We start from the raw sequence: 64,322 nt of genomic DNA on the forward strand, positions 1-64,322 counted from the left end.
AGAGCACCTCGGTGCGATCGGAATACATTACTTTTCAAAAGGAGACAGAAAAATAGAAATCTAGGATTTGTGTTCTCTTTCCAGTATAGTCCAGTGGCAGATCGCTTAAATAGTGCCATTAGGAAACATTGGCACATTATAGAGGCAGATGTTGATTTAGCGGAGAAAGCATGTTATCCCCCTGTGCTCTCATTCAGACGATGCAAAAACCTGAGAGACGAATTAGTTACAGGCCGTTTTTCGGCAACTCAAAATAAAAAAAGCAACTGGCTTAAAGATATTGCCCCTATAGGTAACCACACATGTGGTGATTGTTCATTTTGTGGACAGATGAAAATAGGAACTAATGTCCAAATGGGTGCAGTCAAACATTATATTAGCAGCCTGATTACGTGTAAATCGAATTACCTGGTATATGCCGGGTTCTGTCCCTGTCAATTTTTCTATATTGGGAAAACTATACGTCCATTATTTAAACGCATTTGTGAACATATATAATCCATTCGGACAGGAAAGGGTTCCCCAAAATGGATATCCCATATACAGGAAGTACATGGAGGTAATCCAAAATGTTTATCTTTTGCTGGAATACAACGTGTGTTCGCCCCATGTGAGGGTGGAGATCGACACGTCAAGCTACTCCGCTGTGAAGCAAATTGGATAATTAAAACAGAGGCGTTAGGACCCCTGGGTTTGAATGATAGGAACGACCTATCAGCTTTTTTAAAATAAATAAAATAGTACCTTGAAATAGGTATGTTTGATACATTGTAATCAGTTTATTGATCGGATATTTGTAACATGTATGTGTTTCTATAAATATTTGATCTTTTTATTTGTATTACTGTGAGAAGAGGAAGTGCTATGATGAGACAAGGTGTGGGTATATAAGTGTGTGTGCACTGAATCCCAGTATGCCTTGATAAAGCGTCTGAAGGACGTGAAACGGTCGGCTCTTTGTCTTTTTGAATCCTGTGTTGCCTGCCTCAATTCTGGAATAAAGAGAAACCTTTTGCAAATGGTGAGTGCCGTGCTGTCTTTTTTTCTACATGTTGTCATTTGCTGAAACTAACTTCAACAAGCACTGAGCACCGCCAGACAAAGGCTGTCGAACTACAGGTCCCAGCCAGCTGAAGCACAGAGTCTGTGACATTGCAAGCTAAGGCAGTGCCAACCATTTCTCATTTCTACATGTTGCACAGTAATGATGGCCCTGGTTACATGACTGCGGCAAAGTTCATGTGACGTTATTATGGATGAGAAGTCATCATGCCATAATGTGAACACCCTAGCAATAGAAATCCATAGAGGCAGGTGATGTAGAATGAATGAAACATTTATAGGCGAGTATTACTAATAATCTTTAAAATGGAACAAAGAACTGAGTAGTTTTCAGAAAAGGTTTTATCAGCAGGATTTTATTTGTATTTGCAGATAATTCCCTGTAAATGTAACAAACAATACTGCGGTGGAGCTACTAACACTTAGCTACAGGGGCGTTTCTAATATAATACAGTCAAAGAAGGTATAGCAACTTATATATGTGACTGCTATCAGAAACCGACATTCTCTTTACAGGTGTGATTTTCAACAAGATCTGAATTTAGTTCTTATATACAAATCATAACTAGCATTAAAAAAGACGTCACTTGCAAGAAATGGTCTGTTATTTTGTACTTTTACACAAATAAAAATTTCCAATTAAAAAGTTAAATTAAAATAATTCTAACATTTAAAGCGCATCCAAACAAATAACACACATTGCCGTACTGCAGGAATAATGATTAGAAGTAAAAACTGGTCCTTGCACAGGAATGTTACATGTAAGAAATCTTAAACGTAGTTAACATTATGGAAAATGTGAGCTTTTCAAGAAGTGTGTGAGTCACTAAAGAGGCTCTGTCACCAGATTCTCAAATCCCTATCTCCTATTGCATGTGATCGGCGCTGCAATGTAGATTACAGTAACGTTTTGTTTTTTTTAAACGTTCATTTTTGGCCAAGTTATGAGCTATTTTATATATATGTAAATGAGGTTTGAAATGGACAACTGGGCGTTTTTTTTTTCATTATGTCCAACTGGGCGTGTATTGTGTTTTTAACTGGGCGTGTTTACGTGTATGACACTGACCAATCAGTGACCAGTCAGCATCATACACTCCTCTACATTGATTTACACAGCAGCGATGTGCAGCCACATAAACAGAGATTAACGTTACTACAGTGTCCTGATAATGATGATTATCAGTGTCCTGATAATGATGGACATGTGTCTTTTTTCAGCCGTACGAACTATGTAACTATGTAACTATGTAATACACATGAAATCCAGCATGGACGTCATGTGTACTCAGAATCCTGACACTTCTGACTCTTTTCTTTGAGATTTCTAGCAAGGGAAACGAAATCTCACGAGATTACGGCGGTAAACGAGATTTTGTTTCACTTGCTGGAAATCTCACAGAAAAGATTCAGAAGTGTCAGGATTGTGAATACACATGACGTCCAGGCTGGATGGTCATGTGTATTCGTTATCAGGACACTTGATTAACGTTAACCTCTGTTTATGTGGCTGCACATCGCTGCTGTGTAAATCAATGGAGAGGAGTGTATGACGCTGACTGGTCATTGATTGGTCAGCGTCATACACGTAAACACGCCCAGTTAAAAACACAATACACGCCCAGTTGGACATAATGAAAAAAAAACGCCCAGTTGTCCATTTCAAACCTCATTTGCATATATATAAAATAGCTCATAACTTGGCCAAAAATGAACGTTTTAAAAAAAACAAAACGTTACTGTTATCTACATTTCAGCGCAGATCACATGCAAAAGGAGATAGGGATTTGAGAATCTGGTGACAGCCTCTTAAATAGGCAGGTAGCAATAGGCAAAAACGTGAATTATTAGTAGTGTAATATATATATATATATATATATATATATATATATTAATATATGATTTGGTTAAAAGAATTAAAGTGAACCTGTCACGTTGAACATGTAGTCCTTTGCAGCATGTTATTGAGCAGAGTAATATACGGTTTTTGGGGAAAAGATTCTGTAAAACGTGAAATTTATTGATAGAAACCGGTGTTCACTATTGCCCTGTAAGTCCAATGGGCAGTCCTGTTCAGCGATTTACAGCTATCCTTGTACGTGTGCTCATACAGGTAAGGCTGTCAATTATTTAGTGAGACCATCCACTCATGAGCTCAGATGGAGCAGGGATTTAAATCAATAAATTGTATGATATAAATGATGTTATACTGAAGCTTTACACACACCTATACATCTATCTTCTCAGTTCCTGCTCTATAACACGCCAGCTTCAGAGTATGTTCAACATGATAGGTTCGCTTTAAATGAAGAATCACCTACTGAATAGATTATTGTCATGGGTTGCTAAAGATGGGGTTAAGTTGTTGGGTCACTCTGATAAAGGTTGTTCTTCGGCTTAGCTCCTTTAGTTTGGCAGCTCCTACATAGGTGCAGGTAGAACGAATTCCTCCAAGAATGTCTTTAATGGTATCTTCCACATCACCTCGGTAAGGAACCTCCACGGTTTTTCCCTCAGAAGCCCTAGTGAAAAGTTGTATGCAAATATATTTAGAATGTTTTAAGGCTGATAGTTGAGATGTGTTCTAGAATAAAATCAAACTAGTAAAAAAAAATGGCATAATGTCTACCTATATTCCGCCACTCCACCAGTGTGCTTCTTCATTGCTATTTCGGAACTCATGCCATAGAATAATTTATATTTCTTTCCATTCTTCTCAATGGTTTCTCCTCCAGATTCAGTGTGTCCTGCCAACATGCCCCCCAGCATTACAAAGTCAGCTCCAGCTCCTAAAATAAAAAATATGGCCATTTTTGTTCTGTTTTACTTCTTGTGCATTTTACGCTCCCTGGAAGTAGACTTCACGGACTTACACAAACTGATGCCGTTTCCTAAGTTTGGGGCAAAACTGAATAAAAAGATGTAGGGAACGGACGTAAAGGCTGAGTTCACACGGAACGGATACGCTGCGTAAAAGCATGCAGCATATATGCCCTGTGCACCGCAGGGAATTCCTGGCCCGGAATGTCCGCTGCGGAAAACTGTAGCATTTAGCCAGCCGGCCTCCTGGGATGACACTGTGGTCACATGGGATGAAGCATCATCCCAGGAGGCCGGCCCTCTGACGTCCTTCAGGCCGGCCTCCTGGGATGATGTTTCATCCCATGTGACCGCCGCTACAGCCTCTGATTGGCTGGGTGATACTTGGGTAAGTATAAGATTTTTTTTTTCTGAGTTGCATTTTTTTTGCGACGGAATCGCTGCGAACCTGCCGCAAAAAAAACTCAACAACTGCTATTTTTTGCGGGTTTTAACTCCCCATTGAATACAATTGAGAAAACACGCAACAAATAAGCAGAGTTTACGCAAATACAATTGACATGATGCGGAATAACATTTTCCCGCTCAGTATTTATGCAGCGTGTGGATGAGATTTGTTTTATCTCATCCACTTTGCTGCTACTGTATTTGCTGCGGATTTTCCGCAAAAAATTCTGTTGCGGAAAATCCACAGTATTTACCCAACGTGTGAACTGACCCGAAAGGTGGTCCTAACGCAAGCATCAAACACCCCACTACTGTGAACTAGCCTTTACATAAAACGTATGAGAACCTTTGAACAACATATTACAGTATATATATAGCCAGCGCAACCACTGTGAGGATACTGAATTAGGATTGAAAATTCAGCTCTGAAGCCAGCAGAACTATGAATGCAGCTCTGGACTATAATACAGGTTGTAATTCAGAACCGCTACAAGATAAGTAAAGAAATGTATTAAGAACGATTGTGAATTATTATATTTCATATAAAACATATCACATCGCTCTCAAATTATCTGTGACTGATCCTTCTATCCTGATGTATGTTTCACACAAGGGACACAACATTTTCTATCAAACAGTCACTATTATTAGGCTTTGTTCATACACTGTTGTTGTGCGCGTTCAGGGTATATGTCGGCTAGTTGACTGTGCTTTTCAATACAACTGTATGCAGACAAAAACAAAAAACTATACCGAGTAGTATACATGTTATTTTACAATGGGAGTCAATAGCTGGCATATGCAAGAGTATGGCATACAGTCGCATAATTTGGGGTCATGCGTTTGGTGCGAGGTCTAGACAGAGCCCTAATAAAATATGGGTGTGCTGTTAAGAACGATATGCTCATGCGCGAGTTAATGATTAATTCTGCATAAATATGAAGATAAAATGTTATGAAAAAATGTTGTATTCAAACCTAAAAATCATAGAATACTGTTTAAAATGTATAGACCAGTATAAAAGAATCCTGACGAAGCTCAGATGAGCGAAACACGTGTTGAGGACCTTGATCTCGTCTGACGTCTTTTCCCTCTATAGCATCATGTCTCAGGGTATGTCTTTCCCACTATTATATTTGATTCTAATGCTAACCTTGTAAACATTTACCCCTGGACACCCAGTTTTGACACGTCTTTAATACCAGTTCTCAAGGTCTGTTTTTCTAGTTACATTTGCTTTATGCTTTAATTCAATTTGCATTTGGCCCTACAGACTTATTTGGACACTTGTCTATTACTTATAAATTGCATGATTGTCATCTGTTTTCAATATTATATATATAAATTTGTAGCTTTGATGCTTTCGATAGGCCTTATATCTTTAATATTTACACATACACTCCTCAACATTGAAATTGCAACACCAAGAAGGACGAGCCGTAAGGTTATGCAAATCGAGGAAGTAGCAGGTGTCGCTAAGATCTGCAAATTATCATATTTTTAACCACCTACTATCTCCAATCTGTGGCATGTGGAAGGGGCATAAATGCCAGATTGAAAGCAACGTTTATTAGTTCGTCGACAGGTGTTCCATTGACCACACGCCACTGCTCTCAAAAGCTATCAAGGTGCACAGCAAGACGGCAATGGAGGCTGGAATGGAGGCCTATCGTCTTCAGCGATGAGTCCTGCTTTTGTCTTGGACGCAATAATAGCCGGAGATTGGTCTGGAGACCACGTGGACAACGCCATGAAGAGGCCTTCACAAGGGAACGTCACACTGGTCCAACTCCCAGCATTATGGTGCGGGGTGGCATAATGAATGGCAGTCGGACCCCTCTAGTCTTTATTTCAGCTACACTAACAGCTCGGTGTTACATTGATTTGGTCGTGGAACCAGTGGTACGGCCATTTCTTGAAAGTGTCCCAGAAGTAATTTTTCAACAGGACAACACCAGGCCGCATGTTGCTCGTGCTACTGTGAGCAGCCTGTGTGGCCTAAACGTGCTACGATGGACTGCAGTGTCTCCGTCTTGTCTCCCATCGAGCACATCTGGGACGTCATTGGTTGGCAATTGCAAACGGAGCTGCCAGCAGCCGATCTTGATGATTTGGGAGGGAAGGGAATTCATCGTGGCATAACATTCCTTAGACAACCATTAATAACTTAATTAAAAGAAAAAGAAGGTGTGTAAAGTGCGTGTTATTCTGCACATGGCGCTCATACTGGATACTAGATAAATCAAGATGTTTGGAATATTTTGTTTCCATTTTTCTATCATTTTTCTATCATTAACATGTCTATCGATCCTGTGATTTCAACACTTCCAAAACATTTCCTTGGTGTTGCAATTTCAATGTTGAGGAGTGTAAATGTTCATGCATACACGGTGCTATAAATGGGATAGATATCAGGAGCATGCTTTCTGTAGTGTGTTAGGCTTCACCCTCTTTGGCCTGCTAGTTTGCCTTCTAGGTTTTTTGTTTGTTTATCTGATATTATGTATTGTACTTTGTATCTCAATTTATTTTTGCTATAAGTTTGGCCCGTGGATCTTTTCTTTGCTTGATCGTTGAGTCAGCATAAAGACTAGTCAAGATTGAACAGTATCTCTACTGTTCATTGTTTTATGTGATGTTGCTTATATGTGAACTTTAACCACGGGCTTGTCCTAGCAGTACAGTTTAGCCTTTTTTTCTAATCAGTGCGTTGTATAAAAAAAAAAATTTTTTTTTAAATGCCTCATAATTACTAATAAAATCTATTATGTTTTTGTATTACATTTGCGCATATAGTTTTTTTTTTTGCCACACAGCAGACGTTTATACCAATACACAATAAGGCTATGTTCACACAGGGTATTTTGCAGGAGGAATATCTGCCTCAAAATTCCGTTTGGAAGTTTGAGGCAGATATTCCTCTCCCTGCACGCCGATTTTCACGCCGTTTTTCGCCCGCGGCCATAAAACAGCGCGAAATACACTTTCTCTGCCTCCCATTGAAGTCAATGGGAGGTCAGAGGCGGAAGCGCCCGAAGATAGGGCATGTCGCTTCTTTTTCCCGCGAGGCAGTTTTACTGCTCGTGGGAAAAAGACGCCGACGCCTCCCATTGAAATCAATGGGAGGCGTTTTCGGTCCGTTTTTTCAGAGTTTTGAGACGCGGTTTCCGCGTCAAAAAACTCGGCAAAATACTCCGTGTGAACATAGCCTAAACAATCCACATTTCAACAACTTTATGTAGCAGAAGACATAATTCAAAAGTCATAAATCACTACCAGAGTAGTAAAACTTTAGAACTTTTTCCTTACAAGACAGAGAATGTGATGCATTAAGGCTTATTTCCATAAAGCGATAAAAGTTCAGATGTAAAGAATTACAAGCATTCATTCAATGATTAACAGCCGTTCCTATATGCACAATCAAATAGGGAGGACTGTCAATCATTAAAGGGGTTGTCTCATAAACAGAAATATTATTGAATGTAATATGATCAATAATGTCTTCATATAAGTTGACCTTCACTTACTTAAGCTTGATATGTCTTGCAAAATATTACATACTAATTAGATTACTGGCAGAATAATAAAGAACCCACCAAGACAAAATCACATGTACTAAGGCCCCATGCACACGTCCGTAGTTTCTAGCCGCGATAAAGGATCCGTAATTGCGGATAAAATACTGACACATTCAGTACTATCGGCCACGGACACCTTACCGTATATTTACGGGTGTGTGTCCCGGCCGTAGAAATGAGCTGCAAAAAATAGGACATGTCCTAATTTTCGCATTTGTGGACCGTGCTCCTATACTTATTACCGTGAGCATGGTCCGCTCAAGCGGATGACACTCCGCGGACCATCTGTGCAGGATATGAATGTGAGTATATATTAGCAATTATGTATCAAAAGTAAATCCTTTGCTCAGGTTTGGAAACTTACCAAAAGCTTTTGCCACATCCCCTGGACAAGTGCAACCCCCATCCTGAAAACAGGAAAACAGAAAATATTATGATTCTGTACAGCTTCTTAACTGGCATTGTCAACTTTAAAATACTGGTATATATAAAATACATATCAAACACATGCATATTTATACTAACCGATATAATATGGCCATTCAGTCCATGTGCTGCATCTGCACACTCAATCACAGCACTCAGTTGAGGATATCCAACTCCGGTCTTCTTCCGGGTGGTGCAAACAGAACCTAATTGAAGTTGAATGAAACGTAAGTGAGAAAGATGCAACACCTTTAGAATTTTAGGGGGTTGTCTCATAAAGACAACCCCTGTCCATATACTCGTCTATTCATTTGTGTGTGATGTATAGCCAAACGTGGTTTTCCCCCGGCGATAACAGTTGATTGGGGGTTAGAGAAGCTTAACCTGTGGCGATCAGCCTTATGAGACAACCTATTCAATAGCCAATAAGATAAAAACAAATCAAACCCCCAAATGAGTCCTTAGCTATTTACCCTCAAGAGGGGTAGTAAGCTAATTAATACATCCCTCAAAGCCAAATATCTCACCTTAGTGGCACATTCCAGTCAAAAATGTAGAATCAGCTATTACAGTGTTAATATCTTACAGTATCTATGCATTGTAATGACTTTGTGCTACCGAATATCTGCTGTAAGGCCTCATACAGACGGCAATGCTGTGTGCACAAACCTGTACGATGGCACAGGTCACAATGGATCTATACCAGGGGTCACAAACTCGGCCGGGTAAATGGGCCACATATACAAAAAATGTGAAGTGGTCGGGACGCATTACTTTCAAATTTGATACAATACAAAATTATTGTTAATCAATTAGTTATCTGATCTACTATAATACGATATTACTATAATAATAATAATAATAATAATACTACATTACTATAATAATACTACATTACTATAATAATACGCTAGGTTTAAAATTTGAGATATTTCTCCACGTGCTTATTTCAACAATCCAGCTTTCCAGTTTAAGTGTTGCTAAATGCAGTCCGGCGGCTCAGTTGGCAGCGTTTGGCAGACACACATGTCAAGATTGGGCAGCCCCTTTTTAGATAGTGCCACAGTGCCCTCTGTGGATGCTGCCACAGTGCCCTTTGGGGATGCTGCCACACTGCCCTCTGGGGATGCTGCCACAGTGCCCTCTGGGGATGCTGCCACAGAGTCCTATGGGGATGCTGCCACAGTGCCTTCTGCAGATGATGCCACAGTGCCCTATGCAGATGATGCCACAGTGCCCTCTGCAGATGATGCCCCAGTGCCCTCTGCAGATGATGCCACACACCACTAGATAATGCCAGTGTCCTCTGTACATACTGCCACAGTGCCCTCTGTAGATGCTGCCACAGTACCCTCTGTAGATGCTGCCACAGTGCCCTCTGTAGATGCTGCCACAGTGCCCTCTGTAGATGCTGCCACAGTGCCCTCCGTAGATGCTGCCACAGTGCCCTCTGTAGATGCTGCCACAGTGCCCTCCGCAGATGCTGCCACAGTGCCCTCCGCAGATGCTGCCACACACACTCCAAGTAGATAGCTCCATTGGTGCTCCCTCTAGGATTGGAATCCCCAGCCAGAGCGTTGCCGACGCTTTGGCTGGGGATTCCTCTACTGTTGGAGCCCCTGACATCACTGTCCATACACAGTGACGTCAGGGGATCCTCCTGGACAGGATTGTGATATCAGGGGCAACCCCAGAGCCGGAGTCCCGGAACAGAGCACTAGTATAGGCTCTGCGCCAGAACTCTGGAGAAGCTATTAACATCAGTGTCCATATATGGACAGTGATGTCAGGGGCTTGCCCAGAGCTGGAGTCCCGGAGCAGAGCCGCTTCTAGCACTCTGCCTGGGATTCCAGCTCTGCTCCTGACATCACTGTCCATATATGGACATGGATGTCAGGGGAAACCCCAGAGCTGGAGTCCCGGGCAGAGCGCTAGTAGGCTCTTCCTGGGACTCCAGCTGTGCTCCTGACATCACTGACTCCTGCTCTGGGGAAGCCGCTGACATCACTGATCAGAGCCTATTCTAGCGCTCTGCCTGGGACTCCAGCTCTGGGGAAGCCCCAGACATCGTGTGTCCATATACTCGCGCTCTGCCCGGGATTCTGCTCTGGGGAAGACCCTGACACACTGTCCATATATGGACAGCGATGTCAGGGAATTCCAGAGTCCCGGAGCAGAGTCTGTACTAGCGGCTCCGTGTCCCGCGGGCCGCAGATGACAGCCTCGGGGGCCGCATGCGGCCCGCGTGCTTGAGACCCCTGATCTATACTAAGGACTTGAAGGCCACTCATGTGCTGCAATGTGGTGCTTGCGTGAGGCATGTATTGGTAATTCAGCATGGGTTGCAGCATGCCACCATTTTTTTTCTCGAAGCACAGAATTGGCTCACAAATTTTTATAGGGGCCAAATTCAGGAGCCGTTGCATAAGACTATGCTGCATAATTTTTAATAGTGTTCCATCACGTGGCTGTTTTATCCATGACATACAGATAGAGGGCAATTGGAATTTTTTTTTGTATTGGTAAGGGCCTTTTCACATCAACGTCACCCTTCCGTTTATGGGTTCCGTTAGACCCTTCCGTCAGAGGAACCCATGAACTGAAAGCCAAACGGAAACCATTGCTTCTTGTGCATTACCATTGATTTCAATACTAATGCTTCAATTGCAAATGCTTTCCGTTCCATAAGGTTTCTGTTTTTATAGCGGAAACAATAGTGTAGTCGACTGCTCTATTGTTACCGCACAAAAACCCAGAAAACTTCCAGAACAGAAACAAACGAAAACCATTTGCAACGGAAGCATTACTAGTGAAATCAATGGTAATGCAAACGGAAGCAATGGTGGTTTCCGTTTGCCTTTCCGTTCATGGGTTCCTCCAACGGAAAGGTCTAACGGAAACCATGAACGGAAGGGTGACATTCTACGAAACATGCAGGATATTATGTTAGGAAAATCAGATGTCTAGTAGAAGGAAAACATGGCTGCAGGAGTGCACAGTGCTTTATGAGAAATTGTAAACTACAGAAAACTATTACTTACATCAAGGCATTCTGGAGAGGAGGCGGCAAATTCATGAGAGCTGTATTCCATTTTACACAGAGTAAACCGCAAAATTCCAAATACATATCAGTTCTAAAACATGATACATAAATGGGCTAGCATTTTCCACATCTTATGTATAATGAGTTTAAATATCAGTTCACAACAGAAATCATTTAAATTTCTCCGATCCCATATAAAGTTATTGGGAGCCAAGAAAGTGTAAAGTTCTAAATTTAAGAGCAAGCATATATGTGGGCCAACACGGTTATGCTTCTCAGCACTCCATTGTCTTTATTCCTTGGAGCGTCAAGATCTTCTACAGCTAGTTAGTCCAATTATTTTTATCATAGGAAAATAAAACAGTACCTGGCCCTATTCCGACCTTGATGATATCTGCCCCTGAAAGGATTAGTTCCTCAACCATTTCTCCAGTAACCACGTTTCCAGCCTGAAGACAGAAATCCCAATGTCAGTAAAAGTAATTCAGTAATTAATATAAGAGACCATTGTGTATGTTCTTACCATGATTGTGTGCTTGGGGAACCTGGCTCTTACATCTTTCACATGCTGGACAAACTGCTCCGAATATCCATTAGCTACATCAAGGCAGATGTAACGAATTTGAGGGACGGCCATTAAAACCTTCTCTATTTGCTGGAAGTCAGACTGGCTGGTACCAGAGCTTACAGCCACATTCTACGGAATATGCAGGATATTATGTTAGGAACATCAGATGTCTAGTAGCAGGAAAACATGGCTGCAGGTGTGCACAGTGCTTTATGAGAAATTGTAAACTACAGAAAACTATTACTTACATCAAGGCATTCTGGATAGGAGGCGGCAAATTCCTTCCACTCTTCTACTGAATAGTGTTTATGTACCGCTGTGAAGAGACAAAACTGAAAGGAGACTAAAATTAAGAATAATCTAACAATGATTTTGATAATAAGTGAACGTTGATCTAATAATGTTTATCTTTCAGTATTAACATTTCAAATGCTTTCAGATCTCATATTATAGCACGTGAGAAATAGCTGCTGCCCTACGTCTGGTTCCCCCTGACTGTGACATTAGTAGTCAAGTTGCAGGATAATGCAACTTGACTACCTCCTTGAAGGGGTGATCCCAACATAACAACCTACCACTTATCGACAGGATAGGTGATAAGTGTTTGATCGCTGGAAGTCGACCGATGGGACCCCCACTGATCAAGAGAACGGGAGTCCCCTATTTGAATGGAGCGGCGGTTACGCATGTTCGTTACTGCTCCATTCATTCTCTATGGGACCGCAGGACATCGCTCGGCTACCTCAGGCATAGTGAAAGAATGAAGCGGGACCCCCCGTTCTATTGATCGATCGGAACCCCAGTGATTAAGCCTGTGGATAGTTATAAGTTGTTACCCCTTTAAGTAAATTAACTACAGAGACCACAAATGGAAATATTAACCTATTTTAAGCACAATCAGAATATACCCAGGATCGTGATATAACTGAATAACTGCCATGAATCGCATTTTTATTTCAGTGTATATACATTCTCACCTTGCACAGAGCTCTTGCCATCTCAAAAGTGCCCACCGTGTCCATATTGGCAGCAATTATTGGAATCCCTTCATAGCTTTGTCCAGAGTTCCTAAATGTAAAGGTACGAGAGAGTTCCACCTCGAAAAAAAATAAATTAATGAGTGATCTAAACACATGCACCAGTTAAATATCTATCAACATGTTATATCCATACTTTAGGAATAGAGTTAAACTTTTTGCCATTTTTTACCATCTCAAAAAGTGATGGCGTATGGCTAAGAAATACTATCACTTTCTGATCAGTAGAGGCTAAAGCAGTGCTGCATCCCCTTCAAAGTTTCCCCTGCACAGTGGCGCTCTCGGCCACCGGATCTGCAGGGAGTTGCAGCGCAGCCCTATTTATCGAATAGAGCTGTGCTGCAGTTCTCTACTTCTCTAGCTGATGGGCCCCTCCATTCCCAGGGTCAGTGGGGGTCCTGTTCAGAAAGTGATGGCATACCTTAGCGATATGCCATCATAACAGCTGTGACTGAAATGAAAGCTGAGCTGTTATTGGTTGCTATGGGCGACAAAGGCAGATTTTTTTGTTAGAGAGTTTTGATAAATGATGCCTGTTGTGGTCATCTTATTCAGGTAGCATTGCTTTCCATTTCACAAGCACATTTTGTTTTACCTGTGACTGATTATTATTCTCTGCATTATTGAAACAGCATTTAGGATAGTGGAATCGGTGATCTCTGGCAAAGGAAAAAAACAGATTTCTGCCAATGACTGGCAGAAGAGCCGAGCCTGTAGTATACTGCACTTATACGGTAACTATGTCTGCTGATGAGGCTTATAATAACTAGGGTCTGAGATAGGAGAACAATGCTCCATGGAATCCTCAGTGACTCCATTCAAAGCTGGGAACTTTGCCAATCACTTTCGGTGACTTTTCTTTCACAACTCAGTATAGTATGTAAAATAACTGTCTATGCTTATGGATTAAAGGGGTTATCCACTGCCAGACAACCATTGACCTATCCACCGGATAGGTCATCAGTATATAATCTGTGGGGGTCCGACACCCGGACCTCGCACCAGTCAGCTGCCCCGGTGGCCTCCAGGCACCGGACATCTATGCCAGAAGAGGTTGGCTCCAGTCACGGAATAGCGGCCGAGCTGCAACACTACAGCTCTTACACTATGAAAGTGAATAGGAGCAGAGCTGCAGTTCTGCAGCACGGCCTCTATGCAATGTACGGAGCCAACTGCTTCCGACTCTGTAAATTGGATACTGTGCAATGACATCCGGTTCCCGGAGTAGCTGATTGGTGCGGGTTCCGGGTGTTGGACCTCCACAGATCATATACTGATGACCTACCCAGTGGATAGGTCATCAGTTGTCCGGTAGTGGACAACCCCTTTAAAGGGAGGAACTAGGTACCCAGAATACACATACAAATCCCATGCAGACGTCACCCGTGTCTAAGCTGAGCATAGGACCTCCATGCTCCTAGGCTAAAGTGCTGACCACTGTGTCACCATACCACTGCTTTAACACCCTTACTTTAATGGTACAAAATTGTAACTGATATAACCGACTGTTAGACAAATATGCAGAAGACCCCACCCCTGGATTAGTCCCTGTAGATCTCTGGAATAGAAAGTAGAAAATGCTTTCCAGTGCCAAAGTTTCCACTGTTCATGAGGTTGTCACTGCATTGTGATTTACCCTCCTACTACTGGAAGGAACTACAAGCAATGTGTGACTGTCACAGGTGCAGTGCAATAGTCACCTTTGTAAACGTGGCATACATGAAGCTCTTATTTGGCACAGTGTTAGTTATGAACTCACTGAAACAATGAAAACCTTACATCCGAGAATACAGATATTTGTCTTTGTAAATGTCAAATAAAAATGTACACTATGGTGTAAACTCTGTACATTTTAGAGTAGAAGGATTTATTTTCCATGGTGTTTCTGCCACATTCTACAGCACATTTTTGCGGCATTATTTGTGCACCACACGTGGACATTCAGTAGTTCCAATGCAGTTTATCTTCTTCCTTTAATAAAGGGACACATTTTTTTTTCACAACTGCTTTAAAAGTCCAAATCCATGTAACGTCACGGGACAGGTATTGGATACTGTGGCCATGTCATGTTACGTTACTGTGCATGCAATGTCACTAAGGCCTTGTATATACACATAGGCCTGACAGGGACCTGGCCAGAAATATTGCCGTAAGTTTATTCAAATATTTTTATATTTTACTATTTTTCCCAGAATCTCAGATATTACATGTGTGTGTGTTTGGTAAAATACATATGTAAACAAGTATCAAACGCTCACCTCACTGCGGGACTTCAAAGTACTTCTCTTTGGTCTAAGCAAAACATCCTTAAAATCCAGTTTGATATCATTGTCTATTCGTGGCATGATGACCAGTAGAGGAGTACAGACAGCTAGAGAGATATACAAAATAAAAGGATGTCAAAGAAGAGAAGCAAATGTTATTTTGCCGGTAAGTGCGTGTTCACATCAGCGTTCATTTCCGCAGAGGGGCTCTGTCGGAAGTTTCCGTCAGGTTAACCCCTCAGCGGAAAGGCAGAAGGAAACCTTAGCTTCAGTTTCCCTCACCATTGATCTCAATGGTGACGGAAACCTAGCTATGGTTTCCGTCTGTCACCGTTGTGACAGGGTTCCGTTGTTTCGGTCGGAATCCATAGCGCAGTCGACTGTTCTATTAATTCCATCAAAACAACGGAACCCTGTCACAACGGTGACAGACGGAAACCATAGCTAGGTTTCCGTCACCATTGAGATCAATGGTGAGGGAAATGGAAGAGGAGGTTTCCGTTTGCCTTTCCGTTGAGGGGTTAACCCGACGGAACCCCTCAACGGAAGGGCAACGGGGATGTGAACAGGCCCTAAGAATGATTGAAGAAAAACAAAAAGAACAACATATGTCAACCAAGTTCAACAGGGATGTGAAGGGTGTTACGTAATAATAGTTACAAAAACTAGGAATCCTAGTGAAAGGGGTACTCCGATTACAACAAATAAATGTTTTTCATTCTATAATAAATAGTTTAAAAAATTTCAATATACTTTCTATACCAATTTCTCACAGTTTCCAACATTCCTGCTTGCGGTCACTGAATAGAAAGTTTTACCGGTTTCTTCTAGTGGATACAAAAACTGTCCTGGTCATTTGATTGACACACAGGTGCTCGACTCCGACACAGTTCTGACAACTGTACTGTAACGATCAGCACACCTGTGTAATCATCACATGACCAGGACAGGCGGGTTTTTTTTTTTTAATACACTGAAAGTTCACAGTAGAGGTCCCTTTTAAATTACAGCAAGCAGAGATCTTGAAAACCGTGAGGAATTCATACAGAAAGTTTATTGGAAAATTGTATGACTTTTTATGATACAAAGTACAACCTTTATTTGCTAAAAACTGGAATATCTCTAACTTTGGTTGATCTAGAGGAAGTGAACAGAAATGATGGAAAAAAACAAGTGTCAGAAAAGACTATATAATAGTAATATTAGGAGATAGAGGTAAAACGTGAAAAAGAGCAATGGAAGATACGAGAAACAGAAAACCATGACAAAAAGAATGGTGATACTGGAGACAATAAATCCAAACAAAGAATGGAATAAATGACTTTAGGAAGTAGAATGAGTCTAATCTGACTGTCCAGGAACATTTAGCTTGGTAGCTTTGCTGCGTGCTGCCAACAAGTAGAATATGTGCATGGGGCAGCATGCAGTGAAATTCTAGCTTCTGCTTTGCCAGGCATTGTGCACTCCTGAGAACATACCCAAGAGCGCGTTAAAATGAAAGTACCTAGGGGTAAGTGCCATGCACTGGGGAAGTAAGGGCACACAGCGCTGGTACAGCACTTACTGGCCAACGTCGTTTCTTCAAGACCGGAATTGGTATATTTCAATCAGTGCACATACCACATCAAAAATGAGACAAATAAAGGGTAAAAAGACAAAAGGACAGTGTTAATGGCTTCTATAGGCCTGTCAGGACTTGGTCCGGTGAACTAAAATTGATGGTCTATCCTCAGGATAGGCCATCAATATCTGATCGGTGGGGGTGCAACTCTCAGCAACCCCGCTGATCTTCTAGCAGGGGTGCCAAGCGTCTGACCCTTATCGATCAAATATTGATGGGCTATGCTGACGTTAGGCCATCAATTTAATTTCACAGGACTACACCTTTAAGGCATCTATTTAATGTCATATTGCAATTAAAGGGGTTTTGTGGTTCTATGTAAATAATTCACTGACCGCAAACAAATATCTTGAAAAGGACAGATGTTCAGCCTCTGTAGAATGTTTCCATTCACTGAGAGCAAGCAGAGTTAAAATGGTGAGGAATCGAAACACAAAGTATAGTTGAACGTTGTAGAACTTAATTTATACGGTGAGCAGACTTTATTTACATCAAACTGGAAAAGCTCTAAAAGGCGAGGTCCACACAGCAAAGCTTTCATTTATGTGTAGTCTTCAGGTATGTTCACACGCTAACGCAAAATATGTCTGAAATTACGGAGCTGGTTTCAGGCGAAAACAGCTCCTGAATTTCAGACGTTTTTTCAAGTACTCGCGTTTTTTTGCGGCGTCCATTACGGACGTAATTGGAGCTGTTTTTCAATGGAGTCAATGAAAAACTGCTCCAAAAACGTCCAAAGAAGTGACATGCACTTCTTTGATGCATGCGTCTTTTTACGCGCCCTCTTTTGACAGCGACGCGTAAAATTACACCTCGTCTGAACAGAACACCGTAAAACCCATTGCAAGCAATGGGCAGATGTGTGCAGGCGTAATGGAGCCGTCTTTTCAGGCGTAATTCGAGGCGTAAAATGCCTGAGTTATGTCTGAAAATAGGCCGTGTGAACATACCCTTATCCTGCACTCCTACTTTCTTCCATCTTCACTCTTCTTCTTCTGTAAGTGTGCATGAAGTAGGGGACAGATGGAAGAAAGTATGAATCAGGCTACACAGAGTTTGTGTATAGTCTGTAACCATGAAGAGACACGGATTTGCATAGTGCTGTAGACACGAAACAGCAGATTTTTAACACCTTCCCGACCGCCCACTGTCTTTTGACGTCAGGCGGTGCGGGTGCTTAGTCTACAGAGACGTCTTTTGGCGTCGCTGCAGATCAGGCTGATGAGCGCTCGTGTGAGCGCTCATCCTCTAAGCAGGAGCTGTTACTAACAGCTCCTGATCTTAGAGCAGCCTTCTGAACACAGCTGGGGTCGGCAAACATTCGGACCCCAGCTGTGTAACCCTTTGATTACCGCGGTCCGTGACCGCGGAATGATCAAAGGGAATTCCCCTCTTTGATCGCATCACCGGGATTCCAGTGATGCGATCAAACAATTGGGAATCCCTCTGCAGTCAGCCCTGGGGACCTACAAAGGACCCCAGGGCTGTCTGTTCCGTGTGCCTGCTGTTCGGGCACACTATGTGCTGCCCGATCAGCAGCCTGTGTCATAGTGACACAGTGTAATGTATTAGCGTACAGAAGTATGCTAATACATTACAAGTAAAAAATAAAGTTACAAATAAAGTTAGCCCTTGATGGGATTAAAAAAAAAAAAAGTAACAAAACAAATAAATAAATAAAAAAAGTCCCAAAAAGAGTCTTTATTTTGCATTAAATACATTTTATTGCCCCTACACTAAATAAAAACAAAAAACCTACGCATATTAGGTATCTACACGACCGTAATAACCTGAAGAATTAATCTAATGGGTTATTTAGCATGAAACGTGAACGGGATAAAAAAGAAACAAAAAAAAGTATTCCGAGAATCGCTTTTTCCTATATTCACGCCGTAAAAAAAAAATTTTTTACCCCCAAACTGTGGGAAAAATAAAATACTATTTCTCTCGCATAAAACAAGGCCTCATACAGCCACGTCAATGAAAAAATAAAAAAGTTATGGCTGCTGAAACGCAGAGAGGCAAAAACAGAAAAATTGAGCTGGTCATTAAGGTCTTTTCAGGCCCGGTCATTAAGGGGTTAATCAAGACTATTTACAAGGTTGCTTCACCTACCATGAGTCTGCCACCACTTTTGACCCCCGCAAACAGCTAACACTGCTATACAGGTGAACAATAAAAAAAAAATGGTTGCAAAGGTGTACAATGGGGAAAAACTGTCACAGGAATGTGAGAACGGTATCTTTAAAAACCTTGTTCACAATAATGTACCATTTGGCAAGCCAAAACGCAAAAAATAGGGCCTAAGGGCCTGTTCACATCACCATTCGCTTTCCGTTCCGGGGTTCCGTCTGAGGTTTCCGTCTGAGGTTTCCGTCGGGTGAACCCCGCAACGGAAAGTGAAAGCACAGCTTCCGTTTCAGTCACCATTGATATCAATGGTGACGGAAACATCGCTAATGGTTTCCGTTCGTCACCATTCCGGCAGTTTTCCGTTTTAACGACGGGATCAATAGCGGAGTCAACTACGCTATTGATTCCGTCGGAAAACCAGAAACCTGCCGGAATGATGACAAACAGAAACCATTAGCGATGTTTCCGTCACCATTGATATCAATGGTGACTGAAATGTAAGCTGTGCTTTCACTTTCCGCTGCGGGGTTCACCCGACGGAAACCTCAGACGGAAACCTCAGACGGAACCCCGAACGGAAAGCGAATGGTGATGTGAACAGGCCCTTCACGACAGTGAAAAAAAATGTCCATTAAAAACTGATCAACTGTCAGTTTTTCATGGCCGTTTTGCATCAGTGTGTCTCCAAATTTTTCATCCGTTTTTAACCCCTTAATGACCAGCCTATTTTAGACGTTAATGACCAGGCAATTTTTTACGTTTTTCAATCGTCGCATTCCAAGAGCTATAACCTTCTTATTTTTGCGTCGACATAGCTGTATAAGGAGTTGTTTTTTGCGGGACAAGTTGCACTTTTTAATAGCACCATTTTGAGGTACGTATTATTTATTGATTAACTTTTATTAACTTTTTTTGGGGGGAATAGAAAAAAATCTGACATTTCGCCACTCTTTTTTGCGTCCTAAATCTACGCCGTTTACCGTGTGGTATAAATAACACAATAACTTTATTCAGCGGGTTGTTACGATTGCAACGATACCAAATTAGTATAGTTTTTGTTTGTTTTACTACTTTTACACAGTAAAAATGCTTTTTTTTCAAAATTATTTGTTTTTGTGTCTCCATATTTGAAGAGCTGTAACGTTTTTATTTTTTCGCCGATGCGGTCGTATGAGGGCTTTTTTTTTGCGGGACAACGTGTAGTTTTTATCGGTACCATTTTTGAATAGATGCGACTTTTTGTTCACTTTTTATGACATTTTTTTAAAGTCAGTATTCACAGAAAACAGCAATTTTTCCATAGTTTTTTTATTACATTTTTTACGGCGTTCACCGTGCGGGTTAAATAATGTAATAGATTTATAGTCGGGGTCGTTACGGACGCGGCGATACCAAATATGTGTAACTTTTTAACTTTATTTTGTTTTTTTAATAGTAAAGCATTTTGTAAGGGGAAAAGCTGGGTTTTTCATTTTTTTTCAAATTTTTTTTTTAATTAACTTTATTAAACTTTTTTTTCACTTTTTTACTAGTCCCACTAGGGGACTATAATATGCGATTCTGCAATCGCATTTATAATACACTGCAATACTTTTGTATTGCAGTGTATTACTGCCTGTCCGTTTAACACGGACAGGCATCTGCTAGGTCATGCCTGCAGCATGATCTAGCAGGCATTCACTCCAGGCAGCCGGGGGGCCTTTATTAGACCCCCGGCTGCCATTACAGACACAGACACTCGGCGATCGTATCGCCGGGTGTCGGTGGGAGAGAGAGGGAGCTCCCTCCCTCTCTCCAAAACCACTCAGATGCGGTGCTCGCTATTGAGCACCGCATCTGAGGGGTTAAACGGGTGAGATCGATACTAATATCGATGCCTCTGGCAGCTGAGAGCAGGGAGATCTGACAGTTCACTGCTCTGTAAACATATTCCGATGCCGCGACGTAAAAAGTCTATGGCATCGGAATAAGGCCCGTTAGTGACCGACGTAGAAACACGATGGGCCGGTCACTAACGGGTTAATGGCCGTTTGACATCCATTTTGCACCAGTTTTTTATGGCCATTAAAAAAAACCTGATGTATTTCATTGGTCAGGCTTTTTTTGTCCCAGCCCCCTGAAAACACCCAAAGGAAGGTCACATGTTCACCTAGACACTATTGACAGCCTCCCCGTATATGATGCCACACACCTCCCTGTATATGCCACACACCTCCTGTATATGATGCCACACACCTCCTGTATATGATGCCACACACCTCCTGTATATGATGCCACACACCTCCCTGTATATGATGCCACACACCTCCCTGTATATGGTGCCACACACCTCCCTGTATATGATGCCTCACACCTCCTGTATATGATGCCTCACACCTCCCTGTATATGATTCCACACACCTCCCTGTATATGATGCCACACACCTCCCTGTATATGGTGCCACACACCTCCCTGTATATGGTGCCACACACCTCCTGTATATAGTGCCACACACCTCCCTGTATATGGTGCCACACACCTCCCTGTATATGATGCCACACACCTCCCTGTATATGATGCCACACACCTCCCTGTATATGGTGCCACACACCTCCCTGTATATGGTGCCACACACCTCCTGTATATGCGACACAGCCTCCCTGTTTATGCCACACAGACCCCCTATATATGCCACACAGACCCCCTGTATATGATGCCACACCTCCTGTATATGATGCCACACAGCCTCCCTGTATATGATGCCACACACCTCCCTGTATATGCCACACAGCCTCCCTGTATATGATGCCACACAGCCTCCCTGTATATGCCACACAGCCTCCCTGTATATGATGCCACACAGCCTCCCTGTATATGATGCCACACACCTTTGTATATGATGCCACACACCTCCTGTATATGATGCCACACACCTCCCTGTATATGATGCCACACACCTCCCTGTATATGATGCCACACACCTCCCTGTATATGATGCCACACACCTCCTGTATATGATGCCACACACCTCCTGTATATGATGCCACACACCTCCCTGTATATGATGCCACACACCTCCCTGTATATGATGCCACACACCTCCCTGTATATGCCACACAGCCTCCCTATATATGCCACACAGACCCCCTGTATATGATGCCACACACCCTCCCTGTATATGATGCCACACAGCCTCCCTGTATATGATGCCACACAGCCTCCCTGTATATGATGCCACACAGCCTCCCTGTATATGATGCCACACACCTCCCTGTATATGATGCCACACACCTCCCTGTATATGATGCCACACACCTCCCTGTATATGATGCCACACACCTCCCTGTATATGATGCCACACCTCCCTGTATATGATGCCACACCTCCCTGTATATGCCACACAGCCTCCCTATATATGCCACACAGCCTCCCTATATATTATGCCACATACCCTCCCTGTATATGATGCCACACAGCCTCCCTGTATATGATGCCACACAGCCTCCCTGTATATGATGCCACACAGCGTCCCTGTATATGATGCCACACAGCCTCCCTGTATATGATGCCACACACCTCCCTGTATATGCCACACAGCCTCCCTGTATATGATGCCACACAGCCTCCCTGTATATGCCACACAGCCTCCCTGTATATGATGCCACACAGCCTCCCTGTATATGATGCCACACACCTTTGTATATGATGCCACACACCTCCTGTATATGATGCCACACACCTCCCTGTATATGATGCCACACACCTCCCTGTATATGATGCCACACACCTCCCTGTATATGATGCCACACACCTCCTGTATATGATGCCACACACCTCCTGTATATGATGCCACACACCTCCCTGTATATGATGCCACACACCTCCCTGTATATGATGCCACACACCTCCCTGTATATGCCACACAGCCTCCCTATATATGCCACACAGACCCCCTGTATATGATGCCACACACCCTCCCTGTATATGATGCCACACACCTCCCTGTATATGATGCCACACAGCCTCCCTGTATATGATGCCACACAGCCTCCCTGTATATGATGCCACACACCTCCCTGTATATGATGCCACACACCTCCCTGTATATGATGCCACACACCTCCCTGTATATGATGCCACACACCTCCCTGTATATGATGCCACACCTCCCTGTATATGATGCCACACCTCCCTGTATATGCCACACAGCCTCCCTATATATGCCACACAGCCTCCCTATATATGATGCCACATACCCTCCCTGTATATGATGCCACACAGCCTCCCTGTATATGATGCCACACAGCCTCCCTGTATATGATGCCACACAGCGTCCCTGTATATGATGCCACACAGCCTCCCTGTATATGATGCCACACAGCCTCCCTGTATATGCCACACAGACCCCCTGTATATGCCACACAGACCCCCTGTATATGCCACACAGACCCCCTGTATATGCCACACAGACCCCCTGTATATGCCACACAGACCACCTGTATATGCCACATAGCCTCCCTGTATATGCCACACAGCCCCGACATGAATGCCCTACATACTCACCGATGCAGCGCTGTCTTCTTCAGGTAAGGTCTCCCGTCTTCACTGGATCTGCGAACGCGACGCGATGACACTCACCGATGCAGCTCGTCTTCACGCGTGGTCTCATCTTCACGGGATCTGCGAAGACGGTGTGATGACGTCATGGCGTCGTCTTCGTAGAATCCGGGAAGACGAGAGACCACACCTGAAGAGGTCGCCGATAGCTAGCAAGGGAACTAGTAGTTTCCTTGCCAATCCCCTTGTCACAGATCCATTTTTAACGGTTCTTACGTGTATTGACAGCCGTTAAAAACGGATCCATTGACTTCTATGGGGGCTGTCAGGCCGTGAAAACGGACAAAAATAGGATAGGATAAAAAAAATTGACGCCCATTATTCTTGGGCTGTTAAAAAAACGGCCGTGGGAATACACGCGTAGCACATCGTTGTTCCGAAAACGTCCGTGTGACGGCCGTTAAAAGAACAACCATCACACGGCCGTTTTTCACTGTCGTGTGAATAAGGCCTTATGCTTAATTTTGAAAGTGGTAGCACTATAGGGGAATTGAACACATCACCTGGTTCCTCCACAGATCACATCTAATAACTGGGGATCCAATCAGCAGGGTAGCCTGTAATCAGCTTATCGTCAGGCGTACAAAGCAGACTACCCCTTTAAGTACTCTTTTTCTGATATTTGACACATCACATTGAAAATTCTGAGTTAGAACTTGTTATATGTTCTAAGTGACAGTTTGTAGTTCGATTCTGAGTTCTGTTAAAATCATACAGATAAATTCAGTGAAGGTGGACTTGCAATTTAAAGGAGCACTCCGGTCAAAAATAAAAAATTATCCAGCACGTGACGATTATATGGGTTCCTTACTTTTACATTCTATAGTCTTTGTGCTTTCTGTTGATGCTGCAATGTAGAAAATTTATATTAACAGCATACAAGTGTCTGATATCTCCATGACAATTGAGTCAGCTGTATGTTAATGACCTCTCCTTACATAGATATCAGTGGGCGGGGGCACAAACTAAGCCCCTCCCAGGATGAGAAAACGAAAGTGCGACTTAGAAACGATGCATCATGGAGCCTGACTGACAGAAAAATGAGGGATTTATACATGTTAATATTGTCCAAGCCCCATTATCACTGATGTCCTACTAGTGTCCGGCAGAGGGATTGTGATCACTGTGATTTTCTTTGGGTATATTTCCTATACTGAATCCAAAGTGGCTCAGCCCAGCGCTGCTCTATTGTAATGGCTAGCACAGGCTTCTGCTGCGGCCTAGTCGGGGACACTAGGGGATCTCCGCAACAGCATCATTAAAAAGGCTTTCCAGGGACAAAAAAAAAATGCCCAATACATTAAAATTATACATTTCTAATATCCTTACCTTTAGAATTATAAAAGCATACCTAACCTTGATCTGACTTTTCAGAATAAGGTGTCATATGCGTGAACATGAGGATTACACTATTTCTGGCCATCATATGGATTGTATTCTGCATTATTTAGCAGTTTCCCCTCTGCGGGCTCCCTCTCTAATCTCTCTGAGCTAGTGGAAGAAGCCTAACTACTATCATGTCTTCTATACAGAGAAGAGGAGAATCCAGCGCTCTTATTATATACATATATATATATATACACACACAATAATGAGCAGTGTAGCTGTGAATCTAGCACTGGAGTGAGATCAAACACTTACTAGAAGCTGCAGCATTGTCTCTGTGTGCCTCTCTCTCACTCTGCTCCCTCCTCCCCCTCTCCATACACTTCAATGTGCAGCTGTAACCTGATCCCTCGGTGAACTGATAGTCAGTCTGGTCTTGACGAGATAGACTTAATAATAATAATCTTTATTTATATAGCGCCAACATATTACGCAGCACTTTACAATTTAGAGGGTACATGAAACAAACAATATCAGACATTACATAGTGACAAAGTTCATTTACAATTCAAACCTGGGGAGTGAGGACCCTGCTCACAAGAGCTTACAATCTATGAGGACATAAGGGAGACACAAAGTGTAACAGTCTTTGTTCTGTACAATGGTCCGGCCATTTTTATACACATGCGGTGGTAACATAAAGCTGCCTGAGCCGGTCACCAGCCAGTATCCGTGTATGACGGACATGAAGAGAAGGAGTGTGAGGGAATCTTATTCTGATGACTAATCTAAAAGGGGGGCCATGGAAAGGAGTCAGATTAGGGAATGTTATAGGCCTGTCTAAATAGATGTGTTTTCAGGACACGTTTAAAACTGTGGATATTGGGAATTAATCGGATTGTCTGGGGTAGCACATTCCAGAGGACTGGTGCAGCACGAGAGAAATCCTGGAGACGGTAGTGGGAGGTTCGGATTATGGAGGATTTTAATCTAAGGTCGTTGGCAGAACGTAGAGCCCGAGTAGGGTGGTAGACAGAGATGAGGGAGGAGATGTAAGGAGGTGCAGCACTGTGGAGATCTTTGTGGGTGAGAGTAATAAGTTTGAATTTTATTCGGAAGGGGATGGGCAACCAGTGCAGTGACTGGCACAGGGTAGAGGCGTTGGTGTAGCGGTTGGTCATAAAGATGAGCCTGGCTGCTGCATTGAGGATAGATTGGAGAGAGGAGAGTTTGGTGAGGGGAAGACCGACTAGTAATGAGTTACAGTAGTCAAGACGAGAGTTAATCAGAGCAACAATGAGAGTTTTGGCTGTTTCCTCAGTAAGAAAAGAGCGGATTCTGGAGATGTTTTTGAGGTGAAAATGACAGGAGCGTGAAAGTGATTGTATGTGAGGAGTAAAGGTAAGATCAGAGTCAAAAATAACCCCGAGACAGCGTGCGTGCTGCTTAGGAGTGATGGTAGTGCCACACACAGAGATGGAGACATCTGGTTTAGGTAGATTAGTAGATGGTGGGAACACAAGGAGCTCAGTTTTAGAAAGATTCCGTTTTCAGATAGAGAGAGGACATGATGTTAGAGACAGCGAACAGACAATCACTGGTGTTCTGTATTAGAGCAGGGGTGATGTCATGGGAAGAGACATATAATTGGGTGTCATCAGCGTAGAGATGGTACTTAGCAGTATATCCACACGTAACGTAAACACTGCAGATTTTTTCACAACGGATTTCATTGTGAAAAACCTGCAGCGTAAGGGTATGTGCACACACACTAATTACGTCCGTAATTGACGGACGTATTTCAGCCGGAAGTCCCGGACCGAACACAGTGCAAGGAGCCGGGCTCCTAGCATCATAGTTATGTACGATGCTAGGAGTCCCTGCCTCTCCGTGGAACTACTGTCCCGTACTGTAATCATGTTTTCAGTACGGGACAGTTGTCCTGCAGCGAGGCAGGGACTCCTAGCATCGTACATAAGTATGATGCTAGGAGCCCGGCTCCCTGCACTGTGTTCGGTCCGGTACTTGCGGCCGAAATACGTCCGTCAATTACGGACGTAATTAGTGTGTGTGCACATACCCTTATACAATAGCAGCAGGGTGGATGAGATTTGAACAAATCTCATCTACACGCTGCGTAATAAATCAGCCGAAAAAAACATTCATAAATTAACCTGCGGTGAGGTTTTTTAATCTGCAGAATGTCATTTTATGCTGCGGATTTTCCCCATTGAATTCAATTGAGAGGTAAAACCCGCCAGAAAGAGCTTTGTGTCGTGAGATTTGTGGCAGAAAAGCTGCGATTCAAATGCAAAAATTGCAACTCAGAAAAAAAAAAAAAAAGCTTATACTTACCCAGGTCTCCGTAGTCATGACGACGTGCAGCTCCACCTCCAGGGATGAGGTTTCATCCCATGTGACTGCTGCAGCCAATCACAAGCTGCAGCAGTCACATGGGCTATAACATCATCCCTGGAGGTGGAGCTGCACGTCGTCATGACTACGGAGACCTGGGTAAGTAGAAGCTGGGTTTTTTTTTTAACCACTGTGAGGTGCGGTTTCTCGGCCTGAATTGATACACTGTGTAGTTTTACGCAGCATATCCGCCCTGTGTGAACATGGCCTAACAGTTTAGGATGGAGAGGCAGAGTGAGCAAAGGAGCCTGATAGTGGAGAAAAAAGGTATCTTTCTCAGATTAACATATATTACAAAGTTTCTTATATTCGCTTGTTTGGGTCTCATACCGCATCTCTTTACATTTGTCACTGGCCAATCACGGCCCTGCTGCAGTAAAATGTTGACTATAGTGACGTCACTACAGCGACTGGGGCGCCCACTCACGCAACGTGTGATCCCATAATGATGAATGGCTCGTCATCATACAGATGCGATAAGGAACCGGACACGGCCGCAGAGTAATGGTAAAGAATAATTATTTTATAGTCTTGTCATAAAAATAAAAAACACCTATTCGTACATGCAGTTTTTGCAGCTACCGTGTCTCGGCTGGATGTTCTTACAGAGGCATTTCTAGGAATTTGTTTTAGAACTACTTGGATGGAGAAACCGCATGTGTGGTACATGCTGGGAGTAAGTTCTTATTCACACAGTGCGGCTTTGGAAAATACAACCAGGGGTGGATCGCCAAGGTAGGGATAGTATAAAGGAAAGGTTCTACTTCTCATCTTCATTCGAATCCACTCTTGGTTGTGGCTTCAAAAAAAAAAAAAAAAAATGCACCAAAACTACACTGTGTGAATAAGGTCTTAATTCACAACCGCTGGAGCGCCACTGATCTAGAATATATCACTCCGTACATTTTCAGCAAAAGCGACACTATCAGACAAATCTGACTGACAACACAGGAGGACACAGAAGTAGCGCTACGTATGACCGGACTGAATGTCATGAAGAACAAATGTCCCCCTTCCTGAGAAAACAACGAATAAGAACGATAACGGCAGCAATGGCAAACACGAAATATGCCGCAAGCATTGCAGCGCTAACAGAAACCAAATGGAGACGAAACTATACACACCTATTGCTTTATATACCCCTATGGAGCCGTTAACGAGCGATGTGACGTCACTTCTGTCACTGGTCACTTCCTGTCACGTGACCTGCCGCGCCGGAAGTGAATAGGAATAGAGGGAGGCACGGGTGTACGGCACTGAGAGATATATAGACGCCGCCAGCATGCTGATTAAAGTGAAGGTTGGTCTATAGCGTTACTCTCCGTAGCCAGCACTGTGCCGCGGGTCAGGAGATTAGTATCTGAGGGTGATGGGAGCAATGAATGATGCGGCAGATGTGATAGCTTTACCGGGTCTTGTAGCACTAGGTTCGCAAATAAACGATGGGATTAATGAGGCTGAATCTATTGATAGTGAGCAGCGGTTACACCCCAGGTCGTGTACAGCAAACCGTATAAAGCTAATCTTGCTGCTTAAGTTGTGTTTGAAAACGATTACATTTACCAAGCTTTTTCTGCTTCATGTATATTGTCACGGGTTTCCTTAAAGAGGCTCTGTCACCAGATTTTGCAACCCCTATCTGCTATTGCAGCAGATCGGCGCTGCAATGTAGATTACAGTAACGTTTTTATTTTAAAAAAAGGAGCATTTTTGGCCAAGTTATGACCATTTTCGTATTTATGCAAATGAGGTTTGCAAAAGTACAACTGGGCGTGTTGAAAAGTAAAAGTACAAGTGGGCGTGTATTATGTGCGTACATCGGGGCGTATTTACTACTTTTACTAGCTGGGCTTTCTGACGAGAAGTATCATCCACTTCTCTTCACAACGCCCAGCTTCTGGCAGTGCAGATCTGTGACGTCACTCACAGGTCCTGCATCGTGTCGGCACCAGAGGCTACAGTTGATTCTGCAGCAGCATCAGCATTTGCAGGTAAGTAGCTACATCGACTTACCTGCAAACGCCGATGCTGCTGCAGAATCATCTGTAGCCTCTGGTGCCGATGTGTCCCCGGCCGCTCGTCTGACACGATGCAGGACCTGTGAGTGACGTCACAGCGTGATCTCTGGAGAACACGCTGTGTCTGCACTGCCAGAAGCTGGGCGTTGTGAAGAGAAGTGGATGATACTTCTATACACAACGCCCAGCTAGTAAAAGTAGTAAACACGCCCCGATGTACGCACATAATACACGCCCAGTTGTACTTTTACTTTTAAACACACCCACTTGGACTTTTGCAAGCCTCATTTGCATAACTACAAAAATGGTCATAACTTGGCCAAAAATGCTCGTTTTTTAAAAATAAAAACGTTACTGTAATCTACATTGCAGCGCCTATCTGCTGCAATAGCAGATAGGGGTTGCAAAATCTGGTGACAGAGCCTCTTTAAGTAGCCATATCACTAAATTACGGTAGCCACAGACACAACCAGGCGACTGTTCCTATGTTGTCTCTAAGGGCTTGTTCACATCAGCGTTGGCTTTCCGTTCCGGGGTTCCGTCTGAGGTTTCCAACGCAACGGAAAGTGAAACTGAATCCACGGCATCCGTTTCTGTCACTATTGATCTCAATAGTGACGGAAACATCGCTAATGGTTTCCGTTCGTCACCATTCCGGCAGGTTTCCGTTTTAATGACGGAATCAATAGTGCAGTTGACTCCGCTATTGATTCCGTCGTTAAAACGCAAACCTGCAGGAATAGTGACAAACGGAAACCATTAGCGATGTTTCTGTCACCATTGATATCAATGGTGACTGAAACGGAAGACGTGGTTTCAGTTTGACTTTCCGTTGCTGCGTTCACCCGACGGAAACCTCCAACGGAACCCCGGAACCGAAAGCCAACGGTGATGTGAACAGGCCCTAATATTGCTTGGAAATGTTGTCAATGTCTGACTGGTGGGGGCTGGGCAGCTGTGAGCTCCACCAATTGCCAGGATGAAGGCTGTATTGTTAGTAAACCATGCGGCCTCTGAAAAAAGAGCGCAAATGACCTGGGAAAAAAGTATCACGGTGTCATGAATGTCTTGATGAGGGGGGGGTTCCAGTAAACTTTTGATATGTCATAGTGACATATCAGAAGTTTTGAACGGTGGGGTCCGGGTGCTGAGTCCCCCACCATAGTTCAAACGAAGGTGTAGAAGCGCTCAGCTATAAACTGCACGTAGATCCTGTTCATTCCAGGTCTATCAAGCACAGGAAAATTATTACACATCTGTTTCTATGGAATTTGTGTTTATTTCTCATTAAAGAGGCTCTGTCACCAGATTTTGCAGCCCCTATCTGCTATTGCAGCAGATAGGCGCTGCAATGTAGATTACAGTAACGTTTTTATTTTTAAAAAACGAGCATTTTTGGCCAAGTTATGACCATTTTCGTATTTATGCAAATGAGGCTTGCAAAAGTACAACTGGGCGTGTTGAAAAGTACAAGTGGGCGTATCATCCACTTCTCTTCACAACGCCCAGCTTCTGGCAGTGCAGTTCTCCAGAGATCACGCTGTGTCGTCACTCACAGGTCCTGCATCGTGTCAGACGTGCGAGGACACATCGGCACCAGAGGCTACAGATGATTCTGCAGCAGCATCAGCGTTTGCAGGTAAGTCGATGTAGCTACTTACCTGCAAACGCCGATGCTGCTGCAGAATCAACTGAAGCCTCTGGTGCTGACACGATGCAGGACCTGTGAGTGACGTCACAGCGTGATCTGGCAGAAGCTGGGCGTTCTGAAGAGAAGTGGATGATACTTCTCGTCAGAACGCCCAGCTAGTAAAAGTAGTAAAAACGCCCCGATGTACGCACATAATACACGCCCAGTTGGACTTTTACTTTTAAACACGCCCACTTGGACTTTTGCAAGCCTCATTTGCATAAATACAAAAATGGTCATAACTTGGCCAAAAATGCTCGTTTTTTAAAAATAAAAACGTTACTGTAATCTACATTGCAGCGCCGATCTGCTGCAATATCAGATAGGGGTTGCAAAATCTGGTGACAGAGCCTCTTTAACTACAAAGAAAATCTGTTCATTCCATGTCTTCGAAACATAAAAAACTCATTATATCATTTTATCTATTTTCACCCATTACTAATATTGTTCATTCTTTTTCTTCATTCTCTTTAGGCCTCATTTACACGAGCGTGTGCGTTTTGCGCGCGCAAAAAACGCTGCGTTTTGCGCGCGCAAAAGGCACTTGGCAGCTCCGTGTGTCATCCGTGTATGATGCGCGGCTGCGTGATTTTCGCGCAGCCGCCATCATAGAGATGAGGCTAGTCGACGCCCGTCACTGTCCAAGGTGCTGAAAGAGCTAACTGATCGGCAGTAACTCTTTCAGCACCCTCGACAGTGAATGCCGAACACAATATACACCAACCTGTGAATAAAAAAAGACTTTCATACTTACCAAGAACTTCCTGCTTCCCCCAGTCCGGGCTCCCGGCCGTTGCCTTGGTGACGCGTCCCACTCTTGTCATCCGGCCCCACCTCCCAGGATGACGCCTTAGTCCATGAGACCGCTGCAGCCTGTGATTGGCTGCAGCCTGTGCTTGGCCTGTGATTGGCTGCAGCCTGTGCTTGGCCTGTGATTGGCTGCAGCTGTCTCTTTGACTGAACTGTCATCCCGGGAGGTTGGACCGGAGTTATCGGTAAGTCAGAACGTCTTTTTTTTTTTACAGGTTCATGGATTTTCGGAGCGGAAGTCACTGTCCATGGTGCTGAACCAGTTTAACGCTTTCAGCACCGTGGACAGTGACTGTCTCCTGACGTCGCGTACCCGAACATTTTTTACCGGTTTCGGTCAAAACGAGTTTGGCCGAACCCGGTGAAGTTCGGTGCGCTCATCTCGAATTTGACACTCCGTTTGGATGTTTGTAACCAGAAAAGCACGTGGTGCTTTTCTGTTTACATTCAGGAGTTTGACAGCTCTTGCGTGATTTTCGCGCATGCAACGCAGGACCGTCAGTGTGGCATGCGTTGTTTTCACGCACCCATTGAAGTCAATGGGTGCGTGTTGCGTGAAAAACGCAAGAATATAGAACATGTCGTGAGTTTTACGCAACGCACTCACGCAGCGCAAAATTCACGCATCGTCTAAACAGCCCCATAGACTATTATAGGTGCGTACGACACGCGTGAAAAGCACGCGCGTCGCACGCGCGTATAATACGCTCGTGTAAATGAGGCCTTAGTATATCCCCCTTTTTTTTTTTTTGCGGTCACTGAATGGGGACATTCATGTTTATATCTAGACACTAATAATCCTTACAGACCTACGGCTATGTCCAGATGTAGTGGAAGAAATCCTTTGCAGTCGACTGCGCTATTCCATCAAAACAACGGAACCCTGTCACCATGGTGACCAACGGAAACCATTAACAACGTTTCCATCGCTATTGAGATCAATGGTGAGGGAAATGGAAGCTAAGGTTTCCGTTTGCCTTTCCATAAAACTGGAAAACCTCTTTAATCTACGTATCTGCAAACAGACTTTGCTTCAAGTAATATGGGATTTCTCAAACAATTCTTCTTACTGTGGAATAGGTGGAACTGATATTTTTCACCATAGACTCCCGTTATTGCTCTGACTGCTCGTTATCTATTGTCACCTTTTTTGTTTTTCTTATCTTTTTCCTTTTTGTTTGTCTGTTGGGTTTTTTATGGTCATGCACATTACGATGCAATATGATATTTTGTCATTTCAGACACTGACCGGGAAGGAAATAGAAATTGATATTGAGCCTACTGACAAGGTATTCCACTCAGCCTTATTCAAGAACTATTATTTTCTAGATGTTAATTGTTGCCATTTATTTTTCTCTGTCGTCTGTCACCAGTCACTCATAGAATGTTTATGGCAACCGGTGGAAATCAAGCCTTAACGACTACATGTTTTATTGGAGTAGAGCCTGCAAACTGTTCTTGGTTTTTGGGGCCACAGTCATTGCAATGGAGACCTCAGAGGTAGTCCGAGACTGTTCACTCAGTTCTTAGAGCAGTGGTCCTCAACAAGAGACTTCGGGAGCCGTGTGGCTCACCATAGGAACAATGCGTTATCCGCATATGCACTGGCTTCAATTCAACATCCACATTGACGATTCCAGACATATCCTAACCCCCAAAACAGTGACCGCATAGTATAATATAGTACCATGATTTAGTTCCTCCTGGTTTAAATATGGGACTTTAACTGGTTGCCGACACAGGACGAGTATGCTCGTCCTGAGCGGCGAGCACTTCGCGCATTAGGACGAGCATACTCGTCCTGTGTGACAGCAGTCCCTGCGCGCGTCTGTGCGCGCGATCGAGAGCGGGGCAACGGCTGTAATACACAGCCACGGCCCCGCTCTGACAGCGGAGAGGAGAGAAACATCTTCTCTCCGCTGTTAACCCTTTGAACGCAGCGATGACAGCTGATCGCGGCGTTCAAGGAGGGGGGACTGCACATTGATCGCGTCACAGAAAATAACTGTGACGCGATCAAAGCCCACAACTCGTATGGCCAGACAGCCCAGGGTCCAGTGAAGGACCCCAGGGCTGTCTGAACATATTTCCTGTTGTTAGGGCATACTGAGGTATGCCCTAACAACTGCTTGTGTACGATCAGTAACAGGCTAATGTACTGGCATATAGATCTATGCCAGTACATTATAGTTACAAAATAAAAATCAAAATGATAAATCCCTTTATGGGATTAAAAAAAAAAGTTAAATGAATGTCAAAAAAAATAATGATAAATAAATAAAAAGTAAATAAAATACACAGAAACACACATTTTTTATAATAAATAAACTTTTTAAAATATAAGTCCCAAAACATGAAATAATATAGACATATTTGGTATCGCCACGACCGTAACAACCTGTACAACAAATGTATAACATTATTTATGATGATCGGTGTATGGTGTAAAAAAAAAAATATTAAAACTGCAGCGGAACTGCTTTTTTTCTGCATTTTAATCTAATTAAAAATTTATAGAAATTAAACGATAATGTATTTGTACCAAAAAATGGTACCTACATAAAGTACAACTCGTCCCGCAAAAAACAAAGTCTCATACAACTATGTCGTACAAAAAATAAAAGAGTTATGAGCGTCGGGATGCAAAGAGGGAAATTTAAAAAAAATTGCTCTGTCCTCAAGGCTAAAATTGGCCGTGTCCTTAAGGGGTTAAACCATCACTTCTACTTATTTGTAGAGTAGGCAGGAAATCATACAGTTTTCTAATATACATGTATTCCAAATTTGCTCAAATACCTTTCTTATAGTACATGAGGCCCCTGTCACAGTGGAATGGTAGAACCCACAGATTAGTCCTGTTTAATTCATCCACAGGCTAACTGAATATGACTAAGGCCCCATACACACGAACATGTTTTTGTGGCCGCAAATCTGCGGGTGAATTGCGGTCCCATTCATTTCTATGGGCCCATGCACATGACCGTGGTTTCCACGGTCCGTGCATGGCCCAGGAGCCCGGACCACAAAAAGATAGGACGTGTCTTATTATGGCCGTGTTTTGCGGTCCAGGCTCATAGAAATGAATGCACACGGCCATGTGCACCACCCGCGATTTGCGTGCGGCCCGCGGATGCCACTCTGCGGCTGTCCGACCCAAAAATCATGGCCGTGCATCTCGGTCTCTGACTCTCATGTTAGCGCCTTCTAACGTAACTGTAGACAGACTGAGCCCGCGCTATCACCAGCAGGTGTCAGCTGTATATAACCCCTTAGATGCAGCGATCCTGCATCAAGCTGGTTTCAAGCATTTCGGCATCCCTGTGCCGCTGTAGCCGTGATGCTGGTGCTTTCAACGGCAACCGGACACCTAACAATGCCAAGCACGGAGGCGGGGCCTAAAAGGTTTACTATCAGGGCCAAGAAGATGGCGCAGGCTCAATAGCTGAGCATACGCCAGCATCCGCGGATGTCAGCTGTTTGTTACAGATGACATCCTCATGTAACGGCCAGGATGGGAGCTAACCTCCAATCCTGCCGATTAACCCCTTAGATGCAGCAGCACTATGTACGTAGTGCAGTGTATTAGAATAGCGATCATGGCTTCATGCCTTCAAATCCCATAGTGGGACAAAAAAAAAAAGTTAAGAGAAAGTTAATAAAACTGTTAAAGTAAAAATAATTCAAGTTAAAAAAAATAAAACTGCCTTCTTTCCCATAATAAGCCTTTTATTATAGGAAAAAACTGAAAACCTTTAAAAAAAAAAAAAGTACACATATTTGGTATCCGTAACAACCCAAACTATAATGATATCACGTTATTTCCCCCCCGCACGGTGAACACCGTAAAAAAAATAAAACAAAAAACAATTCCAGAATTGCTGTTTTTTTGGTCACTGCCCCTCCCAAAACAGAATAAAAAGTGATCAAAACGTTCATGTACCCCAAAATTGTACCAATAAAAACTACAACCCGTCCCGCAAAAAACAAGCCCGCCCACAGCTTTTTTGACAGGAAAAATATAAAACGTATGGCTCTCAGAATATGGTGACACAAAAAAAAAGTGATTTTATTGTGCAAACGCTGAAAAACATAAAAAAAAAACTATATACATATGGTATTGCCTTAATCGTATCGACCTGCAGAGTAAAGTTAATGTCCCTTTTAGCGCATGGTGAACGGCGTAAAAAACAAAGTCAGAAATTATTGTTATTGGTCACCACGCTTGCGATTTTTTTTTTTAATCAATTTTTATTCAATTTTTTTTGGCATGTACCCCTAAATGGTAGCAATGAATCTACAAATTATCCCGCAACAAATAAGCCCTCACACCGCTCCGTTGGAGAAAAAATTAAAAAGTTCTGTCTCTCAGAATATGGTGGCGCAAAATGTGCAGAGCATTCCAAAAGCAGATAAGATTGGGCACCATTAATGAGTGCGACACTGGCCACACATATGCGGATTATTTGTTTACGACATTATTATACCCTCTTATTATACCCTGATGTATTCCGCACAGATAACATATGCCCTCACATCATAAACTGAAATACCAGTAAAACCCCAAACAGAAATACTACCAAGCTAAATCTGCGCTCCAAATGCCATATGGCGCTCCTTCCCTTCTGAGCCCTACAGCGTGCCCAAACAGCAGTTTACTTTCACATTTCCCAAACCCGGGAGAACCCTTTTAACAGTTTGAGATATTTGTCTGCAGTAGCACAAACTGGGCACCACATATTGGGCACTAAAATGGCATATCAGTGGAAAATTGCAATTTTCACTTTGCACCATCCGCTGAGCGTTCATTTCCAATAAATAAATAAAAACCTGTGGAGTCAAAATGCTCACTACACCCCTTAAATGCATTGAGAGGTGCAGTTTCCAAAATAGAGGTCACTACTTGGGGGTTTGTTTTACTAATTGACCTCAGAGCCCTGCAATTGTGGCTCAATACTGTGAAAATCACGAAAATAGGCCTCACATGCGCATTGTGCTCTTTCACTCCTGAGCCCTGTCATATATCCAGGCAAATGATAAATGCTTGAGGGGTGTAGTTTCCAAAATAGGGTCATTTCTCAGGGGTTTCTACTGTACTGGTACCTCAAGGGCTCTGCAAACGCGACATGGCTGCCGTACACCAATCCAGCAAAATCTGCGCTCTAAAAGCCAAATGGCGGTCCTTCTATTTTGAGCTCTGCCATGTGGCCAAACAGCAGTTTATTGCCGTACTTGGGAGAAATTGCTTTACAAATGTTGGGGTGCTTTTTCTCCTTTATTCCTTGTAAAAATGAGAAAACTCTGTTTTTTAAGAAGAAAATGTTCATCCCCACAGACTAATTCCAATAAATTCAGCAAAAAACCTGTTGGGTCAAAATGCTAACTATACCCCTAGAAAAATTCCTTGAGGGGTACAGTTTCCAAAATGGAGTCACTTTTGGGGGGTTTCCACTGTTTTGGTCCCTCCAGTGCATTGCAAACGTGACATGGCACCGAAAACCATTCCAGTAAAATCAGCGCTCCAAAATCCAAATGGTGCTCCTACCCTTCTGAGCCCCACCATGGGTCCAAACATCAGTTTTTACCACATATGGGGTATTGCCGCACTCGGGAGAAATTGCTTTACAAATGTTGGTGCTTTTTCTCCTTTATTCCTTGTAAAAATAATAAAACTCTGTTTTCTAAGAAAAAATATTTTTTTTTCATTTTTACAGACCAATTCCAATAAATTTAGCAAAATAACGGTGTGGTCAAAATGCTAACTACAGCCCTAGATACATTCCTTGAGTGGTGTTTCCAAAATGGGGTCACTTTTGGACTGTTTCCACTGTTTTGGCACCACAAGACCTCTTCAAACCTGACATGGGGCCTAAAATATATTTTAATAAAAAGGAGGCCCCAAAATCCACTAGGGGCTCCTTTTGCTTCTGATGCCTGTGCTTCAGTCCTTTAGCATACTAGGGCCACATGTGGGATATTTCTAAATACTGCTGGAAAAACAGCCGCGTAAAAAAACGCCTCCTAAAAAGAAGTGTATGTCACTTCTTCAGCCGTTTTTCATTGACTCAGTAGAAAAACGGCCGTAAAAAACCTGCGTTGCTTAAAAAAACGGCTGAAAATCAGAGGCTGTTTTCCCTTGAAAACAGCTCTGTATTTTCAGCCGTTTTTTGTTAAGCGTGTGAACATAGCCCTACAGAATTTTTTTTTATTGGAAACTAATTTCAGCAAAAAAAAAATGATATTTGTAAATTTCACCTCTACATTGCTTTAATTCCTGTGAGACGCCTGAAGGGTTAAAACACTTTGTGAATGCTGTTTTGAATACTTTGAGGGGTGCAGTTTTTTAAATGGGGTGTTTTTTAAGGTTTTCAAATATATGGGCCCCTCAAAGCCACTTCAGAACTGGTCCCTGAAACAAAAGCCTTTTGAAATTTTCTTGAAAATGTGAGAAATTGCTGCTAAAGTTCTAAGTCTTGTATCGTCCTAGAAAAATAAAAGAATGTTCAAAAAACGATGCAAATATAAAGTAGACATGTGGGTGATGTTAATTAGTAACTATTTTGGGTGGAATTACTATCTTTTTTACAAGCAAATACATATAAATTTAGAAAAATCTTAATATGTGCTAATTTTCACAAATAAATACTGCATTTATTGACCACATTTTTTCACTATCATAAAGTACAACATGTCACTAGAAAACAATCTCAGAATGGCTTTGATAGGTAAAAGCATTCCAGAGTTATTACCACATAAAGTGACACTTGTCAGATTTGGAAATATGGGCCTGGGCCTGGCCCTGGAGGGATTAAACTAACTCTCTCTTGACTATGGTCTATTCCAGGGCTTCTCGTCCTTTTGTTACTAGGGCCTCACCAGCTGGCATGTTGTGATGCCTGGGCCGCTACATTGTTCAAAGTTCATGCCAAAATGACAACATTTATCTCAATTTATCTTTCATTTGTCTCCTGAACTTAATATAACCTTAAAATAACCACAAAAAGAGTTAATTATGCTGCATTGCCAAAGATTGGAGCAGCCAGAGGAAGGCCTGTGTGACATAGAATTACTTCAGTTAAAATCGCCTGCTTATCTGAGCCTCGCCAACAACTAGTGGGCACTGCACAGTTTGAAAAGGGCTGATCTATTTTATGGTTGGATTTTTCTTCCTTTTTTTCCCCCTTTTTTTTTTTTTTTTTGCAAGGTCACTAGCGCTAGCCTAAATGACAAATTGAGTGTTTTTCAGTCCGTAATTATAAGTTTCTGTGAGACCAGCCCAATGACAGTTATATTTTTAGTAAGGTATATTCTTGTTGTATTCTAACCATGCATCAATTATGAATAAATGCTGTATATTCTGCAGGTGGAAAGGATTAAAGAAAGAGTAGAAGAAAAGGAAGGAATTCCTCCACAGCAGCAGAGGCTCATTTATAGTGGAAAACAAATGTAAGTAGGTCTGCTTCACAATCCAAGTACTTGTACATTGAGACACACAAATGCCTTCCCTTTTTCCATCAGCCCCTTTAATGTAAACGTTTTTGGCTTTTCTTTGTCCTATTTTGTCAATGGTTAATTATGTATTTTTGTAGTGCAAGGTGAATAAAGAAAATAATGTAAAAATGATTGTCATACCTTCTACAGGACATGGTGTTTCATGTGAATTTTGTGTGTGTGTATATATATATATATATATATATATATATATATATATTAATTTCGGACCATTATATGACTTGTATGTGCATTTGTATTTTCTGAAGCAGGTTTTCCCCACTGCATTTTCAATATCTAGTTGTCCCTGGGCTCAGTTGCAGAAGGGGCTAGCTGCTATCTCTCCCATACACAGCACAGAGAGATGATGAGGTCCTGCTCCCCTATCTTATATACACACACACACACACGCAACAGTATGGATGATATTATACATTATTAATGAGCAGTGTTGCTGTGAATCCAGCTCTAGGATGAGATACTAGAACCCTGCTAAAAGCAGTAGCTTCTCTGTGTGGCTCTTCATCTGCAGCATCTTCCCCCTCCCCTCTCCATAGACCTTTATTGCGAGCTGAAAGTTTATCTCTCGGTGAGATTGATAAACTGTACCAGTAAATTGAGATTGAATGAGGCAGGGAAGGTGGTGGGAGGTTCATATCTAGGATTGTACTGTGATTTATAGATACATGATTGAAACAACAAGGTCTTCTTCACACGACAGGGTCCAAGTGTCGGCCGATTATAAACCCCGGCCATTTTGTATCCGTTCCGGGCCGTGTTGCCGTTTTTAACGGACGATTTTGACCCGTTTTGCATCTGTTTTTTTCCCTGTCCGTTTTAAAATCGGATGAATTTCATTTGTAAATTTTTTGCCACACACTTCCCTCTGTTGATAATGCCACACACTGCCCTGTAGGTAGTGCCGCACAGCCCCCCTGTAGGTATTGCCGCACAGCCCCCCCTGTAGGTAGTCAGGTACTTCTCCTGGAGCGGAGACACTGGCCACAGGGTCGGGGGTTCCGCTTCAGAAGTCCTTGACGTCACTGTGTCCATATATGGACACAGTGAAGTCAGGGACTTCTCCTGGAGTGGAGTCCCCAATCCCCGGCCACAGCGTTGCCGAAGCTGTGGCCGGGGATTGGGGATTCCGCTCCTGCAGGAAGCAAATAAATACCCTCCTCCTCACATGCACTTCGCACTGTGAGGAGGAGAAGGAGAGAGCGCGAGCGACGGAAGACACGGCCGTCACTCGGGACACATTCCGGTGATGGCCGTGTATTACCCGGTCCCATAGACTTCTATGGGAGCCGGGAGAACGGCCAAAAATAGGGCATGTCCCATTTTTTGACGGCCGTGTGAATAGCCCCATTAGGGGTCTATTGTTCCTACTGCGGCCGTGTGACGGACGTTTTATGAACGGCCGTCACACGGCCAGGAAACCCTGTCGTGTGAATAAGGTCTCTCGTAAAATGACGGTTCTTGTACAGGGTATCATACATGAAACTGTTCTATCGTGTCTTACCTAAATAAGGTGCACATTAACAAACGTGGACAAAAAAACATTTTTTCTTTTTCTGAGTGTACAACCTACAAACTGATAACTTGACTTAAAGGGAACCTGTCACCAGCATTTCATCTATTGAACTAGGGATGCACGATGCATCAAAATTTTGATACCATTTTGATGCTGTGCGAGGGTAAACTGTTCAATACCGTCAATTTATGTATTTCGATACTAAGCTATGTGGCCGCACAGCTCAGTATAGAAATAAATGAAGAGAACATGGCGCGTGCGCATTGTAAAGTGCCCGCGATGTTCTCTACTTACAGTGACCCTTTCCCTGCTCTTTATCACTTTCTCAGATCATCATTGGTGGCAGTAGAGACAGGAAGGAGGAGTGTTCCTCCCTCCTACTGTGATGCCCCGCTCGTCATTGGTGCCGGCCGCGTCACAGTAGCAGGGAGGAACGCTCCTCCTTCCTTTCTCTACTGCCACCAATGATGATGTGAGAAAGGGGCAGGGAGAGGACTGTCACGAGTGGCACAGGTTTCCTGAGGACGTGCCTGTGTCGCTCGCGCTACAGTGTAGTGACAGATTGGCCCCAGGCAGGTATTACAGCAGAGCACAAGCTTGAAAAAAAAGCAGCCAGCATTGAGGAACATTGGGGTTAATGTGACCCACATTAACCCCAATGTTGCCATTATGTGAGGGAAATGAAGTCACTTATTAATGTGAGGCACGAGGTGTTATGAATTTAGTACCTCCATGTGCCTCACATTAATAGTAATTACCCCCATCATGTACCGCACACATTAACTCCATGTCGCCCATTACAACTGTGAGCGAGGTACTTGATGGGATCACTTACTATAATGATTATAATGGGCACCATTGGGTTAATGTGTGAGGGATAAAATAAGACTTTATTGATCCCTAGAGGGAAATTAATAATAGTCACAGAAAAGCTCCATATAAAACCAACGCAACATTGACATACATACACTTCGACAAATTACAACACGTTAACACATCTTAAAATCCATGTAACAGTATAAAATTGAACAATACCAAAGTACTAGTAATTCCCAACAATACAGTCGACTGCCCTATTGATTCCATCAGAAAAACGGAACCCTTTCACAACGGTGACAAACGGAAACAATTAGCAAAGTATCCGTCACCATTGAGATCAATGGTGATGCAAACGGAAGCTGAGGTTTCCATTTGCCTTTCCACTGAGGGGTTCACCCGACGGAAAGCTCTGACGGAACCCCTCAATGGAAAGCAACGCTGATGTGGACAGGGCCTTGGAAAGGTTTTCACTGCTGAGAGTTGGTTATAATGTGTTTTTGTTTTTTTTTTTCAAATTGTCTATAAGGTAAACACTGCAGCTAAACATATCTCTCTTCTGTATTGGACGGCAGACTGATAGCTGTTACCTGCACTGACACTATTGTAACAAGCGCCATCTTTGTGAAACTGCTGCTAGGTCAGGACAGATTTTCAGCCTCTCGATGTAAAGAAGAGAAAGATGAGTTAAAGAGGCTCTGTCACCAGATTATAAGTGCCCTGTCTCCTACATAATCTGATCAGCGCTATAATGTAGATAACAGCAGTGGTTTTTATTTTGAAAAATGATCATTTTGAGCAAGTTATGACCTTTTTTTATCTTTATGCTAATGAGTTTCTTAATGACCAACTGGGCGTGTTTTTACTTTTTACCAAGTGGGTGTTGTAAAGAAGTGTATGAGGCTGACCAATCAGTGACCAATCAGCGTCATACACTTCTCATTGTTCCAGCCATTGTTACAGTGAGATTGTGCAGTGAAAGAGGCTGGGCTGGAACAATGAGAAGTGTATGACGCTGATTGGTCACTGATTGGTCAGCCTCATACACTCCTCTGTACAACACCCAGTTGGTAAAAAGTGAAAACAAGCCCAGCTGGTCATTAAGAAACTAATTAGCATAAATCTAAAATTGCTCATAACTTGCTCAAAGATGATCGTTTTTCAAAATAGAAACCACTGCTGTTATCTACATTACAGCGCCGATCAGAATATGTAGGAGACAGGCCACTTATAATGTGGCGACAGAGCCTCTTTAAGCATAATAGGATCCGTTAAGATTCTGCTGTGGTGTTTATGCCAAGAAGACTAGTGCTGTGTATTCTGACGGATGCTCTATAGCAAATGTGAACAGTCTTTAAATGATTATAGGTAGAACTGGCTATGCATATCTCTGCGCGGACCCTGTTGTGACTAGTGACAACCTGGAAGCCCAAGTTTGCTTGGCCCATGAATATAAAGGAAAGCTTTAGTTGATTAAACCTGAGAGAATCCACAAAAACTATTTGAATATTAAAAATTAGCCTTATCTCCTTTGAATCTTGCATTGGAGAAATGGGTTTCCTCCTAGTATAAAATACCAAAATGTCTCTGACTTTACATTGTATTTCTTTATATTAGGAATGATGAGAAGACCGCTTCAGACTATAAGATCCAAGGAGGTTCAGTGCTACATTTGGTCCTTGCACTTAGAGGAGGTTGCTGAAAGATCATCACGCTCCCTATGCAGTCCTTTATAAGTTTCAGCTGTTGAGGTACCGCATTCCGGGAGTTCTGCGGTGTAGGATTGATATCTAAACCTCTGCCAGCTGCTTTGTATAATAATGAGATTGTGTTGTTACAGTGTATTATGTTTGTTTGCCCTGAAATAAATGCTCCTCCAAATATTTTGCCTGTCATTTGTTTTTAAGATGGGCTTTTGCTAATAGGTGATTTTATAAGCACACTTACATTTTCATGGATGGCTAATTCCCCTTTTTTTTTTAATCTATATATTCATGTGTACATTATCCACAAAATGTAGCAGATATTTTAATTAGTTCATTACTAATTAAAGGGGTATTCCCATCATAAATACATTCCCACAGGGATATAAGTGCTTGATAGCTGCAGGTCCCAATTTTGGGGCCCCCATTCTCCTAATAGGTGAATCCCAGACATGGGACCTGCAGATAAGCATTTCTATCCCTGTGGATATGCCGTAAATGGGTATGATGGGAATACTCCTAAAGTTGTTTACACAATTGTTTGAAATGTATATTCCCTCTTACAAATAGCAGTATCTGTGTTTTCTTAAGATTTTGTTTCCTTACATTAAACCGTGTTACATAAAAAAACAAACTAGTTTTCAGTTTTATATACACAGGTCAGTTAAACTGCAAATAGGACAGTGTTGACACAAGGCTGAAAAATCTGTAGTGGAAAGTGATCCAATATCATCGTTGCCAAACACTGTAAATGTGCCTATTAGACCTGGCTATTACTTGAAGAGAACCTTTCACCTGCCCATACGTGTGCAGCATGTAATAGGCAGGGCTGCACAAACCCTGGGGCACTTTACATTTTTCTCCTACCCTCCTCCGTTATTTAGATATCGGTGCCGTTCTATTTGGTGCCCGATATTTAAGTAACCCCCTGAACTGTCAATGGGGCGTGTAATTGGCAAGGGGGCGTGTAACATCACTGTGACTCTGTCCAATCAGTTACGGACAGTGTCAACAGCAAGAGTTGGAGAGAGAGCGCTCGCGTAGCTCCGCCACCACCACAGAAGTGGAGAAGAATGTGAATTCTTCTGTTTCGTGGCGGCGGTAGTGTCGTCAGCGGCGGCGTCGGAGCTGTGCGTGAACGCGCGCGCACGCTCTCACTTTTCAGCTCTCTGCAGACAAGGACAACAAGACTGTGATCTTGTCTGATGAGGAGTGAGAGCGTGCAACGCCGCTGCTCGTGATACTCCTGCCGCCACGGTACAGAAGAAGAATTCACATTCTTCTTCTGTTCAGTGGTGGCGGCGGAGCTGTGTGTCTCCTCTCTCCAGCTCTTGCTGTGACACTGTAGCTGATTGGACAGTATCACAGCGATGTTACACGCCCCCTTGCCAATTACACGCCCCATTGACCGTTCAGGGGGTTATAATAAATATCGGTCGTCAAATATAAATGCACTGATATCTAAATAACTGAGGAGCATAGGAAAAAAATTTAAAGTGCCCCAGGGTTTGTGAAGCTCTGCCTATTACATGCTGCACACGTATGGGGAGGTGAGAGGTTCTCTTTAAAAGCTTCAAACTGCGTGCACACAAGGCACCCGGAGATGTCAGTGAGGCAGGCACCTTGATTCTCTATAGTGATGGCCGCCTACTACTTACTGTAATATATCAGGGCTGCAGTCTATATATAGACTATATACAGATTGCTGCTCTGGTTGTTAGGCAATATATATACGTAGACTCTCAACTATGGGGGATGCATGACATCGCATCCCTCAGTGCTGAGCACGGATGCACCTCGGACGTGAAAAACTGCAGTTTTTCATGTCCGAGATGCGCAGCGCTTGTGTAAATCAGGCCTAAGGGTATGTGCACACGTAGCGTTTTCAGGCGTATTTCGGGACGTTTATGCAAAAAACACCTGAAAAAACGGAAGCAGAACGCCTACAAACATTGCCCATTGATTTCAATGGGAAATACGGCGTTCTGTTCCGACAAGGCGTTTTTTTTTTACGCCTCATTTTCAAAAAACGGTGCGTAGAAAAAAAGTCTGCGAAAAAGTAGTGCATGTCACTTCTTGAGCCGTTTTTCATTGACTATATAGAAAAACAGCTCCAAAAACGGTCGTGAAAAACACGAGTGGCTTAAAAAAAAACGTCTGAAAATCAGGAGCTGTTTTCCCCTGAAAACAGGTCCGTATTTTCAGACGTTTTTGATTTTGCGTGTTCACATACCCTAATTCTGCGTCTTTTTCCCTGGCCTTCAAAATCACAATATTGTGTGCCCAGCTGGGTGCAGAGACGAAGTGACACAAGTGGTTCTCCGAAATTTGCCCGTTAAAGTAAACCAAAAATACAGCATGTGTATCTCTATGGCAGAAATTTGCTGCCGGCGCCTAACCGTTTTAGTTTTTCTTATTCAAAATTTTTATTGAGTTTCAGAACACAAAATTTACAAAACATAGTGGAGGGGAGACCTCCACACCTTAAATAAAAATCAAACAAGGTCAGTGGACCAAAGCAAAAACAAACAAAACACCAAAGGGAAAATCAATAATGTGCATCACATCTCAACATGCCCGTTTTAGTTTTTAATTTATTTATTTATTTGTTTAAGCTCTTTTTATTAAAAAAAATACAGTTGACAAAGTCACATAAAAACCGTAAGTATATTTTTAAAGAAAAATATATATTTGGCAATAGTACAGCAGTTACGAAGTAAATCAAAACATGCATGGAATTGTACTCGCAGGCTAATTACACTGCACGCACGCAGGCAGAAGTGTCACATCGGCAGGAAGTAACGCAAAAGTTACTGAAATGGCAATAAAGAGAATCATGAAGACCTCGAACGCAATAAGACCTTAGGGTATGTTTACACAGTGTTTTCAGTCTTTTTTGAGCCGTAAACGGCCCGAAAAGCGAGCGAAAAATCGGAAGCAGACGGGGGCGGCTTTTGCACGGCCGTTTTTCAAAACGGGCGTGTTAAAAAGCAGCTGCGAAGAAGTGCATGTCACTTCTTCAGCCATTTTTGGAGCTGTTTTTCATAGACTCTATAGAAAAATGGCTGTAAAAAATGCCACAAAAATCGCGAGTGGCTTAAAAAACAACTGAAAATCAGGAGCTGTTTTCCCTTGAAAACCGCTCCGTATTTTCAGACATTTTGGAGCTTGTGTGTGCACATACCCTTAGAGGCAAAGAGCGCCTCCGACCCCAAATCTGTTGAAACTTGGCCGGGCAACCACAGTTTTTATGAACAAAGTGTAGAACATTGTTTAGTAATTTGCTACTCGGACATGTAGGAGGCCTATCTACCATCCACTGCATGGCCATCGCCTTACTGGCCATAAACAAAGCTGCATTAAAAAAAAGAAAAAAAAAACACTCGTAGTATATCCAGCCATCCTCTGGCACAAGACCCAACAGACATATCTCGGGTGTATTGGGTATCGCTTACCCATAAATTCACAGTCTTATCACCGCCCTCCAGAAAGACGCAATCATGGGGCATGAATCTGCATGAGGCGATGATCACCTATGACATCTATTGGTGTCCATTCTCCCCATATGACGTCGTCTGACTGGAGTCCAATAACACTGGTGAATGATATATAATTGAACCGATTTATTATTTGCTGCTGGGGATACTTGCAGATGTGAAGACAACGCAGTGGTCCAATCTTCATCCGTAAGGGATGGAATCCATTTCCTCCACTTGGCCTCAGCTGAAAGTGGCTCATGGGTGAGCTTAGCAGCCAGTAAATGGGTATATACCTTTTACTGCCCCGAGAGCGCAAAACTCCAATAAGAGGTATGGTGAAGCTGCAAACATTTAACCCCTAGGTCTGCCATTATTCTGCCCATGTTGAGCCTGTAAAAATGACAATGATCTGACGATCGCTGGTGGAAATCACCTAAGGGAACTAATGAAACGAGTAAAAAATGATTAAATAAAGTTTTCAGTAGTGTGCCAAATAAAAAATGTAAAGTGCAAAACATCCCCCTTTTTTTCACTACAGAAATGTTAAAAAAAAATAATAAGTTAATAACTGATATCGTCGAGTCCGTAGAAGTCCGAACTATTACAATATCGTTATTTACCCTTGTTGAATGCCGTAAAAAAAAACAAAAAAAAAAACGAAATTGCTGGTTTTTGGTCACTTTATCTCCGTAAAAAATGGAATAAAAAGTGATCAAAAAGTCGCATGTACCCCAAAATAGTACCAATAACTACAGCTCGTCCCGCAAAAAATAACCCCCCTCACTGCTCAATTGACGGAAAAATAAAAAAGCTATGGCTCCCAGAATATGGTGACAGAAAACAATTTATTTTTTTAACAAATATTTTTTTTTATTTATAAAAGTGGTAAATGATTAAAAAAAAACATACATTTGGTATCGCTGTATCAACCTATAGAATAAAGTGAACATGTCGTTTTTAGCGCACAATAAATGCTGTAAAAAGGTAACACCAAAAAAAACGCGCAATCACTGTGTTTTTTGCCAATTTCACCCTACAAATATTTTTCCCAGTTTCCCAGTAAATTTTATAATAGTTATGGCTTTTAGGAGGGGAGGAAAAAATGGAAATGAAAAAAACTAAAATTGGTCGGCCACACAAGAGACCTGAGCCGCACTGTGGCCACTGATGACACATAGTATATGTGCCTTACTGCATGTATTCAATATCCATATCTCTATATAGTTAGGCTCTGTTCACACCACTTATTTGTTGAACATATGTCTATATACCACAAAAAAAACCCGCATTGACATATACTACAACAAACAGGCTTCTATTGTGCAGACATAAAGCGTTGTTTTTTTCTGATTTGCGATTTTTGAGGTGTAATTGCAGTTCTGCGCCGCTAAATCGCAATATTTGCTCTTTTCTTGCGGCTTTTACCTCCCTATTGAACTCCATAACGCGCGTTAAAACAACGGACGTCACACGGACCAATGCAATTCAATGAAGACATTCAGTGTTTTTCACGCAGCGTGTGTCCGCTGCGTGAAACTCACGACATGTCCTATACTTGTGCGCTTTTTGCGCATCACGCACCCATTGAAGTCAATGGGTGCATAAAAATCACGGACAGCACACGGACGCACATCCGTGTGCTGTCCGTGATTCATGCAACAGTTGCTAAAGAAATGATGAGGAAAATAAAAACACCTTCAGTTTTTTTTTGCTGACGTAAAAAACGCGTGACATACGCGGGTAAAAAACGCAGACGCACACTACACGGAACTGCTACGCACGCAAAACGGACACGCTTGTGCGAATAAGGCCTTATTAAGGATAGTCTGCGCAGCAGAAATGGGCCGGATCACATGTTCAGTGGGTGATGTGGAAGCAGTAGCATCAGTACTGCATCTTTAAAAAAACAACAACAAAAAACTATTAGGCTGGGTTCACACACCCTATTTACGGACGTAATTCGGACGTTTTAGCCTCGAATTACGCTCGAAAATACGGCTCCAAAGCGTCGGCAAACATCTGCCCATTCATTTGAATGGGCTTTACGATGTTCTGTGCCGACGGCCGCGTAAAAAAACGGCCACGAAAAAGAAGTGCATGTCACTACTTGGGACGTTTTTGGAGCCGTTTTCTCATTGACTATATAGAAAAACAGCTCCAAAAACGGCCGTAAAAACGCAGCGAAAATCGCGAGTGGCTTAAAAAACGTCTGAAAATCAGGAGCTGTTTTCCCTTGAAATCAGCTCCGTATTTTCAGACGTTTTTAGTCTAGTGTGTGAACATACCCTCAGTGTATGTTCACACGCTTAACAAAATACGGCTGAAAATACGGAGCTGATTTCAAGGGAAAACAGCTCCTGATTTTCAGACGTTTTTTAAGCAACTTGCGTTTTTTACGGCTCCAAAAAACGGCTCAAGAAGTGACATGCACTTCTTTTTACGGGGTGTCTTTTTAAGCGCTGTTATTTGAAAAAGAGACGTAAAATAACGCCCCGATGAACAAAACGCCGTATTTCCTATTGAAATCTATGTGTAGATGTTTGTAGGCGTTCTGCTTACGATTTTTCAGCTGTTTACGGCCCAAAAAACGGCTGAAAATAGCCTGTGTGAACATACCCTTAAATTACCCTCTAATGAATTACAATGGGGCTAATCCACCAGCAGATTTTATAATATGACCCACGTGAAACTCTCTAAAATATCCACGGTAAATTTGCTAAATGGCAAATCCGTTCTGTGTGAACATGGCTCTACTGCTATATGTGCATATTTTTATTATTATCCCACCTGGTTCATTTATCGATCTTCCACAAAACATCTTTCAAGTCCCATATAAAACATGGAATTCCAAGCGTGCTATTTAGTATCGTATTGTGACTTGTATTCTCCCCAGACATTTTATATTTTTGGGCTAATATCTGGGGTGTGGTAGTCCTTTTCCCTTATGCATCCTTTTTATCATTGCGCTGTATCCATACAAAAAAAACACAAAACTTTATTTGGTATCGGGCGATGTAACCGTTTTATCGGCGATCAGACACGTACGAACGAGTCGTTCCCATTATGTAGCGTTGCGCTGGCAGAACACCTGAGAGATGATGAGACACGCGCTGTACCGCCCACCTCTAGGACTGAGCTGCTGACGTGTTCGGGGCCTCTAACTCAATGCCTGAAGGACCCCTATACTATGACATTGTGTAGTTGTGGTAATAACGGGCGAGGAGTGGGGTACACATAACCAACAGTAGGAGATTTCTAGCACTGAGTTTAGAACCACTAGGGAAGATGTGGCGGTGGCGGTGTCGGTGCGCTGGATCAGGCAGGCAGTGGATGGGCTGATGACGTCACCAACGTGGAGGCCCTCGGGATCTGTCAGAGAATCCTGGAGACCGAGTGCAGGTAAGAAGTGGGCAGCAGCTTGGCTTACCTGGCATATCGCTGCCAGCAGTATGGTGCATTGCCCAGCACCCGGTAGCTGCCCACTTATCTTCCTTGCCAGTAGAAGCAGCACCTTCTATTTGACAGTCCCCTAGCCACCGTGACCAGGAAGTGAGCCCACTCCGTATCACCATAGTGAGTACACTAATATAGGTAAGAGTCAGTGAGTGGCCCGGGAGAGGACAGGTATGCTAGATAGCCGCAAGTACACGGACAGCACTAGCCAGGTGTCCAGTATGAGCCCCCAGGGTTAGGGTCTCCAGCGCATACATGTACGGCAGCTTTGTTACAACCCGTGCTGGGCTAATCCTGGCCAGGTAGCCACACAATTTGCTGTTGGTGCCTAACTTTTTTTTTTTCATTGATGACTATGAAAGCTCTTCCTGCCAGCTACTAAAAAAAAATGGCTACTGGAGTGGTATCAATCTATTAGTGGCACAATTCTGTGGGGGTTTTTTTTGCCACCATTTTTCCTGAATGCAATTCTAAGCATCGTGCACACGACCGTTGCCGTTTTGCGGACCTCAAAACACAGATTCTGGTGGTTTCTATGGGCTGACTTTTTTTTTTTTACGGACCCATATACTAGAATGGGTGAGACAGACCACAGGCAAGGGTAGGACATGTTCTCTAATTTTGTAGAACGGACACACGGAACTGCAAAAAAACGTGTGCGTGGCCCTATAGAAATGAATGGTTCTGTACGCTATCCGCAAAAACCGGAGAGAAAACAATGGTTGTGTGCATTAGCTCTAAGTAAGGAAGTTGTATAGGAAGTTGTAATATTGTGATGTGTGTTTTTCCATTACACTAGTTCGGTGGCCCCATAAATAAGGATAAATGTATGAGATCTAACATAAAGCCTCCTGGTCAGTTGTGAACCCAAATGTTCTTTCTAGTAAAGGTAGTCATTTGCTTAGAGACGCGTTTTGTATGCCTACAACATCACATGTTTTCCTGATTTGATGATTTATGCCAAGTCTCTTGCCATATATACTGAATTAAATATAAAATGGGTATCTATAAAGCAGTTGCCTCATCTTGTATCCCGGCTGTGTGTGTCCACTTTAAAGGGAATCTTTCACTGGCGCGTACCTGTGCAGCATGTAATAGGCAGGGCTGCACAGACCTTGTGGCGCTTTAAACTATGTTTCTAGCCTCCTCCGTTTTTTTTTTAGATATCGGTGCCGTTATATTTGGCACCCGATATGTAAATTACCCCCTGTACTGACAATAAGGTGTTTATTTTCTTGGAAAGGGCAAGGGGTCGTGATACTTAGCTCTCTGACACTGTCCAATCAGCTACGGACAGTGTCTGAGTGGCTTGTGCTATGTGATCTCTCTCGCGAGATCACACAGTCTTCCCTTCACTGTCTGACGAGAGCTGGAAAGAGGAGAGCACGTGTGTGCGCGCGCACAGCTCCGACGTCACGGAACTGAAGAGAAGAACGTGATTTCTTCTTTAGCTTTCATGTTCTAGCGGCGGCGTCGGAACTGTGCGCGCTCGAACGCTCTCTTGTCAGACAGTGAAGGAAAGACTGTGATCTTGCGAAAGAGATCACACAGCACAAGTTGCTCTGACACTGGCCGTAGCTGATTGGACAGTGTCAGAGCGCTAAGTATCACGCCCCCTGCCCTTTTTAAGAAAATGAATGGTAATTTACATATCGGGCGCCAAATATAACGGCACTGATATCTAAAAAACGGAGGAGGCTAGAAACAGAGTTTAAAGTGACACAATGTCTGTGCAGCCCTGCCAATTACATGCTGCACATGTATACGCTAGTGAAAGATTCCCTTTTAAAGGGGGTTTAGAACATTTTAAAATGGGTTTTCAAAGCCATTTACAAATATACCTAAATACGTAAAGATTGTCAGAATGCCAGGTGTGAGGTCCCTTCCCTCCAATAATCCGAGAGGGTTTTGCTGATTGGCAAACTGCACTCGCCTTTGTATGGCCGTTCGCTGGGCTGTACAGTGGGTGCAATAGCATCCGCAGGCACCATTTAAGTGAAACATCATCTGATACATACCATAGCTCAAAGAGGACAGTCCCATGGCGGATCTTCTAAGGCCCCATGCACATGGCCGTATTTTAAATACGGGTCCTTTGTCACACGTTTTTAACCCGTATTTACGGACCCGTTAAAAAAAGGGGGCTGGAAATGATGTCACAATCATGTCCAAACCTTTTAAAAGGGTCACATGATTGCTCAGACGCCATTTTCTCTGCTTCTATTTATTCAAAAATTGAAATCCCCTGACGTCGCCTAGCAACGCTCCCGTAATTACGGGTGCACACACGTAGTCACCCATAATTACGGGAGCCGCATAGACTTCTATGGGCCTGCCCGTGCCGTAATTACAGCCTGAAATAGGACATGTTCTATATTTTTCAACGGCCCAGGCACCTTCCCGTAAGCATACGGGGAGGTACCCGTGGCCAATAGAAGTCTATGGGCCCGTAATTCCGGGCGTTTTTACGGTCGTGTGCATGGGGCCTTAACCTGTGTGGGTCATGCTGACATTTAGTCATGCGATGAGATTTCTGCTGGACGACGGTTTACATGTGCTGTGCCTATACTGAATCTGTGCTTTATAGGACAGTTAAAACAGTATGGAGAGTTGGAGTAACGTTTTATAGCCACTTAGAGAAAGATTTTAATAACCTCAAATACATTTAATTTATTGGTAAAATCTTTTAACACATGTATTAAAATATGAAAGATGAGTCTACAAAAAGATTTAAAAAAAGCCGTTTACAAACCAATGGGTACCTTTTAAATAGGCTTCTGCCAACAGAACGGTTTGTAGTACTGTCCCTTGTTTTTCTTTTTTTCCCTCTTCCTTTTTTTCTCTCCTCCTCTGGGTTTGACAGAATCAATATCGACTGCGCTACTCATTCAGTCAAAACCACGGAACCCTTGCACAACCGGGACAAATGGAAACCATTTGCACCGGATCCGTCACCATTGAAATCAATGGTGATGCAAACGGAAACCTATGGTTCCCGTCTGTTTCAGTCAGGGTTCCGTTTATGGGTTCCCCTGAAGGAAAGCTCAGAAGGAGCCCCTGAACGGAGCCCTGACGCAGACGTGAACCAAGCCTATAAACATTTTATAGATATTACTCCAATAATGAAACGATCCAGCTTGTAGTAAAATATTTCCAGTATATTTGTTATATTATTTGTACAGTACCAAATATAGTGTCACATCCGATGGAACATAGTACATTTTTTTTCTTCCTGTCGACCATTATGTCTCTGTGTAAAATTTGAGGCATATATAGGTACAATAATGCCATATACACCTCTATGGACACTGTTATGGCTTCGTACTATTTGGAGGTTGTACAGAACCCTAACACGGCCATGGGCGCCTCTGTTTAATCAGAACAGCTATCATTTATTTGTCAATACGACTCTCAAGATATAAAAAGTTGGGGAACTCTATTCTAGGTTTCTTCTACTTTTTCCTGATCTATCTTTAGACTATCAGTGACGTTTTGTATTGCTTGCTATGTTCACCTAATGAACTGTCTTTTCCTTCTTTTTAGACATGTATGTCTTGCACTCTCTTTCCGTCCTTTTTGTGTGGAGTATGTTTCCTTCACCAATAACCGGGGACAATCGATACAAGCAAGGTGACACAGTAATGCTGTATGTAAATAAAGTGGGGCCATATCACAACCCACAGGAAACCTATCACTACTATCAGCTGGCAGTGTGTGCCCCTAATCAAATTCGTCACAAGAGCCTGACCCTGGGCGAGGTGCTTGATGGAGATCGAATGGCAGAGTCAATGTACAAGATGGCATTCCGAGTCAATGTGGACAGAGAGCCCCTTTGTGAGCTTAAGTTGTCAGTGAGTCAGGTAAGACGTTACATTATGTACCTGTCTCTAGTGGAGGGACACGACAGATCTTCTCTTTGTTGTTGCCTTACAAAGCACTTTTTATTGCCTGTTTATGATGTGCAATAATGTACATAATAGTCTGAGTTGAATACTGCAAGCATATGCCAAAAGTACAAACCATAAACTAGGACACGGTTCATTTACATATACTGATAATGATGGTTACACTCAGACACATTGGCAGTATTAATATCACTTGCTGAGATCTATCAAAAGTGAGAAGGGAAAAGTAGAGGAGTTGCCCATAGCAACCAATCAGGTCACTGCTTTCATTTTACAAATACAATTCAAAAGGTTCATATATGTAAATCATTTTTCCCGTTTTCTATATATAATGGTTTAGTCACAAACTATTGTCTTCATCCCCACTGTGGGAAAGTTATAGGAGCTGTACTAGTGGTCACCTAGCATTCCTACAAACCACAGAAAAAACATTTTTAGCAACTGGCTGCTGTGTACCCTCAATCAGTGCCCAGAGGGGTGTGGGGTACAGGGGTTTTTGGAGTCCGGTGTATTCTGTGATCGTTCCTATTAGCCAAATTGCATAATGGACCTGGCTCTGTTTTAAGCTGCCCTTACCTAGAACAGCATGTTCAGCTGACAATTTGCTTTACCAAAATGTACAATTGTATATATGTGTTCTGTAAAAAAAAAATGATCTACCTGCATTCAGAACCTATGTGTTTTCAGTTTTAGGCCGGGTTCACACAGAGTTTTTTGCAGGCGGAAAATCTGCCTCAAAATTCATTTTTGAAGTTTGAGGCAGATTTTACTCTGCCTGCTCGCCGATTTTCGCTGCATTTTTCGCCCGCAACCATTGAGCGCCGCAGGGAAAAAAACAGTGAAATACGCTTTCTCGGCCTCCCATTGATGTCAATGGGAGGTCAGAGACGTAAACGCCCGAAGATAGGGCATGTCGCTTCTTTCTCCCGCAAAACTGTTTTTCCGCTCACGGGAAAAAACACCCCGCCTCCCATTGAAATCAATGGGAGGCATTTTCTGCCATTTTTTGATGCGTTTTCTGACGCAGTCTCCGCGTCAAAAAACGTGTCAAAAAAACTCTGTGTGAACTGGCCCTTATGTGCGGAATAATCATGTATTTTTTTTTAATTAAAGGGGTTGCAGTTTCGTATTCAGCAAACAACCTTGCATACTTCCTGCACATGTACACACATCTACAGTTGCACGATGCATCGAAATATTGATACTATTTCAATGCTGTGCACCCTCAAACGGTTCAATAACGTTAATTCATGTATTTCGATACTAAGCTGTGCGACCGCACAGATAAGTATTGTAACACATGAATGTACTCCGAGCGGGGCTGCGGCTGTGTAATACAGCCATTGCCCCGCTCCTGACATGTCTGCGTGTCCGGTCAGCACAATCTGACACTGAAGACAGAGAACATGGCGGGCGCACTGCAAAACACACCCATGTTCTGTCTTCCATGCAAGTGCCGCCGCTCATTAGTGCAGCGCCGGCCGCATCACATGAAGCTGACCTCGAGCACACACTTGTTGACAGGAGGGGCAATGGCTGTATTACACAGCCGCAGCCCTGCTCTAACGGTGGAAATCAGAGAAACCTCTGATCTCCGTCGCTATTCCCTTGAATGCTGCGATCACAGCTGACCACAGCATTCAAGGGTAAAATGAGGAGGGGGATGCCCCTTGGATGGCTTCACAGGGAATCCCTGTGATGCGATCAAGGGACATACCATATATGGGCAGGCAGGCCAGGGTCCATTGAAGGACCCCAGGGTTGTCTGACCATATTTCCTGTTGTTAGGTCATGCTTCGTACACAGTCAGTTGTTAGGACATACCTATCACTATATAGATATATGGCAGTACATTAAAGTTTAAAAAAAATACACAGGCTCACACGCATACTCACACACTCACTCACACAGTTACAGTAAACATTAAAATAAGTCTGAATAAAATATTGTCGTGACCGTAATAACCTGCACAGAAAAATTATCATTTATGATTTGAACGCTGTAAAAAAATACTGCTTTCTTTGACTTATTAATGTGAGGCACAAGGTGTTATGAATTTAACCTCACATTAATAGTAATTAACCCCATCATGTACCTCACACATTAACCCAATTTTGTCCAGTTTAATGTGAGGCACATGAAGGTTCAAAATTCATCACTCCTCGTGCCTCACATCAGAAAATGTAAGGACTTTTTTATTATTATTATTGTTGGTAAAGTATCGTTTTGTATCGAGAATCGCAATACTACACGAAGTCCAAATTCTGGTATCGTGACAACCCTACACACATCTATACGGTACTCACAGAGAATATAGGTAGTATGCTGTAGGAGTACTTCTGAATTGCTATATTCCTCCTTAAAGTGCTGAGCAGGATTCATTCAGGGAAGACCTGATAGTTTCCTTTGTGACCAATACATAAGTAGCCATTTAAATTAATTCTAAAAATACCCTAGATAATCTGGTTGGCAAGTTCTAATGTAATGATTTACACTCTATGATGATTGTGTACTATTCGAGTAATTACAATGATTGCTTTTGTGCGTTGAAGCATGTAAACTCAAGTGCGACTGGTTCCCATGGTCAAAGCGCAATAGCAAATCTTGTTGATGGTCTTGACAATGAACCAGTGTGTGAACATGCATACTGAGCCATGTGACTGCGACTACTCGGATCACCATACTGTATGTAAATACTCCTTCACGATTCATGGCGTGAACAATCGTGCTGCTGAATTGTGCGCATTATTGTAGCGTGTAAAGCCACCCTTAGTTTGCACAGTATTTGTACCTACAGACATGCAGAACATAACACGTAACAAATGTCTATCCAAAGGCACATGCTTCCAGATATTATTCAGCTTCATTTTGTAGACTCCGATTTGCTGAATCTAGATTTATGCTTCAAGATCTTAAGGCCCTGTTCACATAGTGCAGATTTTGCATGTATTTTTTTTAACCCAAAAGCAGGAACGAAACCTAAACAGAAGAATATATAAAGGAAGGCCTTCGGGTCAATGCACACGATGCGTATTACGTGCAGTTTGGCCGCGCGTATTTGCATGCGGCAAAACCGCAGCGTAATATAGTACCAGCATAAGCAATGAGATTCCAGGAAATCACACTGCATTATTGTTTCCGCACATAAATTGACCTACGGTTATGATTTGAAAATCTGCAGCTTGTCAATTTATCTTGCGTTTCCGCTTGCGAATTCTATCTGCCTAGTACAGAGAAAAATCGCACCAAAACACCCAGCAAGAAAATGTCACAATTTACGCATCAAAATGTAAAAATCACACTGGAAAATGCATAAAAAAATGCTCGATCTGGTTTTTACCTTCGAATTTCCTGAGTGTTGCTGCGGTTTTGGCGCGTATCTTCTGCTGCAAAATATGCAAATAAGCGCTGCCGACATGATAAAAATGTATGGGGACGAGCAATCGTAGTAACAAGCGCTCGTCCCCATACTAGCTCCTTGTGAAAGGAGCAAACAAGCGCCGATCAATGAGCTGTCTCGTTGATCTGCGCTTGTTTGCCAGGCCCATGGCGGGCCGTGTAAGACCACCCTTACACTTTGTCCAACTGAATCTGATTCTTAATGTCTCTTTAATAAATGAACATTCTTCACACACGGTTATATTTCTCATTATTCTTATAATTAGTTATATCATTTCTTTATATGTTTTATTGAGAACACCCTATAGTTTAGTCGGCTCTTGCTCGTACTAATGAATAATGTATTTCAAATTAGGCTGCATCTTATGGATTCATTGCGTTACTGGCCGAGTCGTTGATAGATCCAAGGTAGTCTTCCATGAATAAGAAGTCTGTATAAGTAATCCGTATGTGTGAAATGATAAAGATTATATTTGTTTTGTGGTATTTTTCGTCTTTTGCTAATATGCAACCTATTTAATTTTCTATTCTTTCAGGTTGATGAGCTGCGCCAAGCCATTGAAGAACTATACTACTTTGAGTTTGTTTTGGATGATATCCCAATCCGTGGTTTTGTAGGATACATGGAGGAGAGTGGTTTCTTGCCACACACTCATAAAATTGGTTTGTGGGCTCACCTGGATTTCAACATAGAGTATAATGAAGATCGTATCATATTTGCCAATGTTAGTGTCCGAGATGTGAAACCATTCAGTTTAGATGATGTGAGGGAACCTCTCAGCTTGACTCACACTTACAGTATACGCTGGTTTCCTACCACTGTAACCTATGAGAGGCGTGGTGACCGCCTTAGAGACTCTAGCTTCTTCCCCAAGAGCTTGGAGATTCATTGGCTTTCCATCATCAATTCCATGGTGCTTGTTTTCCTGCTATTGGGTTTTGTGGTAATTATACTCATGCGTGTTCTTAAGAGCGACTTGGCACGGTACAATTTAGATGAGGAAGGAACAGATGACATGGAACAGGGCGACAATGGATGGAAGATTATACACACAGATGTTTTCCGTTTCCCACCTTATCGAAGTCTCCTTTGTGCTGTGCTTGGAGTAGGCTCACAGTTTCTTGCACTTGGGACAGGTAATATTTGGAAATATCACAAGGCTGATCTTCATAGCCATTCTTGCAAACATAGATTTTATTTTTTTTAGACATTATTTTGTCCTCTGCATTATTGATATATTGTTCATTCTCTCCCTAGGTATCATAGTAATGGTTCTTCTTGGCATGTTTAATGTGCACAGACATGGTGCTATCAATTCTGCAGCTATCTTACTATATGCACTCACTTGTTGCATCTCTGGCTATGTGTCTAGCAAATTTTATCGACAGATGGGGGGAGATCGATGGGTATGGAATATCGTCTTGACTACTAGCCTATTCTCAGGTAGTTGGCCTTTTTATGGTACATTTTGTATTACTTCTTCAATCTCTGCAAAAATGGTACTGTTTTTTTTTAATCTCCATTCTTTCTGCTTCAAATCTAATCTAGGAAATAAGTAGAACTCTTTTATATAAGTTTGCTTTTATTTAAAACCTAAGTATCTTGTTCTTTCTCAAAATGATTCAAACATATTTTTATATACGCAGCCCCATTTTTCCTTACTTGGAGTGTTGTAAATTCAGTTCATTGGGCCAACGGTTCAACACAAGCTCTTCCAGCAACCACAATCCTCCTCCTCCTTACTGTCTGGCTTCTGGTTGGATTCCCGCTTACAGTTATTGGAGGCATTTTTGGTAAAAATAGTGCGCTAAGCTTTGAAGCTCCATGTCGGACTAAGAACATTGCTAGAGAGATTCCTGCTCAACCTTGGTACAAGTCTGCTCCAGTCCATATGGCCATTGGTGGATTCCTACCATTCAGGTACAAGGCCTTTTTCCTCTTTCTCAGCTGTCGTTACTCACCTATAATATAGCATTTGCAAATATTTGCTTAGACTGTTGTGCGTTTTAAAGTCTTCCTCTGCTTATAATACTTTCCTTCTTTCTTTACAGTGCCATATCTGTGGAGCTGTACTACATTTTTGCTACTGTGTGGGGACGAGAGCAATACACACTGTATGGGATACTGTTCATTGTATTTGCCATCCTATTAAGTGTTGGTGCATGCATTTCTGTAGCTCTGACGTACTTCCAGCTGTCAGGTGAAGATTATCGCTGGTGGTGGCGGTCCATTATGAGTACAGGATCCACTGGAGCTTTTATCTTTCTGTACTCTGTTTTCTACTACTGGCGTCGTTCTAATATGTCAGGGGTTGTTCAGACTGTAGAGTTCTTTGGCTACTCTTTCCTTACTGCATATGTCTTTTTTCTTATGCTTGGAACGGTCAGTTTCACAGCATCACTTCGATTCATTCGCTATATATATGTCAACCTTAAAATGGACTGAGGTAGTAAGCCAGGGACCTTTTTGTTGTGCTTTCAATGCTACATATGGAAAAATGGACCAAGAATGGAAGAGACTATGGAAAGAGGGGCCGGAGATCATGCAGCTAGAGGGAGGTACTCCAACAACTGACATGGGGAGCTGGGAGAGATTCACATGAAGAATAATTTAGCTCGAGGATTATAACATTTGGTGCCAAGTAGTGAGAGATTTAAAACGCAAGTAGAATCCGGAAATGCTGTGAATGAGTATTTAACCCCTTCTCGCATTATAACGTACATGCACATCGTGGAAAGGGTCCCCTTCCCGCATTCTGACGTGCATGCTCAAGATGTTGGTCACATGTGCACAGCTTCTGTGCCCACGTGATCACTGCGGAAGCTGCCGGTTTAAACTCTTAAATGCAGCCGTCAATAGCGACCGCAGCATTTAAGTGGTTTGACAGAGGAAGCAGAATCCCTCTGTCACCCATCAGCAGCCCCCAGGCTTGCCATGACTGTATGCCTATTAGGCCGTGCCAGAGGCATGGCCTAATAGACTGCCTGTCAGTTTTACACTAATAGTCAGGAATGGTACCAAAGTATTTTATCCGTGATCGAAGATCGCATTGTGAATTCCCGTAGTAAGACAAAAAAAATACTCTGAAATAGTTAGTTTTAAAAAAATAAAAAAAATGTTTACAGTAAAAATAAAACGAATTCTTTTTCCATAAAAAATGGTTTTCTTTTGTAAAAGTGTAAAATCCCAAAAATAAAATACACAGATTATATTGCCGCATTTGTAACGACCCGAACAATAGTTAACACATTATTTAAACCACGTGGTGAATGCTGTACAAAAAAAAGGCAAAAAACAACGTCCGAATAGTTTTTTTTTTTAGTTTTTTTTTGTTCACCCCCCAAAAAATAAAATGAAAGTTAATCAATAAGTCCCATGTACCCCCAAATGGTACCTTTGAAATCTACACCTTGCCTCTCAAAAAACGGAAAAATACAAAAGTTATGACTCTTGGAATGCATTAATGCAAAAACAAATAATTTTTGTTTAAAAGAGTTTATATTGTGCAAAAGCAGTAAAACATACAAAAACCTACACCTATTTGGTAATGACGTAATCCTACCGACCCATAAAATAAAGGTAACATATTATTTACGCCGCATAGTAAAATGCGAAAAACAATGCTAAAAAGTGCTTTTTTTTTTTTTCAATGTCCTCCGCCAACATTTTTTAATAAAAGTTAATCGATATATTCGATGTATCCAAAACGGTGCCAATAAAACATTTCACTCGTTGCGCAACAAAACAAGCCCTCATATGACTGTCGACAGAAAACTAAAAATGTTATAACTCTTGGAATGCGACAATGAAAAAATTAAAAATAATGCCTGGTCATTAAGGCCAAAATAGGCCTGATCGTTGAGGGGTTAAAGGGAATGTGTCGCTAGAAATTATTATTATTATTTTTTTAGTTAAACAGTTAGTATATAAATGATTACACATTGTTCTAATTTTTTTAATTCTTTCACATGTCAGGAAATATAAATTAGATTCTAATTTATAACATTTCCATGTGCTGGTCACTAGAGGGAGCAATTCCCAAAATTGCAGCATTGGCATGTGGTAAAGCAACCTCATTGCTTTATGCTGCAAAAATTGGAGAAGACACATTCGCTCTAGTGTGCGCAAACAATCCCCCTCCTTTATCCTGCCTAGTGCCAGGAGAAAGGAGGGGATTGAATGTTCAAACCTCCTACACTGTGTGCCGCCATTTTTTGAGCGAATGCACAGTGTAGGAGGATTAAATACAGTGGTTATAACACGAACATACACAAACATGACTTACCTGCTCCCGCCGCCGCTCCTTCCACTCCTAGTCCTTGCTTCTGAACATATGGACGGAAGCCGCGGCCGGAAGTAGTCATCTTACTGTCCGGCCGCGGCTTCCGGTCCACATGAAAATGGCGCCGGATGTCGCTCGGCCAAAGACCTTCCTTTTGCGCCGTTCCCACACAGACGGCGTACGCTATAGTGAATGGAACGGCTCCCGTTCGCATTCACTATGGGGATGTATGTGCCATATTCCATCTCTGTATGTGTCGTTAATCGACACATACAGAGATGAAAAAAAAACTGGCAGCCCCCATAGAGAAGTAAAAGACAGAACAAAGTAAAACACAAAAACACAAATAAAATGTATTTTAATAACATACTAAAAGCAAAAACATCTAAAAATTTTCTTCCCTTAAAGAGGCTCTGTCACCAGATTTTGCAACCCCTATCTGCTATTGCAGCAGATAGGCGCTGCAATGTAGATTACAGTAACGTTTTTATTTTAAAAAAACGAGCATTTTTGGCCAAGTTATGACCATTTTTGTAGTTATGCAAATGAGGCTTGCAAAAGTCCAAGTGGGTGTGTTTAAAAGTACAAGTCCAAGTGGGTGTGTATTATGTGCGTACATCGGGGCGTTTTTAATACTTTCACTAGCTGGGCGCTCTGATGAGAAGTAACATCCTCTTCTCTTCAGAACGCCCAGCTTGTGACAGTGCAGATCTGTGACGTCACTCACAGGTCCTGCATCGTGACGGCCACATCGGCACCAGAGGCTACAGCTGATTCTGCAGCAGCATCAGCGTTTGCAGGTAAGTCGATCTTACCTGCAAACGCTGATGCTGCTGCAGAATCAACTGTAGCCTCTGCTGCCGATGTGGCCGTCACGATGCAGGACCTGTGAGTGACGTCACAGATCTGCACTGTCACAAGCTGGGCGTTCTGAAGAGAAGAGGATGTTACTTCTCTTCACAGCGCCCAGCTAGTAAAAGTATTAAAAACGCCCCGATGTACGCACCTAATACACGCCCACTTGGACTTTTACTTTTAAACACACCCACTTGGACTTTTGCAAGCCTCATTTGCATAATTACAAAAATGGTCATAACTTGGCCAAAAATGCTCGTTTTTTAAAAATAAAAACGTTACTGTAATCTACATTGCAGCGCCTATCTGCTGCAATAGCAGATAGGGGTTGCAAAATCTGGTGACAGAGCCTCTTTAAATAAGAAGCATAATCTAGGTTTGCAATCTTTTGTGGAAAGGTATGATAGACACCTGCTGCCAGTCTTTTTCCATTCCGGTCGCTCTCACCCTGCTAAAGATGTCTAACTGTAAAGAATGCTTCCAATGCCTACCCACCTACCTGTCGTAATCTGGTCCCCTAATGTTGCTACAGGTTGTCTTTTCATGAAGAGAAAAGCCTGCTTTCACTGGCCCGTAATGTGTCAGGTGGTCTACTGGGGATGGATCTGGCCAATGTGTCAGGTGGTCTACTGGGGATGGATCTGGCCAATGTGTCAGGTGGTCTACTGGGGATGGATCTGGCTAATGTGTCAGGTGGTCTACTGGGGATGGATCTGGCCTGGCGTGTTACAGGGTCTCCTGGGTTCTCTCTGGCCTGTCAGACGGTCTCATGTTCTCTATTGGACTTCTGTACAAATATATTTATATCTTTTGATTTTTCTTTTTACAAAATAAAAAATATATATGAAAACATGACCAGTTCCTTGAAACTATTGTAGATTTGGTAAATGTGGGAAACAAATGCTTTTTGTTCATGAAAAACCTTTTGTGGCTCGTGCACGTGGCTATATTATGGCTCCATGGATGAGCTGTGTTTTTAGCACCATAGGTTAATCATCCAGATCCTTTCTTTCTCAAAGCCTTTCTTTCAAAGAAAGGATTTTCTTATCAACAGAACTGTAATCTGACCGTGTGCATAAACTGTTAGGCTGTAAAATTTGCCTATACCATTACACATGCCTTAGCAATTGTATGAAAGGCTTTAACACTTATGTCAAATGCTTATATAGATGTCTACAAAAAGGACCGTCGTCTAGAGGTTGTAGTAAAACACAATTATATTTTTGTATTGCAGATATTCAGGAACTTGGATTAACCAACTGCAGAATGACAATAATAAAGGGGTTTTCCCATCAGGGACATTTATGGCATATCCGCAGGATATGCCATAAATGTCAGATAGATGCGGGTCCCACCTCTGGGACCCGCACTTATCCCTAGAACGGGGCCCCCTAAATCCCGTTCTACCTTTCTTGGTTCCCGCTGCATTCTGGGCCACTTTGTAATTTCTGACCATGTAATCACGAAAACGGTGTAGCTCGCGTGCTACGCTGCTTCCGCAAGTGACATTTACTTGTATGGGCGTGCTACGCTGCTTCCGTAACTGACATTT

The 64,322-nt window shown here is 42.6% G+C and overlaps 3 protein-coding genes across 4 annotated transcripts; 2 read left to right on the top strand and 1 right to left on the bottom strand.

The window, feature by feature from the left end:
- Positions 1-2,871: 2,871 nt before the first annotated feature.
- On the bottom strand, positions 2,872-28,544 carry GMPR2 (guanosine monophosphate reductase 2). Its single transcript, XM_075828867.1, has 10 exons — positions 28,460-28,544; positions 15,240-15,330; positions 12,922-13,041; positions 12,193-12,276; positions 11,900-12,073; positions 11,744-11,825; positions 8,433-8,539; positions 8,272-8,314; positions 3,692-3,851; positions 2,872-3,584 (listed from the first exon to the last, which is right to left on the bottom strand). Exons 2-10 carry the CDS (start codon positions 15,324-15,326, stop codon positions 3,398-3,400), a joined length of 1,044 nt encoding a protein of 347 aa, XP_075684982.1. The 5' UTR covers positions 15,327-15,330; positions 28,460-28,544; the 3' UTR covers positions 2,872-3,397.
- On the top strand, positions 28,528-43,576 carry NEDD8 (NEDD8 ubiquitin like modifier). The gene is made up of 4 exons (XM_075828869.1): positions 28,528-28,637; positions 33,097-33,144; positions 39,216-39,298; positions 43,311-43,576. The coding sequence occupies exons 1-4, from the start codon at positions 28,620-28,622 to the stop codon at positions 43,393-43,395; spliced, it is 234 nt and encodes a 77-aa protein (XP_075684984.1). The 5' UTR covers positions 28,528-28,619; the 3' UTR covers positions 43,396-43,576.
- Positions 43,577-50,173: 6,597 nt separating this feature from the next.
- Positions 50,174-60,705, top strand: TM9SF1 (transmembrane 9 superfamily member 1). 2 transcript variants are annotated; one of them, XM_075852698.1, is made up of 6 exons: positions 50,174-50,274; positions 53,872-54,188; positions 58,169-58,769; positions 58,891-59,076; positions 59,280-59,553; positions 59,685-60,705. In XM_075852698.1, the coding sequence occupies exons 1-6, from the start codon at positions 50,214-50,216 to the stop codon at positions 60,076-60,078; spliced, it is 1,833 nt and encodes a 610-aa protein (XP_075708813.1). In that variant the 5' UTR covers positions 50,174-50,213; the 3' UTR covers positions 60,079-60,705. The 2 variants fall into 2 exon arrangements, with proteins under 2 accessions (XP_075708813.1, XP_075708821.1); XM_075852706.1 differs by lacking the exon at positions 50,174-50,274 and adding an exon at positions 50,294-50,466.
- The last annotated feature ends 3,617 nt before the right edge of the window (positions 60,706-64,322 follow it).

The sequence above is a fragment of the Rhinoderma darwinii genome, chromosome 1 (genome assembly GCF_050947455.1).
Source record: "Rhinoderma darwinii isolate aRhiDar2 chromosome 1, aRhiDar2.hap1, whole genome shotgun sequence".
Taxonomy (NCBI): Eukaryota; Metazoa; Chordata; class Amphibia; order Anura; family Rhinodermatidae; genus Rhinoderma; species Rhinoderma darwinii.

Coding starts and splice junctions, on each gene's coding strand:
- TM9SF1 (XM_075852698.1), top strand. CDS start 50,214: ATGACGTCACCAACGTGGAGGCCCTCGGGATCTGTCAGAGAATCCTGG. Junction 54,189..58,168: donor TTAAGTTGTCAGTGAGTCAG/GTAAGACGTTAC, acceptor CTATTCTTTCAG/GTTGATGAGCTGCGCCAAGC. Junction 58,770..58,890: donor GTTTCTTGCACTTGGGACAG/GTAATATTTGGA, acceptor TTCTCTCCCTAG/GTATCATAGTAATGGTTCTT.
- NEDD8 (XM_075828869.1), top strand. Junction 33,145..39,215: donor ATATTGAGCCTACTGACAAG/GTATTCCACTCA, acceptor TATATTCTGCAG/GTGGAAAGGATTAAAGAAAG. Junction 39,299..43,310: donor ATTTATAGTGGAAAACAAAT/GTAAGTAGGTCT, acceptor TCTTTATATTAG/GAATGATGAGAAGACCGCTT.
- GMPR2 (XM_075828867.1), bottom strand. CDS start 15,326: ATGCCACGAATAGACAATGATATCAAACTGGATTTTAAGGATGTTTTG. Junction 12,277..12,921: donor TGGCAAGAGCTCTGTGCAAG/GTGAGAATGTAT, acceptor GTCTCCTTTCAG/TTTTGTCTCTTCACAGCGGT. Junction 3,852..8,271: donor GGATGTGGCAAAAGCTTTTG/GTAAGTTTCCAA, acceptor TTTTTATTTTAG/GAGCTGGAGCTGACTTTGTA.